Genomic DNA, 56,745 nt, shown 5'->3' with positions numbered 1-56,745 from the left:
TGGGCTCCCACACTGAACTGAACTGTTCATTCTCATTTAAAGAAACCAGGCTGTTTAGGCAAGGTGCTGTGTAATTTGATCCTTGAGTTATTTTGAATAAAGCATATTACAGACATTTCACTGAGACCCCAGCACTGTGTTCACCAGTGGATGAAAGGGTGTCAGGTGTCCACTTAAGAAGTAATACGGTATCGGCTTAGAGAACTGCCATTGTGAATGACTAACTCTGGTTCCTTTTACTTTACCATATATTCCTATTGGTTAACAATTCTGGCTTTAGCCAATCCATGGAGAGCAACTCCAGGAGCATCCAATTACAAATCCATATTACACCAGGAGCTCATTTTAGCCTAGTGACAAGAGAAATATGGTAGATTAAATTAAGCCTAAAAAACTGATAAACACTGGTCTCTAAACTGTACGCCCAAAATGTTTGTGAATACATCTCCAATAACCTAATAATCTATTTCTTTTAACGTGCACCCACTGCAAACACTGCATTGTGTCTGTGCAGCTGTATATTCCTTGCAGTAAAACATGGCATGAATTATTTGTCACCGGAATGTGTCTTTTGCATTTAACCCATCTGTGGAAGTGAAGACAAACACACACTAGTACACTAGGGGCTGTGAACACACACCCAGATTGGCGGGCAGCCATCCCCAGCACCCGGGGAGCAGTTGTGGGTTAGGTGCCTTGCTCAAGGGCCTCTCAGCCGTGGATTGAGGGAGGAGGACAGTGCTGTTCTTTCACTCCCACCACCCCAGTATTCCCAGAGTTTCTTTTCAGGTTCCTAAGCACTAAATATATCTGTTAGCGACAAAGGCTTTTCAACTGTAAATCACCATTTAGTGCTGTGTCCCAGAAATGAACTCTGGACAAGTTTTCTAGTGGTAAACTCATCACTGCATCAGTTTAATAATTGCACACTTTTAAAAAGTGTTTTTCCAAAATTATCTAGTCCACAGTGTCCTGTGTCACTGATGAAGGACGAGACAAAGACCAACACACACTGTGCGGCTACAGATGAGCTACTGCCTCTGACTTTACATCTACAAGGTGGACCAATGAGGTAGCAGTGTCTCACAGAGTGGACAGCAAGTGTTTAAAACTCCAGCAGCACTGCTGTGTCTGATCCACTCATACCAGCACAACAAACACTAACACACTACCACCACATCAGTGTCATTGCAGCACTAAGAATGATCCACCACCCACATCATACCTGCTCTGTGGGAGTCCTGACCTTTGAAGAACAAGGTGAAAGGGGATAAGAAAGTATTAAAAGCAACAAGTGGACTACAGTCTGGAATTGTAAAACTACAACGTGCTCTTGTATGGACAGTGGAGCTGAGAGAATGGACAGTGAATTTAGAAACAAGGAAGTGGTGCATGTGTGTGGGTGCTGGTTTGCGTGTGTGGCTGTTGGTGTGTGTGTGGGTGTGTGTCTGTGTATGTACATATATAGAAATGAGAACACTCAAGCTTCTGAATACTTTAAAAGTTTTTGCATGTTTAAAAGGTTCCTCTTTAGGAACGGAATTATGTCAAACAGTTATTGACGGGATCTTTATATAATCATTCATTCTATTTCTGTAACCACTTCATCCTGCTCAAGATCACTATAAATATAAATAATATTCCAAAGTTTTTCTTTGTTACCTCTTTTTTATTACTTTACTGTCCCTTTGCTGCTGTAATACTGCATTTCCCCACTGTGGGACTAAAAAAAGATTATCTTATCTTATCTGCAGAGTTACAGTACTCCTTTTGTGGCCAACAACTAAATGAAGTAGTTTGTAAACATGAAGGATAGAATGTGAGAACAAACTTTAATTTTTAAAAGTGGCCAATGCCACTTACATTCATAACTAAAACTAGCATTCCAAATTGTTTCAGATAGCAAAATTAGTCTGGTCCTCATCCCTTATTTCACATAAACTGATGCTCCAACTGGCCACATGTCAGCGACAAGCTAAAGACACATATGGGCCATATTAGCACTTCCATTTTTGGGCCACTTTGGCTCACAGCCATATCTTAACAGGAAATGGGCCAGATCTGCATTCTTTTTGGGTATGATGTTAAGTGGTTGCCAAGTGGGTAGCTTTGGTATCCCAGGTGGTTGCTAATAACAACACATTTATTCAATCTGGCTTTTAGTCTCTCTTTTTAACATCTTAGTATTTTACACTTATTCTTTCTCATAGTGGGGCGGCACGGTGTCACAGCAGGTAGTGTTGCAGTCACACAGCCCCAGGGGCCTGGAGGTTGTGGGTTCGATTTCTGCTCCAGGTGACTGTCTGTGAGGAGTTGGTGGGTTTCCTCTGGGTGCTCCGATTTCCTCCCACAGTCCAAAAACACACATTGCAGGTGGATTGGCGACTCAAAAGTGAATAAAGTTACGTTAACACTAAGCACACCATTGTTTTTCTTGTGAAATTCCCAATAAGTTTGACGTGTCACATGACCCTCTTCCCATTGAAAAAACAAAAGTTGGATCCAACTTAAAAATGGTCGCCATGGTCACCACTCATCTTGAAAAGATTCCCCCCTCCCATATACTAATGTGCCACAAACAGGAAGTTAATATCACCAGTCAATCCCATTTTATTAAGGTGTATCCATATAAATGGCCCACCCTGTATATATATATATATATATATATATATATATATATATATATATAAAGCCGCGACACTGAAATGTATGTATATGTTACGCTCAACCCCCAACTGTTGATTGTCAAAGAGCTTATGTAACTGTCAACAACAGAAACTACAGTTCAGTTAATGTAAAAGGGAAAGAAAACCACCACAGGGCAGCTACAGCCCGAGTGTATCCCTCTCCTCTCCTGTCGTACTCTGACAGATAAAACAGGTTTGGGAGTTGAGGGAAACCTGGGAAATACTCCCCACCACACCCACCTTGAGTGAGGTATGTGGTCAAACAGGTAAAGTCCGCCTTTGACGGAAGAAGAGCTGGGAGGACCTTGTCAGTTGTTGTCTGCGAGGCTACAGGTGAACAGGGCGTTTATCTGCTTTCTCTCCATTATGATTCCAAATATGTGAGGTCCTGGTGTGACTTAGTTTGTCCTGACACCGCAGAGAAAGGAAGACCCCGTGCACGATATAATAAATCTCATTCTATTTTCCCTGGACTTTAGAGGAATCTTAGCTCCTAGGTAAGAGATTTCAACCATTTCCATTTCCTCATACACTCCCAGAGTCTCAGTATGCGCTTCTTAGCCACTCTGTAATACATATTTTCATCAATATTTATTATGATTTTATGACTGTATTTTGTGACTGTGCAGTTCACTCTCCGTTTCTGTTTTACATGTGCATTTCTCCAAGCCTCTTTATGACAATAATTAAACTGAATTGAACAGAAGAATTACATAACACATCTACAGCAGTTCGTATTTGATCTACAACCAAAACAGGGTGCAGTTTATTTACAAGACCGACAGGGGGCGACATTGCAGCGCAGTTCTCCCTCCTTAAGGCGCAATTAAAGGGGAATTCATGTAACTTTCAAACTCTGCACTAATACATGAAGAATGTTTGAATCAAGTCCTGTAAGGTGGTTCAATGTGAATTTGTCAGCTCTAGAAGAACTTACAGAAACTTTCAGGATCAGTCTGGTTTACAGTGCTGGTTATAGTAACCAGACACTGAAAGGTCTCTAATTCTCGTACAAAATGGATATAATACACTAGCTACCTAATGGTTATTGAGGTATTAGTGAGGGGGATGTAAGGTATGATAGGCCCTCGCCTCTTATTCAAATATTCAAATTAATTTTCAGTTTCTCTTCTTTGGGGAGATACAAACAGGGCAAAATATTTTCCAGAGAAAATTCCAGAAAATCTGGTCACTGTTTCACTATGTCATTACTTCGTATAAAAACTCAGAAGACATTGGTATGTTCATTGGTTGTTAGAGAGAGGGAATTAAATCTCCAGGCCTGTATTTGAGTTATAGACATTGTGAGCCCTGGTTTCTGTCACCATCACTGTAAATAGATTCAAGTTGATACGTTTCTCTGCACACTAGACCACTCTGTAAAACCTTTATTTACATCTCAACCACTGAATTATGACACTTTTTCCACAAGTGTCACTCTCCCTTAGGCTTCAGATTTTAGAGCATGTTCGTGAAACAGAGCTCTGTCCAGGTTCACTCTGATTAATCCGAAGGTGATATTAATGACATTTTAGTGCATTTGTTTTAAGCATTTTTCTCTAATATTTAATATTTATTCCCTCTTATAAAGTAGGTAATAACTATACAGTACGGTTCAATCCAGTAGGCAATATGAAAATAATAAAAGGGAAGCCTTTTATTGGGACAGGGTTTATTGGTTAAAAATAATACTGTGTAATAAACAAACCGTTCATTGAGATTTGTTGAAGATAAACTGTTCCCAAAGGTCTCCTGGAGATACCCTAGCTATTACAGTCACCATCCAACTCTATTATTAACTATAATTATTAACTATAATTATTAACTCCTTTATTAACAACAAATGTCCAGCAGTCAGATAATTGGACACAGACCGGCCTTCAGCAGAGCAAGAACGGCAAAGGACAGGACATGGCAAAGGTTTTCAAATGTAATGATGTGTCTCTACAAACAAAGAGCAGAAGTGTCCAGGCTAGAGTATTTAATTTGTTTTTATAAGGATGTGAAATCTGGGCAATACGAAACAGGAACAGGACGACTATCGATGCCTTTGAACTTTGGTGTTGGAGTAGACTTTTGAGAGGACCTTGGACTGTAAGAAGACAAACAAATAGATACAATCATGCCTCACCTTTCACTAGAATACTAGGCCGAACCAAACTGAAGCTAGGATAATTTGGACACATTGTGAGAACCAATTAATTGGAGAAGGTAGTTGTGCTTGAAAGATTTGAAGGTCGAAGAGTAAGAGGATGAACAGCAATAAGATGAATTGAATACGACAAAAACTAACTAAAGAAATAAATAAACAAACAAATAAATAATTAAATATAGAATGAGTAGGAAGCCTGAAAAAGCAAACAGAAGAATATGAAAAATTAGTAATAATAATAATAATAATAATAATATTCCAACTAACTTTATCTGGTTGTTTTTTTTTTTTAATTTAATCAGACTTTTTGGCAGAAGGAAATGAACAGATCCTGTAACAAGCGGAGTGCAGTGACATCAGGAATTGTTTTTCCAAGACATGTTAATCACATATACACACACACGCATATATATATATATATGCAGTATATTAAGTATGTTGAACCATGCTGAATTATTATTTCCACAAATATTCATGCTATGATTTGAACAGGCAAAATGCTGGGAATTGCAGAAATATGCTTTTACACACTGTCCCTGTTTCCTCTGGCCTGGGCGAGGTGTATCAACAATGATGACAATGGTGAATAAACTTTATATCATTAATATACTTAAATACATACTTCCCTATATTCAGTAATGCAAAGTGACAGACCGGTGGTCCCAGTGCATTGGGAATATTCAGCTGCTGCCTGTATATGTATCTGAATTTGGAGTGAGTCATGTCTTGGATTTGTTTTCTCTTGCCTCGTGCTCCAGTTTTCATCTATGATAAAGACGCTGACTTGTTCCTGTCTCGTTCGCTGCTGTATAACAAGTGGGACTTTGAGCTGATAACTCCGGGCAACCTGGAGAGAGAGTGCAGAGAGGAGACTTGTTCATATGAAGAGGCCAGAGAGGTGTTCAAGGACGACAAAAAGACAGTAAGCGAAGAAGAGCATCGAGCAGGACAGACCTGTCCTCACATGTTTACATGAGGATGTGGTTGTAAAGACGTGTCTTTGTTTGTCATTCTGTAGGTGTTCTTGTAATGGGTACACTTTAAAAGAAATTTAAATGAAATTAAACACTGAGTAGTGTCAGATCCTCTGTGAATGAAATGAATGGGCCTCAAGGTGTGATGTAGAAGTTGAAATTCTTAAATCATATTGTATTTTATTTTTTCTACAGCAAGAATTTTGGAAGACATATACGCAAAGTGACAGTGAGTTTCATTGCATTTCCTTTCAACCCCTAGAACATTATTCCTTAAAAAATGCTAAATGGGTATTTACTAAAGTTTGTGGGTAATCTTCATAATTAGTGAATTCAGCTTCTCTGGACACTCTGGTGCTTGCATAATCTTCATAATAAGTTGTGAAATGGGATGCTATAGAGCTGATACACATGAGTGTAAGTTCACCATGCTTATTGCCAAGCGAGTGTGAGGGGTGTAAATCCCCCCAGCATCGATGATCACTGATGATTTGGCCACAAAGATTTCAAACTCTCTATTAGTATTCTTCATTTCAGTCTAGCAGGTGTCCACAAATTTTTGACATGATACTATGTCTTGGGTACTGAGACTTTAGTACATTCTGTACTAAAACTGTCTTACAATCTGGGTTTAGCTTATCGTGATTAGTCATGATTGGTTGATTTCTAGACATAGTCCTGCAGTTGCAAGGTGTAAATGCAACAAACCAGTGCTATGAGATAAAAATGCCCTCGTTTGTACAGAGAGGTATTTTTATTTCTCAGAGAGCAATGAGCCTTTTCTTATGGCACTGTTATTATCTTGGATTTTCCCTGCTCCTGACACATCTGACTCATCTCATTAGGATTTACTCTTCAAGATATAGGTGTGTTAAAACAGGAAGATCCTCAAATACCAGATGCGTGAACTCAGGACCGTAAACTGTAGAACACTACCCTGGACTGTGACAATGACTCAACTCCATCAGAATGCCACAGTCCTGTTTGGTGTAGGGTGTGAATTAAGCAGCTGGAATTTATACGCCACACTTGTTTGAGTGTATTTTGAAAAGTGCTAATCAGATATATCAGCACAAAGCAATTCTTTGTTATTGGGAGATCACCTGTTTGACTCTTGGTGATCTGTCAGATTTCCAACACTATGAATTTAAACCTCGCTCTATGGAAATGTTGCCTGCCCTCAGTATATAGACACATTGCTACGCATGGAACATTTATAGTGTCCATTTGTGGTCAAACTACATATATGGAGTTTTAATCACACTACACATACACAAATCTAATGTTAGGAGTCTGGCCCAGGAACTCTTATTGGGAGGATACTGGTGTTGCTTGGCTTGGAAATCAAACCCCAGTCATGTGAAAAGAAGTGATATTACCCACTACACTGTACTAACAGCATCTCTACAGGTTATTAGGTTTGAAGTGGATTATGGAACTGGTGATGATGAGGATTTATTTTCTTGCTTAGATCATAAACAACTGGATGTGTCTCTTCTGGTGGCGTGTGTCGTGGCGGCTGTGTTCCTAGTTGGGATAGCCATTGTGCTGGGCTGCTACGTTTACAAGAACAAGGGTAAAGCCACAAGGCAGCGGGCCAGGTGAGTGTGTATGTGTGTGAGTGTGGAAAATAGGGAACATCTTTCTGAGTACGTCTCATTACACAGACATATCTTTCTATATGGTTACATATGCAGTGAAATGAATTAAGTGCAGTGTAGTAGTACCGTGTTGATCTGTCAGTGCAGAATGCCTCATTCATACCGTCCTAATTTATACATATGAGTGTTTACATATACGTATAACATGTAAATATATAATATAGTATAAGACAGAATGATAAAGCACAGATTGTTCCATATAGAAGCTTAATTCATGGTTGTTGAAATAAGAATTCATATCTCCAAAATGTACAGGAGATGGAAACAAGAAAATGAGTGTGTGTGTGTGTGTGTGTGTGTGTGTGAGAGAGAGAGAGAGAGAGAGAGAGAGAGAGAGAGAGAGAGAGTGAAATGGTGTGAGTATGAGAGTGTATGTTTTGGAGAGAGAATGAGCGAGAGAGAGATCATCAGTCATTGTCCCTACTCCCCATTTCCTGTGTATGTGTCTCATTTTGTCTCTTTGTGTCACCTCGTCTCCTGCTGTTACTCTTCCCCACAGTGCCCCAGTGCAGCTGGCCGCAGACTCTCGCTCAGGGCCAGAGCTGGTGCCTTTGTCTGGCATCGAAGCTCCAGGTTTACCATCCTACAACGAAGCCCTGGACCATGGGGGACAGTACGATGCTCCTCCACCTCCATATGCCGGGTAACACCCCCATCACTTTATACATGGTCACCATAGTGCACAACAAAATAGCCGCTCTACAGGATCACAAATCAGTGGTTTTCTCCAGTGTTCTTTTCACGTCGCAGAATAATCACTACACTGACACCTAGTGGTCTGGATGTGTCAGATATTCAGTAATAAAATCTATTTTAAACGTGGCAGCCCCCATGAGGGAGGCCCAGTCTATGGAGCATAAACTGGTTTGTTCAGGGAATACAAAGCAGTTTGGTTCTTCTCCTTTAATTTAGAAATATAAAAAATCATAAACCATAAATATTGTTTGCTCTTTTTTTGGTGATCAAAATATCTGTGATTGCTCATATAATATGTAATGCAGTTTAATGTAAATACCTTTTATTCTAAGTAGTTTTGAAACATTTTGTTTGTCAGTTCATCATGAAATTTTAACCCAACATAAAGAGCAGCTGGTAGTAAAAAATGAACAAAACCTGTAAATAGAAGGTTTTGTCTTGACATCACTGATTATGCATCATTATAATAATAATAATAATAATAATAATAATACCACATTACATTTATAGAGCCTTTCAAAGGACCCAAGAGTGCTTTACAGGGTCAGGGGAAAAAATACTTTCAGAATTGGAATTCAGAGAAGAGATTTTTGCTGTGCTTTTGAAGATGGAAATAGAGGTAGAAGAGTGAATAGATGAAGGGAGAGAGTTCCAGAGGGTGGGGGCAGCTATACTAAAAGACCTGCCACCCATAAAGCAGATCCTGAACCTAGGAACAGCTAGAAAACCAGAATCAGAGGACCTTAATTTGTGAGATGTAACATGAGGATGTAATAAAGCAGAGGTAATAATTAAACAGACTCAGTTATACCTGAACAATGCAAGAGAAAACACATTTTCAGTTCCTAACACTTTTCAATAATCTATACTAGAGATACCAAAATATGAATTTTGAGGTCCACTTATCAGATTTACACAAAGCTGAAGGTTCAGGTCAAACGAGTGAGAAAAATGAACATACATTTTTACTCCATTTATCCTTAAAACAAGGAAGTATCACAGTCCACTTTTCTTATCTTTGTGTAAGGTGAGGTGGTTATTTTACTTTTGGACACATGATGTTAGCCTGAGTTTGTTGATGGGTTGGGCGTCTCTTGAAGAGCCCATTGCAACAAACCATAACCTCCACATGATGCTTTTGTTCGCGATCTCTGTGATTGGACCAGATCGTATGAAACTAAAGGAGAATGAGTAGAATTAATAATTGAAAAGAGAGATTTTTTCCATCTGTTGAGTTTGAAGCATTGTGTATAAAGGCAGTGAATTATGATATAAAGTTTTTTTTCTCTGTTGTCTTTCTCAGAACTGAAGCATCTGCTCCTCCAGCACAACCGGAAGAGGAGTGAGATACTGGGAACTACAGATAAATTTCTACTAAAAGGAGCTATCAGGGCGCTGGGATGAGTGGGTTTTGTATGTTGATCGGCTTTTAGATATTTTTTAAATTACCTGAAAGATTATATATTCATTAAGAAAACAGGCAGCGTGGGCTGTACTTCAATCCACAATGGACTATTTATATTTGTGCTAAAGTAACATTTTTGGATTAGGTCTTTGTTTTACACAGTAGCCCCCCTGTGCCTGTGAGGCAAATGTTCCAAAACCCTCCATGGAAGCCTGAAACCACCGAACCAAACCCTATATATATATATATATAAACATTACATATATAGAGTTTGGTTCGGTGGTTTCAGGCTTCCATGGAGTGTACAGTGTGGATTCACTGGACAATGAGATGATTCACATCCTGAGCAGGACAATGGAAGATGATTTTGTCCCACTACTCAGAAATTATGATTTGTTTATTTCATGAATTTTGTCATTTAATGTTTTTGAACTGTGATTACCTGAAAGTATCAGAAAACCACAGATAAGAAGAGTTTGCTGTATATAATTTTCTCTAAAAATGATATATACACTTTTTTTAAATAAATGCTTTTTAAAATATCCATCCATCATCTGTAACCACTTATCCAGTTCAGGGTCGCGGTGGGTCCAGAGCCTACATGGAATCATGGGGCGCAAGGCAGGAACACACCCTGGAGGGGGCACCAGTCCTTCACAGGGCAACACACACACTTACACATTCATTCACACTCATGGTCACTTTTGAGTCGCCAATCAACCTACCAACGTGTGTTTTTGGACTGTGGGACCGTTTTTGAACTGTTTTGGACCGGAGCATCTAGAGGAAACCCACGCAGACACGGGGAGAACACACCAACTCCTCACAAAAAATCACCCAGAGCGGGAATTGAACCCACAACCTCCAGGTCCCTGGAGCTGTGTGACTGCGACACATTCCCTGCTGTGCCACCATGCCACCTATTTTAATGATATGAATATTGTGTATCATTGGAAGTACAATAGACATGTTTAGGAGAAAAAATGAAAGTAGCAAAGTGGAGTTCTAGGGATACTCATTGGAAATATGGATAGTTCAGGACCAGTGAGATTAATATCAGGATCCCACATCATATAAAAGTGGAGAGTGCACAAGTAAGGCCTTCAGTTATATTATGTTGGCCATTTTCATTTGGAATCTTGTCAGTGTTTCACTGTAATACGCTATTATTCCTTACTGCAGTTTTAACCTCTCTGTTAAAGAACCTCCATTTATTTTTATTTCAATTTTGTATTTATGTATTTATTTATTTATTTTGCTATGAAAACTTCCCCTGATATTTGTCTGGTTTTATAAACAAAACACTGTCATTGTTGTGCTTCAGGGCACCACACCCCCTAAGAGAAGGTATGACATCACAAAAACAAGGACTTTTTTGAATATCAGTCTCTGGTTTATGTTCTTGGGCTGTGGGAAGAAACCGGAGCCAACACGAGGAGAACACCCCACACTCCTCACAAGCAACAACCTGAATCCAGGACTCTGAGACCCTGAAGATAGATAGATAGATAGATAGATAGATAGATAGATACTTTATTGATCCCCAGGGGAAAATCAAGGTCTCAGTAGTTTACAGACATCATATACAACAAGCACTAACAGCAATGAAAAAATAATAATAATAATAATAAAAAACCTAAAACAAATATCAAAATCGACAAAGTACTTCAATATACCATGTAGGCTGAGTCATGTATCAAATAAAAAAAAAACAAATACCAAGAAGTTAACATAGTGTGCTTAAGAATGATCAAACATAGCCTGGCAAGAATCTATGATATAGTGAGCAGCTGAGGATGATCTCTTGAGTGGAGTCAATAGTTTAAAAGTTGAAAAAGTGTGGATAGTGCAAAGGGTATGGAATGTGCAATATCGGTGCAGTATCAGTATCGCCGCCTATTGCTATGTTTACATAAGCTCTGTAATGCCGTAGCGCTGCAGCTTTTACAATTAAATAAAAAAAATGTATCTACACAGATTATTACATGACATGGACATTTTATACGTCAGTATTCAAGCATGAAGTTTTATTTGGGATCATTTTCATATTATATCTGTCAGAATGAACATTGTTTAAAAACATAAGCCCACGTACCAGGAACAGAGTGGTGCTTTTCTGAAGCTTCAAAAGCGTTTACATCCTACAACATTCTCTATGCATTTGTTACTGTACTTGGAAATTCGCCTATAGCCATGACGTGGGCTCTTTAAAGCAACTAATTTAAAAGCCTTTACACACGCTAGGATTTCTCCCACCCTGTTTTAGGCAAGCCCCGCCCATACCGCTCTATGATTGGATAACACATTCTTGCGTCGTGTGCAGGAATAGGCTGGGGTGGGGGTGGGGGGGGGTGGCGGTAAATACTCAAAAGGCACCAGCCAATGGGTGAAGTGCTTGTGAGTATGAAAGCGTAGCCAGGCCCGGTGCTGAATGCGGGTGGGAAAAGGAACAACAAACGCAGGCGGCAGCAGCAGCAGCAGCAGTAGCGAGCACAAGACTGCACGACTGTACAGAGTCCTAATTTGCTGATATTCCCTATGTAGGGCACTCCTTAGGTCACGAAACCAGGGTTTTCAGACTCATAGTGCACTGTGTGTTAGGTAAGGAGTTGTCCGTGGAGAGAAAAGGGTTTACATTAGATATCTGTTTCACTGTGTCGTTGCAGAAGCCGTTTTTCATGCCCTATTTAGTGCACTATATAGGGAGGGGTAGCCATTTAGGCACAGACGTTTAGTGAATGTGAGTGGAGAGAGAGAGGGAGGGGGGAGTCACGCAAAAGATGGCGTCTCCAGAGCAGAAATATCAGGGAAAAAAAAATATCCATTTCATTTTCATGCTCTTGTGGACAATCTCACGCGCGAAAAAAAATATTCTACTGCATATGTCGTTTTTATTATCCATTTTCTCTTATTTATATTGTTATTACTATGTATTATAATAATATTTTGTTAGAATGTAAAGGGATTTTTTGTGTTGGTGCAACAGCTGATATGAAAATAACTGCATTATGAAATAAAATGTAAATATAAATAAATAAAAATAAATTAAATAATTAAAAAAATCAGATCCAAATTGCCTGTGCTTCTCATGACTGTGTGAATGCACACTATTCACTGTGTGGGACTGTATAGCAATATGAGCGCTATTTGCAAGGGGCACGGGGTTTTGAGGTGTGTGTGTGTGTGTGTGTGTGTGTGTGTAAATGAGTACGTGTGTACGCGCGCATCCAGCCTTGCTGCTGCTGTCTCTCTGTAGACAAGGACAATAGATGTTGAAATATATAGAGAGGGGAGGGAAGAAGTAGCTGGATTCGCTCTCTCTCTCTCTCTCTCTCTCTCTCTCTCTCTCTCTCTCTCTCATTTTTTGCCTCCACCTCCTCCCCTAGCCATGTAACCCCCCTCCTCTCTTCTCCTCCTCCTTCTCCTCCTCCGTCCATTCCTCTCTCTCTCTCTTGCTCACTCGCTCCGTCTCTCTCTCCCTCACAGTCTCACACACACGCAAGCACACACACTCTCTCTCTCTCTCTCTCTCCCCCCTCCGAGCTGCTCCCATTCTTGAGGACTTGCATGTGAAACAGGAGAGATAAACAGACAGACGTGCACGAGCGCAGAGAGAGGAAAGGACAAGGGGAGAGAGAGTGAGAGAGAGAGAGTGAGAGAGAGAGCGTGAGTGAGAGAGAGAGAGAGAGAGCGAGAGAGAGAGACAGTGCATTAGAATTTAGGAAACAACCTCCCTCCCTTCCTCTCCTCCTCCCCTCTCCTCCTCTTTCCTCCTCCTCCTCCTCCTCTTCCCCCTCCCTTGTCTATCTCTCCATCTTCATCCCTCGTTCTTTTTTCTTTCATGGATAGGAATTATCCTGGCACAGGATTCGGTGATTTAGGCGCAGGAACGGGATGGACTTACGAAAGATCAGCGAAGGCAAGGTAAGAAGATGAAGAGTTGGGGGGGTGGGGGGTGTCTATCTGTCTTGTGTAGGGGGGGGGGGGTTTCTATGTTCTGCAACAATGCAACCAATACCGATGGTGGCAAATGCATGCATTTGAGCATGCATGGAATGGCATGAGATTGCATTGTAATGCATTGCATTTGAAAAAAAATCCATGCTACCCACTCGCTCCTGAATAGTAGTAGTATTATTATTATTGGGGGTCCAGGTTATTGTCATTACAGAGCCAAGAGGAGGAGGTGGGGGTGGTCAAATGAGGGGGAGGAGGTGGTGGGTAGTGGTGGTGGAGTGTGTATGTGTGTGTTGGAGAGAGAGAGAGAGGGGGGGGGGGGGTGTCTTGTCTTGGAAAATGCAAGGAATGCGATTGAGAGTTAATGCGTGATAGGGAAGGTAGACTGAGACTGAGACATGAAAAAGGGGGAGAGGGGCGAAAAAAAGAAGGAGGGAGGGAGGAAGGGGGGATGGGACGCTTGCTAAAGCTACTGCTAAACGCACAGAAATAAAGCCTTTTTTTAATTTGCAAAAGTCCGTGTCTGATTTTTGACACGCCGTTTGTTGTATGTTGACAGAGCAGCATTCGCAACCATTTCCGCACGCAGCCAATTAGGTTACAGCCCAACAGCACTCGCAAAAATACCATTGCAACGCTTGATAGCTACTGTATACTACCCTTGCTGATATTGTGTGGCCTCTTAGCTGCATAGCCTATTGTTTTGTCTCAAATAAAACAACAGCCCGACACTGGTTCAGCAGCAAACAAAAGTGCTGGAAGCTTCCTTTCCTTTCCCTTCCCTCGCGGAGTGCTGCCTGCCATGTGTTTTGTGCTTCTGCTCCACATGCTGTCTGTCTGCTAAAGCTTAGCCCCCATCAAACGTGTTGACTGCAATGCAACATCACGCTTTCAACGTTACCCCACGTTTCTGCGTGCGTGAGCCGGTGGGCTCGCGCGCCGACAGGCACAGTCACCTGCGCAGGTGATAAAAGTAGCCCCTAAGCACCTCTCCGTGCTAATGCTACGGGGGCTATTCTGAGCATTCTGTAAGGGCGTCAGTGGGCATCTTTTGTGTGGTTCTGTGTGTGATTGTGTGCTCCACACTGAAAACGAAAACGACAGGTCAGACGTAGCCCATAGTAAAACAGGGACACGATCCAAATCCAGCGGTTCCACAGCTGTTTAACGCTTCCCAGATGCGCGAGGTGGAGTAATTAGCTGCTAAAGAAAAGTGAGATTCCAGGACTCAGTGCTGGTATGTTTGGCTGGCTGTTGTTGTGGCTACCTGCAGCTCACAGAGCCAGACAAACCATCTCACATTTACCCAGCAGCAGCCAGCAGCCTCTGTGTCAGCACTGTTCATAGAGCTGTGTGTGTAACTGTACACAGTCTACAATCAGCTCCAGCTACTCATTTGTACAGCAGCAGCAAGCAGAAATGGATTTAGCACTCATTTTATTATAAATGTGAATACACACACATTTATACAGTGAAGCAACCATCATTACTTCATAATTAATGTCATAATCAACAGTTCATACAGTTACAATCAGATGTATATAGAGATGCACGCCTGTGTTATTTTATACCAGATATAAATATGACTGTATAGAAGTGACTGTCACTGTATACACTCAAATTTATACAGTATAGCATGCATCCTTCCCTGTGCTATGTGAATTTAAATGTGTGGAAGACTATAAACAGGTCTATAAAGTGTAAATGTATAAAAGTACTCATTGTCCACTTTATCACTCCCATTTGCCATGTAGATGCACTTTGCAGGTCTACAATTACACACTGTAGTCCATCTGTTGATCTGTTAGTCCCCCATCACCCTTGTCTTCAACACTCAGGACCACCACAGAGAAGGTGCTGCAGTAACACTGACGTGGTGGTGGTGTGTTAGTGTGTGTTGTGCTGGGACGAGTTGATCAGACACAGCAGTGCTGCTGGAGTTTTTAAACCCCTCAGTGTCACTGCCAGACTGAGAATAGTCCACCGACCAAAAACATTCAGCCGACAGCGTCCTGTGTCACTGATGTAGGACTGAGCTACTGTCTCTGACTTTACATCTACAAGGTGGACCAGTGGCCAGTGTGTGGACACAGGGTTTAGACAGCACTGCTGTGTCTGATCCATTCTTACCAGTGAAACGCACACTAATAAATGTAAGTGTCACTGCAGAGATGGGAATGATCCACCACCCAAATCATATCTGCTCTGTGGTGGCCCTGTGGATGTCCTGTGGTGGTCCTGTGGGGGTCCTGTGGGGGTCCTGCTCCTGTATGGCGAGTGAAGCTGATAAAGTGGACAATGAGGGTAGAAACAAGGAGGATGTTTCTGCAGAAATGTTAGTGTAAGTGTATAAATTGTAAAAACAGTAGTACGTGTGTAAGTGTTTAAATATAACTGGAATGTGAAGATTAACTATGTTAACACCAGTATAGATGTATTGATGTAAGTACAAATATGAGTGTAAATATTTAAATGTATACATGTAAGTATAAATCAGGGTATAACTGTAGAAATATTAGTATAAATAAGGATCAAACAGTATAAATGTGAGTATAAGTGTTTAAATTATGTATTTATATACAGTTGTGTATTACAGTTATATACAGTTCAAACGCGCGTTATGTTCGTGGTTGCCCTGACAACGGATCGTGAGCAGCACGCAGCTTCACACACACCACAGCCTTTAGCATATATGACACAGTACACTTCCCCTTGCCATGATAATAATAATAATAATTATAATAATAATAATTACATTTATTTATTGCCTTACAGACATAATAATACTACTACTAATAATAATAATAATAACAATATGGTTTTATGTCTTGGATTGGATTAAACAGTATTGGATTAATGTAATTTTCCTTTATTATTTCTTCCAATATTTTCTACTCAAATATTATTATTATTATTATTATTATTATTATTATTATTATTATTATTATTATTATATTTATTTATTTTTTACAACAGTAAAAGTATTGCTAGTCAGATATATGCTTATGCTGGCAGCACAGTTTTCTGCCAGTTAATGAAATCCTTATCACATATGATCAGTCTCAGTTATCTGTAGTAGTTGTTATACTGTAGTGGGCGACACAACTGCCTTCCACACTGGGGTTTGATTCCCAGCTCGGGCTATTGCAATAAGAGACCTCAGGCTAGACTCTTATCTTTACATCCTCCCACATCTGTAAGAAGAGTATAATTGTAGGTAGTTCTGGATAGTGTCTGCCAAATGCCATAAAAGTCCAGGGAATACCACGTCCATTCTGCCAGACATGGTTGTTTAATGTAGGTAGAAGAGTGCAGTTCACAGCTCTGTGTTTTGTTTTTGGAGCCGGGTGCAGGTCTTGGCAGTCCTGCTCTCCAGAAACTAGCAGCTGCTTTTGGACAGAGTGTACTGTGGGTGAGGTGTGGGTTGTTTTTTTTTGTTCTGTGAATGGGAATACACCAGGGTGATGAACAGCAGGTAGCTGTGTGCTGATGTGCCCTGTAAACAATTGCTGTTATTTTACAGTCAGTTGTAAATACAGTTTTTATTGTACCACAATTCTTTCTTAAATTACAGTATATGTTTCCTGTTCTGTGATTTGATGTTCACTCTTAACAGTTTCCTGTAAAATAAACAAGTAACTCTCCCAGAATTCCTTGCAGTCTCCTCATAAGGAAAATGTGTTGTGTTGTAGTTATGGATACAGCTTCATCTACGGTATCTACAGAGTGAAGTAGACGAGAGTCTGTGACGATGGCTGCTATAGTCTGAAGTTTATGAATGTGTCTGATGGTTTCTATGTTAAAGAACTGGAATCAGTTGATGGTGTTTTGGGTGGAGCTGTATCTACAGTATCTATATAGTAAAGCTGAAGCTGGAGTCACTGGTGGCACTGACTTTGTAAGGTGGTACAGTTACAGTATCACTACTGTAAACTGCTGCAGGGTGCATTAATGGTAGCTAAGCTGGCAGCGAGTTACGGTGAATTTTACAGGAGTGTTTTTTCTCAGTGGTGGTTGATAGAAGCAGGTGAGACTCGAGACTATGCGGCTGTTTCTCTGGTCCAGGTACACGCCCCTCGCTCGGCCTCTTCCTGTAGCCTCTGCCCGGTGGGAGTGATTGCTCCTGGGCTGCTGGATGGTTTATGATTGCCTTTCTGAGTCAAGGGCATCTCTTGCTGCACAGGCGGATTGATGGCACCCTGGATCCTTAATGAGCAATTCTTACTCATAAGACGTTGGACAAGCCTCAGCACTGGCGCTCGGCAGCCCGAGAGCTCTCTCAGAGTGAGATGAAATGAAATGAAATTGAATCCCTCCTCTTTTAGTTTTGGGGTGATGGGGGGAGTAACTGTAATTGTTTTTTTGTTTGGAAATTAATATTAGTTGGGAGCGAGAGCACCGTTGTGGGACTATGCATGTCCCTCCATTAGGCCGCTGTGGAACATGCTGAAGTATTAAATGAATATGAAATGGAGCGAAATATAATGAAAGTGATTTTGTTTTTGCGAAGTATTTCCCCAGCACTTCTTCAAATAAGAACAGCCTTGGCATTGTGTTTGAATTAACTGCATGCGAAGACAGAGACAACACCTTTAACCTGATTACACCATTCGTACGGTACGTTTGTGTGGATTTCCCTGAGACTGGGTTGGGTTTTGATCTGAAGCAGATTTACTGTGATTCATTATGTCAAGTCGCACATTGTGTTACTAAATAAATAATCACCTGATGGACCCTGCTGTACGAGGAGCTTCCCAAACTCCCTCTCGCAGGGCATCATGGGTCCCACCACACTCTGGCACCTCTTCATGTTTCTAATGGAGATTAATGGTCAGGATAGAGTTTCCCGCCATCTCATAAACATTTTGCACCTGTTGGAAGGGTCTGTGTTGGATTAACGTCCATATAATTAGGAGCAGGACTGTGCAGTGTGTTTAATAGGGCTTCTAATTCAGCCTCTAATTCATCCCTCATTGTTTTTGGGCATATACTCTAATGGATAAATGCTGATGAATGGGACTGGGATTTGTGGGAAGTTTTTCATATCCTGAATATCCTGACATTTTCTGCAGAGGATACATTTATGATTATTCAGTTTTATTTGTGTTATTTGTTTCGGTAGGTTAAACTATGTTTGAAATTGTGCAACAAGCATTGCAAAAAATGTGTGTCGATGTCACACAGCTCCTGTCTGTGACAACAGGTGCTGTGTTCTCACTTTGTCTGTGTCAGTTTCCCCAGAGTGATCCAGTTCCCTTCTGCAGTCCAATAAATACATGTTGTTTGGTGTTTGTGACTGGGTGAGTGTGTGAGTGACTGAGTGAGGGTATGAAATTTTCCACAGGTGTGAGTGTGTGTGGTGTGGTTCCTTTCTCCTGGGTTTGTTTGTTTATGATATTGGGTAGGCTCTGGATCCACAGTGATCCTGATTATAAAGTAGTGGTTTCAGAAGATGTATGAATGAATGAATAAATGAAGGGATGCAATGAAACGTAGAAACTGTGGTGTAGAAAACCAGCAGCCCCTAAGCTTACTGTTCCTCCGGAGTAGAACAAAAAATATCAGTCCATTATTGGTCTAATGCACTGTAAAATGTTAAAGTAAATATTAGATTATACTATTTCACATCTCTGAATAAAGGTTTTCCCTGATGCAAAGCCATGATTAATTCCTTTAAAGAACCCTTCTTTGCAAAGGAAGGTAACTCAATGTAACGGTTCTGTACCAATTAAAGGTCTGAGCCAAGAGCCATTTATTTCAGACCTCCGTCTTTCTCTCCCGTCCTCTCTGTCCATCAGACTTGAGATGTATTATCCCATTAACACAGACTGGATGGAAAGAGAGGACGAGAGATGAGAAAAATGACTGGCGAAAGGTGTGGACCGAAAGTGAGGAAGCTTTAAAAAGAATGGGACTAGGAGAGAGTATGGGAAAGGTGCTCTTGCAGAGGCTCCACCAGATCAATGTAGGTAAGGGAAGGGTTAACTCAGGTCATGATCACAAAGGGTGATGAACCTATTGGAAAAGTGAGAGGACAAACTGGAAGGGAGTCGTGTGAAGAAAAAGTGAAGGAATAGAAAGGGCATGGAGATGTGAGAAGAAGGAAGGCAGGGTAGGAGCTAGAGGGGATGTGGCTCTATTGATGAGTATTGGAAATTCCTGGATTGGATACTGACAGGAAACAACCACTGAATCTGAATAAATCCCCACTGTAAAAAACCTGGCCTGAAATAACAAATCAGGCTGTGTTGTTGGTTGTGTATTTCATTCTGTGGGGTTAGTACAGACTAGGGCTGGAAAATATAACTGAAAGTCATATCATGATATATTTCTTAATTTTGTTAAATGCAATATAATTGCGATATCAATATGAACAGTATAAAATCCACTGAAAAACTTCCAAGACGAACTAAGAAATATGACATCACTGTCACGGCTGGGCAGTACAGACGAGGGAGGCGGACGTACATGCAAGAAATTTTATTTTCAAAACAATAGCAAAATAAACACGGGTAATACAGACAGACTGAATAAAGACGGGACTAAACTGAACAGAGTAAAACAAGGACTGATAGGAAACAGCCATGAACCGGGGTAGATACATGTAAACACAGAAACACATCTATGCACACAAGAACCGACAAGGGAGCAGTGAAACAAAGGGACTATATACAGACAAGGAACACCTGAGGACAATTGGACAGAGGTGGAGACAGAAACAAAACAATAACAGAGCCATGTGCTAAATAAGTGTGGAAAAACAGACAGGACAGGGCCAGGGCCAGGGCCAGGGCGTGACAATCACCATCAAAATTAACCAATTGGCTTTGTCAATATTAATATTTTTACACAAAATTTCAAAATGAGTGCTGAACTGCAAATACCCTGTAAATACGGTCAGTCAGTGACAGATGTTGTAAATAGTGTATATTGAAATACTGAAAATGTGTTTAAAAATCAAATTGTTATTGAAACATTTTATATTGCAATTATATATTAATATTGAATTATTGTACAGCCTTAGTACAGACTTTGGATAAAGTGAGCAATTATTGGCATCACGTTTGTATGGGAATAATATCGGCAGATGTTTTTTTGCATTAAACTGTTGTTTAGAATCAAATATCAAATGATACTATGTTGATACTAAATGATACTATATGTGTGTGTGTGTGTGTGTGTGTATTTCTGGTCCTAGAAGAGTTATATATTTAGAAGATGCTGAGCTACTGTACTAACATGTCTGCATTTTATTATTATTATTGTATGTGTAAATGTATATAAACAAATGACATATTTTTCTGCGAGTAAATGTAGGCTTCTGCATTTACACACAGCATGGGCAAATATGAAAAATACAAAATTTATACAAAGGCCTGCAATTTCTCTGTCTGCTCAATTTCATGACATTTAAAAACAAATAAATACAAATAGTGTTTCAATATTGGTATTACTACAAGAATATATATGGCATCATGCTGTCTTTTGCCAGAGCATGTAGATAAAATACATCCATCAATTCCCTTATTCCCCTGAGATCAGTCCTCTCACTCCTCCAGGGCCTCCAGACCGCCTCTTTGGGATTAGCACCCAATTATGGTCTGGTTCCTATCAAACTCTGTGTCAATCTTAATGAGTTTTAGCACATGACAGTCACTTTGATCCAGTGAGAGACCTCAGAGGCTACAGAGAGGAATGGCTCGGATGTATATGGATGCTCACGATTGACGAAAAGAATGCTGGGAGACGTTAATTATTTAAGAGAAGGCATTCTGGTGCTGAGGAAGCATCTGGCTGTCAGTCCGCTGCTCAGATTTTCAATGAGCTGTTCTGAAATTGTGATGCATTTAACCAAACTAGTTCTTGCCTAAATAACCCACTGACCTCACCGTTTGAAGTAGTTGCCAAGTATGGTCATTTTTAACCTGTAGAAAATTTTATAGGAGAAATAAATGATTTTTAACACAAAAAGTAGCAAACAATGTAAAAGCCATCTTTAGTATATATATATATATTCTTCATCTTTGATTGAAACCAATTTATGCTCCATGGAGTGGGTCCCCACATAGAGGTGGCCATGTTTAAAATAAATTTAGGACAGAACCTCTGATACATTTAGTCCTATAAGCGTTGGTATAAGGTCTTTTTCACTCAATTTGAAGAAGATCCATTGAAGAAGATGGATTATTGCTCCTTTAAGATGCTCCTTTATAGTCTTTTGACTCTGAAGAAGGCTAAAATGAGTTTGATTGGTGCGTGTCTTTGACAAGAAATATTTAATATTTAATATTTAAGCTAAGTATAAAGATATCTATCCAGCTCCATCTGCTGTTTGTGCCATGTGTGAGTTTGGTGCTCTCTTTGTTCAAGCATTTAAACATTTACCGCAGTTCATCAGAGCTTTTATCCAGTTAATTACACCAGTGTCCAGCCTCGGAGATGAGTGTCTGCTTAAGAGAGACAGACAAACTCCCAGATGGCGTCCCCTCAGGACCTGTTTTAGTCGTCCCTGCTTAAGACACGTTGATAAATGTAATGGACATTGGTGTTACTGCTGGGATTAGTAGAGCATGAACTGCAAAAGAAATGCCATTTTTATGTTTGTCTCATGTAGAGAACTTCCATCCATCCATCCATTATCTGTAACCGCTTATCCAATTTAGGGTCGCGGGGGGTCCAGAGCCTACCTGGAATCATCGGGCGCAAGGCGGGAATACACCCTGGAGGGGACATGTAGAGAACTTATTTAAGTTATTTTATCAGCAAAGTGAGCAGTTTGACCTGGAGTACTTAATCTTTGGCGTAGGACTCTATCCACTGTTACCAACAAATAGACATTCATTAACTGGAAAATTATTCATTCATTCATTCATTGACTGTAACCCTTATCCAGTTCAGGGTCGCGGTGGGTCCGGAGCCTACCCGGAATCACTGGGCACAAGGCAGGAACACACCCTGGAAGGGGCACCAGTCCTTCACAGGGCAACACACACTCACACATTAACTCTCACACTCACACCTATGGACACTTTGGAGTCACCAATCCACCTACCAACGTGTGTTTTTTAACCTTGGGAGGAAACCAGAGCCCCCAGAGGAAACTCACGCAGACAAGGGAAGAACACACCAAATTCCTTGCAGTGTGGAAAATTAGACTACATTTATTTGTGGAGAAATATAACCTGGTAATAAACGTATGTCGTAATGTAGTTTAAAAAAATAGACAGATAATATTTCACAGTATCCTAATATTGCTTAAATATTCAGCATTTTTCGAATATCATACATATTTAATCAAATATACACTGATTTTAAACATGGCAGCCCCTATTTTGGGGAACCCGCTCTTTGGAGCATAATCTCATCAATCCAAGGACTACAAAACATGTTGATAGTGTCAATTTATAGAAAAAGCATATGTAATATTATTAAATAGTTATTTAAAATATTATTATATAGGTTTGTAAATGTAATTGATAATCACTTATTGTCATTGTTTGTCTCTTCTGGCATCTTCTTTGCGCAGACAGTTGATAATGACTCACACCTGCAGCTGCTCAGAGACTCATTAGCTTCTTAAAACCGTGTATTTGAGCAAATATTTCTGAAATCTGCTATGTAGGTTACCAGTGTTCTGAGTGTTGTTTATTTTGTCTTGTATCCCTGTTTCTGACTCTCCTGTTTTGACTGTAGATTTACCTGTTTTCTGAGTTACTGCCTGTTGACACTTACCTGGCCTGATGAAAACTTGCAGCTAAACCCCCAAAAACTATAGCATATGCATCCTGTCTACTCACCTCCATTATCACACTTGGACATTTTAGATCATAATTTTTATTGTAAAAAATGACTTTTACTGTTGAACTATTTTAAGCAATTAACTGCTTTTACAAAATTGATTCCGGTCAGTTTTTTTGGATCTGTGCCACTTTAATGGACATCAGTGTTAATGCAGGGCTTAGTTGAGCTGGATTTATTTTTGCACAGTTTTGATTAATACAATATAACCATATGCACCCTGGGTTTAATTTCAGACTGTGCTTTTTTTGGACAGCACACTGCAGAATAAACTTATCCGAGTGTGAACTGGGTCTTTTCTCTTTTGGTTTAAAGATAGACTGGCTGGTGGTATTGAATGACACCCACCCCCTCACCACGTGCTTGCTCAGTGTGTGGTGTCTGTGGCTTCCCACACGGCACTGGGCTCAGAGTGGATCTGCACTAAACTGAGCTGTACTCACATTAAGAGCCTTTTGAGGATGAAGGGGAGGGGGTTACCACGGCGATTCAGTCACAGGAGAGCTTTTATCAATGAGCGCTCTGTCTCACCTCAGCAACATCCTAACCACTATTGTCAGCTCAACGGCCCACTCTTATGAAAGGGAACAACAGTTTGTAAAGACGCCAGCAAGACGTTTGATTGGCTGACAGTCCACCCAGCTACAGCCAATCGCTGTGAATAACAGTGTCCAGGGTTTCAGCAGAAAAGCTGTTGAGAATCTGTAGAGGATGTCCAAATGTCTGCCACTATCAACATGGTTCCTGTATCCTCATGCGTGCCTACAAATGCAGGTTTCACTGGAGTAATGCCAATTTTAATTTCCTAAAAACACTTTCAGGAATGCAGTGAATGTAATGGTTTTGTACCAAATGTTTTTTCAAGGGCTATTTGTTTCAGACGTTTGCAAAAATACAATCATAGCATACCTCACACTGCAGCAAGAGGCGTGCATTCCTGCATCTATTCAAATGGAGAGAAGCAGCGTTCTGTTATTTTATTTGTGCTTATATGATTTTCCTCATGTCCTTAGATAATTACATTCGATGTTTATAATGATGTATATGGAAAAGATAACATTTCTACACAGTGTAATGTAGTTTTCACGATACCATCCTTCAGATGAGACATAAAGGTCCTGACTCTCTGAGGTCATAAAAAAATCCCTTGGCATTTCCTCAAAAATCGTCGAGCTGTGACCTTAACGCTAGGCTAAATCTACCACTGTGGACACGTCTGGCCTCCTAATCACCCCCCATCTTGACTCAATCATTCTCCCTCACCTCCCCTCTACCTAATAGCTGATGTGTGGTGAACACACTGGCTTCGCATTGACCGGGTGGATGCTGTACATTTGTGGAAGTTGGAGCGCGGTTCTAGAAAGGCATTGTATGCAATTGGATGTCAATGTAATTAATTCATCATCTTAATATATTTTTGCCGCATCACCCATTCCTACATGCAGGTCACCACTGTACATTTCAGTACTGATTCTCTGAGGAGGAGGAGGTTAATGTTGTCCCCTAAGACATCATTGGTCATTGTATGGGGTCGAAGAGGTAGTGTGTGCACTAGGATAATGAGAATGTGCATTGTTGTAAAGCAGTCGGGATGTAGTCAGATCCAGAGGCTATTTGGGAGAGGGAGGGTATGGAAGCGAATAGGCTGATTAAACAGCTAATCTGTGTGTGGCTCTAGTGAGAAGAGGATAATGCAGAGCTTGGGTCAGCTGATATTCTATACAGGGATTTACCAAGAGTACTGCCCAACCCGCCTTTCTACTGCTGTGTTAAGGGCAAGGATGTATTGTGGGGTGGGGTGGGGGGTGTTCTGTAATGTTTTAGAGTATCGCAAGCTCTAGTTAGGCTGAAGTTTATCAGATAAGTGTTAATTATATGCAAGCAGTCTGAAGCTCTTTTGTCTGCATAGTAATTCTGCACTCACTCACATACATTTTCTGTCTCTCCTGTTCTTTCAGTCTGATGTATGGGAGTTCCAGATCCTCCCATCCAGACTCAGAACTACTCCATCGTCAAGCATATGCCACAGCACACCCCCTGCAGGGCTATGCGACCAATCATCACCCAGGAAGCTCTGGACAGGGCGGAGCTTGGGGTGCAGCTGGCCGGAGTTTAGGTAAGGGGCACCCTCTTGTTTGTCTGCCTTGATTTTCTTATGCGCCTGTTGGGATTTGTCCAATATTGCTGCAAAGTAAGCATTGATTTGAAGCATTCTGAGTCATCTGAGTCATCTCTCCTCATTTCAGTATAATGAGTATCTCTTGTCCCTGTCCCCCAGGGCTGTCAGGCTTGTTTGATGCTGGGCTGCACCATGCTGGCTCCTCAGGACCTGACGCTTCCGTCATGAACCTGATCTCCGCTCTGGAGTCCCGAGGTCCACAGCCTCCCCCTTCGGCCTCCTCCCTCCTCTCTCAGTTCCGTACCCCCTCATGGCAGACTGGTACGTAACTGTGCCGCATCTCTTTTTTTTCTCTACTGGATGAATACACTGATTGCAGTCATTTATTAAATGGCAAATAGACATGTTTACACAGATGTATTTTTAACCTGTTGATCCTGCTGTTTGTTTTCTGTCTCCGCACTCCAGCAATGCATACTCCAGCCCCTGCGGAGCTCTTCATCTCCAGCGCGTTGCCTGGCTCTGGTTCCTTCCCTTCCTCCTCCGCCCTGTCGGCATATCAGCACCCTGCCTCTTTCCCAGGGCGCTCCTTCCCTGGAGTAACCTCATCGTTGTCTCTCCAGGACACCCCCACATTCAGCCCAACCTCCAATGGCCTCCTATCACCGCACGACCCATTGCTGCACATAAAAACCCCCTCACAGTCCAGCCTGGGCTTTGACCGTCTCCTTTCGTCTCAAAGTGCAGCAGCAGCAGCATACCGAGGAGCTCAGGAGCCTTCCAACGCTCCTCCTTCAGCTCAAGCGTCCTCATCCTCCTCCTCTCGCCACCTAGCTCCCCCCCAGTTTAACCTGCTCTCCTCACAGCTACAAGACCAGTCCTCCCAGCTGTACAATGCTTCTGTATTCTCCTCAACGCCTGGACCACCACAGCCCCCTTCCTCCCAAGAAAGAGCCATTCCTAGGCAAGACAGTGTGATTAAGCACTACCAGAGACCTTCTCCTGCACAATCCCAGTTGTCCTCCTCCACACCACACCCCCTGCAACATTATCTTAGTTGTGGAGCTTCGGGCTACCAACAGATCTCCCACCATAGGCACGGAGGGGTGAATTGTAGTCCTCTGGGTGACCAGAGCCCATCATCTGACCCCAAACCCTCACCTCGATCAGAGCAAGTTTACCGTCCCATAATCCAGCCTCCATATAGCTCCTCCTCCACATCTTCCTCAGCCACAGGAAGTGGCATTGGCAAAACAGGCAAGAGTTCTAGTTCAAGCAGTGGCTACTCATCCTCTAGCTCTTCATCATCCAGAACACCTCACACACCTCCTTCAGCTTCCTCCACTTCGTCGTCCTCCTCTGCTTCATCTAACCCCAGTGCTTCGTCCAGCTCCTCCTCGGCTCCTTCACGACAGCAGCCACCGCCACAACCTGCACCCCAACCTCCTCCACCACCTCCCCCACCTCCTCCTGTGTCGTCTTCTGCAGCACAGCAGCCTCCTCCCAAACCCTGCCTTTCCACATATGGCTCTCCTGTCGCTCCTGTTAAACCTGTCGCTGGGCTTCCTGGCCAAACCCCACCACAGCAACAACACTCACAATCATATTCACCAAGTCAACCCCAGCCCTCCCATCTTTCCCAACCTTATGGAGGATTCAGCTCTCCGCAAGCCCAGGATCTGAGCTCTGGGCCTGGGGGGTCAGGAAAAGGTTTTGGAGGTCTCGGAGCAACAGGACGTTCGTTTTCAGCCGAGGTTGTGTATGGTTCTGAATCAGGATATGGTTCTTTACCACCCTCTCTTGGAGGAGCAGGAAGCCCTTCAATGGGCTATGGGGGTCCAGGACATTCGCCTGCTCTTATTGGATCTGGAGGGGGTACAGGTGCAACGAGTAGTGGTGCTGGCTCAGGAGGGGGAAGTTCAGGGGGTGGAGGTGCAAGCAGTAACAGTGTTGCAAGTGGTGGAGGTGGAGGATCATACCACCTACCAGACTCCAGCCCATCTCCCTCAAGTAATTCTGGAATCATTCGCCCAGGATTGCACTCCCCTGCCCCGACTCGCCCTGCACAGTCTCCAGGAGGAACTGGGGGTACCAAGTACCTGTCTTCAGTTCTCTCTCCTGCTTTCCTTGCATCTCCACAGGGATACTCGGACACGAGGGCGCCACAGCCACAAACGCAGTCCTATCATCCAGCACCACCGAAGTCCAAGTCAGAGTCTGATATGCTCAGCATTGAACGTCCCCAAGAGGAGGACGAGGAAGACGACGATGATTTTCTTATTCAGCACTTACTGCACTCTCAGAGTCCAGCTCCTCCGCCTTCTCAGCACCACACTCAGCAACAGCCACCACAGGTTCCTTCCCAGCAGCAGCCACAGTCCCAGTCTGTGTCCCAAAGTAGAGAAGGAGCAAAAGGGATGTCTGCCTATGAGCTGAACAAGGTTTCTGAGGAACGCTACCATCTACAAAGTGTCATTCGCACCAACAATGCCACCAATAATGTGGATCCTGGTGCAGCGAGCACCACTGGATTAAATACTGGTTCAGAGAGTCAGCTGGAGATGTCTCTCAAAAAGCAGCAACAAGCAAAGACTGACAGATCAGTGCCTGGAGCTGGGGCAAACGGAGGACGAGGGGGAATGGATTCCCTCTCTCACGCTCATCCCCATGCACCTCACACTCACCAACACGACTCCCTTGGCTCAGTGGTCCATTATGGCCGAGGAGACCCTTACAGCCACCAGACACACCAACATCAGCATCATTCTTCGCATTCCTCCCACACAGGGCACTCCCAACACACACAGCACTCGCACCCGCATTCTCTGTCTCACTCCCACTTGGACCTCAAGAAAGCTCCAGATCCCTCAGAGCTCCCCTATTTGAGAAAGACTCCAGATCTGCAGCAGAGACAGTCACAGACGTCCCTTTCCCACATGGATTCACCACCTGACCAGACTCAGCAACCTCAGCAGGCTCACCTTCTCCAGTCTGTTCTCTCTCACACCACACGTAACAAAATGGAAGCTCAACAGGCTCCTCAGCAGCAGCACTCTATGAGCCAGCAGACGTTAATGGGACAAGCTGGAGGTCTTGGTACTACTAGCGGCGGGGGAGTGGAAAACCAGCCGCAGGCCTCTCAGCTTCAGCTCCAGCTTCAGTCCCAGGCGATGGAGGCCCACTATGGGCATGAAGCACAGCGAAACCAAAGCCAGCCAAGTCAGAGTTCTGTCTCACAGCTAGATATGCTTGAGCGGTCACTCTCAAGGACTAACAGTCGTGACGGTACAGGGCCCACTGAAAGGATTGTCGGTGGAGATGGAAGCACCGGCGAGCATCATAGACCACAGCAGCAGCAGCAGCAGCAACAACAGCTGCAGCAACAACAGCTGCAGCAGCAGCAGCAGCAGCAGCAACATAGGATCCCCTCACACCACCAGTCCCACCATCCCCAGCAAACACCTTCAGAACTCGATTTCCTGAATGAGACAAACCTGAGCATGTCAACCCCAACACATCTGCACCATATGGCTTCCCACCACACGCATCCCCATGCCCACCACCAGCCACAGTCCCACCCTCATCACCAACACTCTCACCAGCACGCTCACCACATGTCAGCCAATTCGGCCCCGCTGCAGCCCCAGGCCCAGCCCAGGGAACCCGAGCCTCAGCTTGGCCAGGCACAGCTAGATCAGCTGAAAGAGCACCAGTTTGACACAGAAAGTCCGGTAGGGAAACCAACACAGAGTCAGGGACAGAACCAGCAGCAACAGCAGCAGAGGTTTGTGCCTCTGACTTCCATTTGTTTCCCTGACTCTCTTCTACAAGATGAAGACCGTTCGTTTTTCCCAGGAATGGAGGACATGTTCTGCCATGAGGACTATAAGTCAAGTTGTGCAGGAGGAGGAGGTGCAGGACAAGGAGACCAGGACATGGTGTCTGAAGGCCGGGTGAACGTTCAAGACGGCATTGAATCTGTTAAGACGGTTGGAGGGGCAGGTGGGTATGACATGATGGGTCACCATGGTGACCAAGGGTATGGTCAGTACTGTCACAGTCTTTCTGAATCTGGCAACGGGACCATGCATCTAGATTTGGACTCCTTGAAAACCCATGAACTCCCATCCACTGTGAACACAGAGCAACTGGGGCTAATCCAGTCTCAGACCCCGGGCATTGGAATGGGTGGGGCAGCTTCTGGTGTAGATGGAACAGGGAATAAAATGATGGGAACAGCTGGTGTAGGAGGTGGATCTGGAACAGGGGGGCTGACTACACCTATCTTCTGTTCTTCCAGACCCAAAAAACTACTCAAAACCAGCTCTTTTCACCTTCTGAAACAGCGGCGGGACCCCAATTCTCAACCACAGACTAAGAAAACATACGCCCAGGAATATGAGTTTGAGGACGATGAAGATAAAGCAGATGTCCCTGCTGACATTCGACTAAACAGTAGACGACTTCCAGATTTACTACCTGACCTGGTGTCTAGCTGCCGAAAGTCTGGTGGCGGTTCTGGGGTTGGTAGTCTAAGTCCCCTAATGAGTGACTTGGATTTCTGCCACCCCTCAGGGTACCCGTCTCTCGGACCACCCCCACAGCTACTTCCACACGATGGGCCAAAGAAAAGGGGCAGAAAGCCCACCAAACCCAAACGAGAAGGCCCTCCACGGCCTAGAGGAAGACCCCGTATCCGTCCATTACCAGAGCCTCCGTATTGCAGAGGCCTGATGGGACCTGGTGCCGGTGAGAATCGGAGAGGCCGTGGTCGAGGAAGGGGTCGTGGCAGGAAAGATGATCTCATGTTGGAAATGCATAGAGACATGAACAAAGGACAGAATTACCATCAACAGCCTCATCAGCAAGCACCTCCTCTCCATCACCAACAACAGCAACAACAACTTCAACAACAACAACAGCAACAACAACACTTACAGCAACATATGCACCACCATCCTCAAACCCAGCAGCATCTCCAAACACAGCAGCAGCAGCACATGCACCAACAGCAACACCTGCACACACAACACCATCAGCAACATCTACATCAACAGCAGCAGCAACATCATCAACAGCAGCCACAGCACCAACAACATCAACAACAACATCAGCCCCAACAACAGTATCAGGAGCCCATCAAACCTATAAAGGTGAGGGAAGGAGGTAGAAGATTCAAGAGGTTTATGGTCATACTGTTGTTATACTGACACCTAGTGGCCTGCATATATGTTAGGACATTCTGTCCTAAACCTATTTTACACATGGTCCCCCCAATGTGGGGGACCCACTCTATGGAGCATAAACCAGATCATTTAGGGACTACATAGCAGCTTGATTTTTCATCTCTGCACATTATCGATAAAAATGTGAAAATAATCATCACTTTTATCTTATGTCTGTTTTGTGTGTGTGTGTGTGTGTGTGTGTGTGTTTGTTTGTTAAATATGATTTATTGCTTCTTTAAATAATTCAGAATATCATACAGGCAGCTTTCTTTGTTTTCCCAATCCTAGATCAAGCTCCCTCTTCCCTCCATGCCTTCATCAGACTCCCTGCTGAGGACAGACTCCTTGTCGAGCACGGATCCAGTTCTGTCTGATGGCTCAGTGGGATCTGCTCCATCTTTAGGCCTGAGCCCTGGGCCCACATCTGGACTGGACATGAACAGGGCTGACCTGAACCGAGTTCAAGAAAAGATGAAGCAGAAGGACCAAGAGGTAAATAAAATAGAGAAAGACAGAGTATCATTTTTTCCTCCCCTTAATTGCAGTTTTATCTTTCAGGCTGAGAGACACCCGGGTGCTAGTGTGTTTCAGATAAGGGCTTTTTAAATATTTTTTTAGCTGAGGGCCTGTAAAATCAAAGGAAAATGAAGTTCTGATGATTTAGTAAAGACACTGAGCCCTGTCTGTTTGTAAAACTGAATTATTATTTTTTTAATATTAAATGATTTTATGTGTCTCATCATGTCATCAAACTCTGTTTATTAGTCATTGTCAAAAATGTAAAATAATAAAATGGTGTATACTGGGTTTTGTTTGTAATGTAATAATCACATTCTAATGTAATTCTAATGTACTGAAACCCACACCTGTTCTTTTTGGTATTTACATCTGTGTGTTGTACTGAGTCAGTCTGAAGCAGAGAATAATGTCAGTGTTAAAAAGCTATAGCAAGGTTTATGAAATAATCCTCTGTGACCTTCACAGCGAGTTTAGATGTAACCCCCTTTATTATTTTCAGGAAATTTTAAACATACAATCTGCACAGAGTGCATGAACTGAAATAAAAAGAAAACATGTTTCAGTCTGTGCACATAAAGACCATCCGTTTTTCAGAACCTAAAGATGGTGAAAGTTTAATCAAAAGATCCCTCTCTCTATGCCTTTGTGCAAAATTGTACTTGTGAAATTGCTCTTGTTGCCTCAGCAACAGGTAACCTCAGAAGAGAGGGAAGGAGTTAGGAACAGGGTGGTGTAATGTGTAGATAGCTTTAGTTATTGCATATGTAATATTGTGTTATCTATGGTTCATTCACAGATGCCCTGGGAGAGAGACATGGATGAAGAACTGACCCCAGAGGCCTGGGCTACCATGCAAAAACTGTCTAGCTCAGTAAGGCACTTGTTCAAGCTCTTGTTGAGTTTATGGTGAATAATGAATAAATACAACGTGGTGCATATGCAATATCTTGATGCAAGGAATAATTTAGGGGGAACGTTATGAGAAATGCAATTACATATTTTGATTGTAAACGAATACAAAGCAATATCTGAAAATGTTGGAAGCCTGATGTCTCCCCTCCAGGTTTATTTCAGAGGAGATGCATTGTCCTCGCTGTACTCGTGCTTTTAGTTCCACTAGGGGGAGTAGTATGTTCTGAGGCTGAGATGATTGACAGACTGCCGTGATCGCCCTGTCCCTAAAAAAATGCTAAGAAAGGGAGAGAGTGAGCGAGAGAGAGAGAGAGAGAGCTGGCTGTTGCCAGGGTAGCTGTTGCCACGGTTACTCATTCATAGTAACCGTCATCCAGCCCCCCTGCTGTTCAGTAAGGTGTACTACCTCCCCCTTAGACACACCTAACACAGAGGGAGAGAACGCAGACAGAAAAAATGCATCTCCGGAAATGCTTAACTTCAGATTGCAGTTTTATACTGAAATATTTCCAGTGTAATTCATCTGCATCCTTATCATTTTACTATTAATTCTCTTACACACACACACATATATATATATATGTGTGTGTGTGTGTGGGGGATATATATATATACTCAATAAAAACTAACCACATCAGTGTCACTGCCCAAATTACTAATAATAATAATTTGGGCAGTGACACTGATGTGGTTAGTTTTTATTGAGTGGATCAGACACAGCACTGATTCGGGAGTTTAAAACACCATAGCGTCGAATCTGGAATAAGAATAGTCCATTAACCAAAGAATTTATTTTACTCAAATCATGCTTTGTGGTGGTTCTGTGGGTGTCCTGACCTTTGAAGAACCAGGGGTATAGTAACAGATGGACTGCAGTCTGTAACTGTAGAACTACAAAATGCATGTATACGCTCAGTTGACTATGAGTGTTGTGAGAGTGTTATGGCTGATCAGTGTGTGTGTTAGTGTGTGTGTGTGTGTGTTTGTGTGTGTGGGTGGGGTCTATTCATCAGAGCACTTTTTCATAAAATCAAGAACAACTGACAGTTCCAAATTATTATTTTTTGCCCCCCCACCCCCTTTTCTCTCAGGCTGACGAGAAGACCCCTGAGCTGAAATCTGGTTTCATAACGTCTTTCCTAGACTTCCTGAAAACAGAAAAAAAGCAGCAGGTTCCTGTTGTCCCTTCCATGGACGGCTCCCCCTCAGATGACCCTTCGGTGAAAGGTGGGATCCGTCCATTATCTCCTCCTCCGCCTCCTCCACCTCCTCCTCCTCCCCCGACGTTTGGAGGAGAGAGTGAGGGAGAGGGAGGGTTGGCCCTTAGCAACTGCCCGTCGCCGTGCAAGCGTCTGGATGAGGAGCTGAAGAGGAACCTGGAGACTCTGCCCTCGTTCTCTTCTGATGAGGAAGACTCTGTGAGTAAGAACCAGGACCTGCAGAAGAGCATCTCTTCTGCCATTTCCGCTCTCTACGACACACCCCACAGCCTGGCTGCGGTCCCGCCCCCACACACTCCGACCCCACCCAGTCCAGAGGACCACCCACTGGACACGCCCCCTCCTCCCCCTCAAACAGAGCCTCTTATACACTCTCACGGTGAACATGAACATGAAAATGAGGCCTCTGTATCTCCCCTGGACATGGATCAGCATCTGGAGACACAGGAGAGCGTAGAGACTGCTCTTGCGCCTGAGGAACAGAAGGAGTGTCTCCATCAGGAGCAAGAGCAGGAGCAGCAGGAGGAGCCAGAGGAGGAGGAAGAGGAGGAGGAGACAGAGCCTAAAAGTTCACAGCAGGACGAAAACGAGGACGATGTGATGGAGGAAGAGAAAGCAGAAGAAGCAGTTGCAGAGCAGAAGGTAGAAGAAGACGGAGAGATGGAAGAGGAAGATGAAGAGGAGACGGAGGACTATGCGATGCCAGATGATCCCAAAGGCGATGGTGAGTGTGCATTTGACTTTAAGGCCTTCCACAGATGAATTCCACAGATTACAGTACAGTTCCAAATGTACACATGGGCTTTGATTAAGTTTGATGCAAAATGGCACATTGATACCCACCAACTCAGCTTTTTTTATCCTCACTGTAGACATGAACACTGTGCAATGTTCACTGTGGTTAAGTACCTGAGAAACAGTAGTGTGCATGCGAGAATGGGAGTTAGAGAATGATTGAAAGGCTATGGTGTGGCACAGTGGTGCTGTAGGTAGTGTCGCAGTCACACAGCTCCAGGGTTGTGGGTTCGAGTCTTGCTCCGGGTGACTATATGTGAGGAATTTGTTGTGTTCTCCCCGTGTCTGCTTGGCTTTCCTCTGTGAGATAATTAATATGTGAGTCTTTCCAAGTGATTGAGTGAATACGTATGTGATTGAGTGAATGAATTTGTATGCGAGTGAGTAAATCATCGAATGTGTATTTATGTAAGAATGAGTGAGGATGGAAGTGAGTGAATGAATGAATGATCAGATTAATGAATTAATACGAGTATGTATGGATATGTGTGTGTGTGTGTATGTTAGTAGTACTATGTTAGTATGTAAGCGAATGAGTTACTAGTCATAAAATGTTTTACCTCTAGGAAAATATATTTATGTTTTGTATGTAAAATAAAAATAAGGATCTATTTTCGGAGAGACTAATTTGCCTTATAACACCCCAGAATTTTATCTCCCCTATAAATGACTTTAAAAATGTGATTTAGACCTAAGAATTTTTCTCAAAACTGTTGTGAAACAGTCTTTCCAACATTAGCAGTGTAGCATTGACGATGTAGTCATAACAATATTCTATGTCTGTTAGGGTGTACAGGGCCAACAGGAATAAACCCTGTACAGGACGCCAGTCTTTCGCTGTGCATTTCATGTAATAACTTTCTGTGAGCACACTTTAGAGACATTAACTTTTAAAAGGGACATCTACGATTGTGAGGAAATGCTGTTCTCTCTGGTTTGTTTATGTTCAGATGCTCTGTATGTTTAAGGCGTCTGATTCCAGTCAGGGCATCATGGTGGCACAGCAAGTGGGGACCTGGAGGTTGTGGGTTCAAGTCCTGCTCCAGGTGACTGTCTGTGAAGAATTTGGTGTGTTCTCCCTGTGTCCACATGGATTTCCTCTGAGTGTTTTGAGTTCCTCACACATTCCAAAAACACACATCGGTAGGTGGGATTGGTGACTCAAAAGTGAGTGTGTGTTGCCCTGTGAAGGACTGGTGTTCCCTCCAGGGTGCGTTCCTGCCTTGTGCCCAGTGATGCCGGGTAGGCTCTGGACCCACCGCGACCCTGATACTATATAAGGGTTACAGACAATGAATGAATGATTCCAATCACCACCACAGTGGACAGATTTGACTCAGGAATTCCCATTTAAATCATTAATCGAACATTAGGGATAAATAATAAAACGTTAACAAATACCTTCTTGTGATTTTTTATATTAATCTTATTTTAATATATACTATAGATCATATGACAAGTGAACCATTGATGCAAAAGTTTTGAAGTTTTAACACCCCCCACCCTTTTCTCTTGCGATTTCTCACTCAGATTCTTCATCTGAACCTCCTCCTGCTCCTGCTCCACCTTCTCCTCAATTCCCTTCTCCTTCTCCACAAAGCTCCTCCTCTTCTTCTCCATCTCCTCTTCCTCCACCTCCTCTCTCTCTTCCCTCACCTCCTCCTGTCCTAGAGGAAGAGGAGGAGTGTAGACAACCCCTTCCATCTCCGTCGCCAGCACAGCCACAGTCACAGCTGTCATCACAACCCCGACTAACATCATCGCCACAGCCTTCATCAAAACCCCAGCCCCAGCCTCCATTAGCTCCTCTGCTCCATCAGTCTCTCCCTCCAAGCCCTTCTCCTCCTGCTCTCCCTTCTCCATCTCCACCACCTCCTACTCTTCCCCCATCTACCACTCCTCCATCATCCTCTTCTCCTCCTCCAGTAGAGCTTCCCCAGCCCTCCCCTCCCTCTCCTCCAACACCAGAAGATGCCCCCACACCCCAGATCACCTCTCTCCACCTCGCCAAGAAGCAGGACAATGCTGCCATTGCAGGAGAGAGCGAGGATGAGGACAGTGAGAGTGGAGGAGAAGGGATCTTCAGAGAGAGGGATGAGTTTGTTGTCCGCACTGAAGACATCGGGACCCTCAAGGTAAACCAGAAATAAAAAAAAAACACTCTTCACACTCAAAAATATGAATTTTGAAGTTTAAACTGGGCGGCACGGTGGTGCAGTAGGTAGTGTCGCACTCACACAGCTCCAGGGACCTGGAGATTGTGGGTTCAATTCCCACTCTGGGTAACTGTCTGTGAGGAGTTGGTGTGTTCTCCCCCTGTCCGTGTGGGTTTCCTCCGGGTGCTCCGGTTTCCTCCCACAGTCCAAAAACACACGTTGGTAGGTGGATTGGTGACTCAAAAGTGTGTGTGTGTGTGTGTGTGTGTTGCCCTGTGAAGGACTGGCGCCCCCTCCAGGGTGTATTGATTCCAGGTAGGCTCTGGACCCACCGCGACCCTGAACTGGATAAGCGCTTACAGATAATGAATGAATGAATGAATGAAGGAATGAAAGCTTAAATAAAAGTGGAATGCTTATAAGGATTTTATACTTGGTAAAGAGTATAAACATAGAACTAAAAAGGTTAAAAACAGTATAATTAAAAAAAACAAATTAGATATGTGATAGTAGAGGGTCAGACCTTAAAATTAAAATTGCTGTCATTACCATTAGCATGCTAGCTAGGCTTCAGCTAAAATAAATTTACACATAATATAGCTACTTAAAATGTCATATTAGTCTTGTTCTGGTATTTTTTTTGCAGAACTGGCAATTATAATCTCTGACAAAATTAGTCAGACACTGAAATATTTTTTTTCCTGTGTTATTTTCATTAAGTTAGCTTGATAGCTATTTGATAATGCATTTAATATAATGCAAACATTTACTGAAACGCTTATAGGACATTACATTTCTTTAATTGGATAATAATTTTCTATTATAGTTCGTAATTGTTTAGCTAAATTACAGGCAATACTACAATTGTATTTATTTTAGATAGATAATTTTACTAATTAACTCAAAATTGAATCCAAATATTGTCCAATCAAAAACACATATCTCCATTATTATCAATTTTTAGTTTACTACATCATTTAAACTCAGCAGATGTCCTTCACACTGTGTACAAATGAACAGAAAATGCTAAATTATTTGGAATAAAATCTTTTACAGGTTAAGATTTCTCCTTCTGCTGTAAAGTTGCTATTTTGGAGATACATGTTTTTGATTGGAGAGTGACGATATGCAGCATATGAGTAATGTATTACCAAGCATTTATCAATGAAAATCAACTTAGTGTTTATAATTTTAAAAGAGGACCTATAAGGGTTTTTATCCCAAGATTGTTGTGTTAAGAAATTAAGAAAATAGATTCACAGAAATTGGGTTTACAATATTATTCTGGGAAAGTAGGAAATGTAATAAATTTAACTACAACCTCAATATGAATATGATTTATTTCTGACCCTAGCATAATATAGTGAGGATTATCTTGTATTATTAGATTTCATGAAGCAAAAAATGGCAGTTATTGTTCAACCAATGCTAAAAACATGGTTACATTTTATTGTTTTGTTTCTGCTACCTGAATAACACCTAATTTGCAAGCCATGTATTAGCCATGGTCTAAAATCAATAGCGCCCACTAGTGACCAGGCATTGTTCTACCAAGGTTCATTTCTACTTGTCATTTAGACAAAAACATTCTCTTTTAGCATTTCCTGCTAAATATACCTTTTTAGTAAATTAAACAATGAATCTCAACTTTAAATTGAACCTTATTCATGTAATAAAACCCACAAATTGTCAGCATGTCTTGAATAAAAATCTTTAAAAAAAATTCCAGCTGTGCATCCCTGGTACTAAGATTACATTGTCCTCTATGAGCTGTGGTTGTCATAAACTGCATTGAACTTAGTATCTCTAAAATGGTAGTATAAATGTAGAAAGAATAAGGTTTGTATCAGTGATACAGGTTATTAGATGAAAATATTTTCTTATCAGCTGACATTTTCATACTAGATAGATAGATAGATAGATAGATAGATAGATAGATAGACTACTGTGTCTGAGCCACTCGCACCAGCTCAACACACGCTAACACACCACCGCCAAATCAGAGTCCCTTCAGCACTGCTGCTTTTATTTTATACACAGCTAAAGAGACAAAGTACATGTTACAAACCTGGCAGCGGTGTATGTTTTTAATGCATTTTTTTATGACAGGGATTTTTCAGTCTCTGACTTATTCTCCCACTCTCCTTCCCACTTCTTCCATTTTCTCTAGCTGGCTCTACAGACCGGAAGAGAGCCTCCTCCGATTTGGAGAGTGCAGAAAGCTCTGCTGCAGAAATTTGCCCCAGAGATCAAGGATGGCCAGCGGCAGTTCTGCGCCACGAGTAACGTGAGTGTCCTGCATTTTCTCCATTCTCCAGCTCCCCCAGCGGTCAGTCAGGAGCCCTTTCTCTCCCCTTTCCCTCCACTGTGGACTGCTCCTGTCTCCAGCTGGCAATGAAGGCATAAATAAACTACTATTTTCCCTTCTCTCCCATTCCACTCTTTTCCTGTGTCTTTCTTTCTCTTTTTCTTCACACCCTCCTAATTTCTCTTTTCTCTCACTCAGTATCTGGGCTACTTTGGAGATGCAAAGATGCGATATCAGCGCCTTTACGTGAAGTTCCTGGAGAATGTGAATAAAAAGGATTATGTCCGAGTGTGCTCGCGGAAACCCTGGCACAGAGCTGGAATTGCACTCAGGTAAATTACTGCTGATTGGTCCAAAATGTGGCACAGTACCATTTTTTTCTGATATGTCTACTGTCCCACAGGAGAAAATGCATGGCTAAAATTGCACGTAAAATAGTGTGAGAGAGTGCTATTTCAGGAAAGGTTTGTTATGGCACTGAATCACATACACATTCATTGCATCACATTTTTTATATCGGCCTAATGCTTATATCTCATAGTGAATCAGTACAGTCTCAGCTTTACATGTGTGATTTATTTTATCTACACTCTATGATTTATTGCTGACAAATATTCTTTACTCTTTTCATAATCTCCAATACTTCTTCCAGGAAAGTTACCAAATATTGTTTAAAAAGCAGACTGGCAGAAATGTCAGGATTTACAGACATCTTTATGACTGTTTGGTTAATAAAGTTAGGAAAAGTATCAGTTTATTTCAATGGACGTTTTTATTCTTTTCCTATTTCCAGGCGCCAGTCCCTCCCTAAGCCTACACTCCCTATCCAAACATCACCCCGAGTGGACAGAGAGGAGCGAGAGAAAGAGAGAGAGAGGGAGAGGCAGCGAGAGAGAGAACAGCGAGAACAGAGGGAGAGGGAAAAGGAGAGGGAAAGAAAAGAGCGGGAAAGAGAAGCAGAGCAGAGGGAGAAAGACAGAAGGGAAAAAGAGAAGGAGAAAGAGAGGGAAAGAGAGCGTGAGAGGCAAAGAGAGAGAGAAAGGGAGGAGAAGGAGAGAGAAAAGCAAAAGGAGAGAGAAAGGGAGAAAGAGAGGGAGAAACAAAGAGAGAAGGAGAGAGCGAAGGAAAGGGAGAAGCAGAGGGAACGGGAGCGAGAAAAGGAGAGGGAAAAACAACGAGAAAGGGAGAAGGAGAAGGAGCGGGAGAAGCAGAGGGAGCGGGAGCGAGAGAAGGAGAAACAGAGAGAGAGGGAGAGAGAGAATCAACGAGAACGAGAGAGGGAGAAGCAGAGAGAGAGGGAGCGAGAAGAGAAGGAGAAAGAGAGAGAAAAGGAAAAGAAGCTCCAGGAGAGGCAGAATCAGGAGAAGCTGGAGAGGAGAGGAGGTGCAGAGCGAGGGAGGGCAAAGGAGGAGAAGAAAGGAGGAGAAATAGGAGAAAAGAGAACAGAAAGAGCTCGGAGTCGACCGGTAAAAGTTAAAGCAGAACCTCCGCCTAAGAAGAGGAAGAAGTGGCTGAAGGAAGTTCCTGAAGTTCCCTCCTCTGAGTCCGACTCATCACCAGCCAGCGAGGACGAAGGTGTGTGTGTGTGTGTGTATAACAACACAAAGTAAAACCATTTTACACTGACACCAAATGGCGTAGATGTATTATAGATTGTGTATTGAACCTGTTTTAAACATGGCTGCCCACATGTGTGGGACCCGCTCTATACAGCATCATCTGGTTCACTCAGGGACCACAGAGCAATTAGATTCTTCGTCTCATATGATTTGCACGTTATAGAAAAAGTTAAAAGAAATATAATAATGAGTTTCTTGAATACTGTTTCTGTTATTTGTAGTGGTAAAGATGACAGATCACTCCTTTAACACCTTAAACTGCAGGTTTGAGTCAGTATCATGGTGGATTCACAGCCCCATTCACAGTATTCATTTATTATGCGCTGAATTTCAGAAACAACATAAACAAAGTCATTCAGAGTGATCTGATATGAGATGGTAGACAGCAGGGAAATTTAAAGACCCCGATTTCTCTACAGTGGAGATGTTAGGAACTAGGGATGCACCGATCCGATATTAGGGATTAGGATCTGATATTGGTCCCGATATCAACAAAATTAACTGGATCGGGTATCGGATAAATTCACTTTCAATTCAAGTTATTTAAGCTACTGATTTTATCTCATTTTCAGCTGCTACATTTTATTTTTTTAAATGTTTGCATGTTTACAATGTTTGAGCACTGAATGTATTTGACCATGTTTTTGGTTTATTCTCAGGTTCAGCTGCTAGATTTTATTTTATATTTCTGTTTACACTAAATATTTAAAAATAAGGTTCATTACTCTTTATGTGTTTGACAAAGTGAAGCCACTTATTTTTTTTTTTGACTGATATATTTTATTTATTTTAATATATTCTAAGAAGTTTGACCCTTTTATATTTTAAATTTGAATGCTGTGCCACAGTCCTTAACAATTTTAGTGACAAATAAATAGCATTTCAGTACATTTATAGCTATGTGTTAATTTGTTATTCATTCATTCATTCATTGCCTATAACCCTTATTCAGTTCAGGGTCGCAGTGGGTCCGGGTCTGAAATCACTGGGCACAAGGCATTTGTTATTTTCTGTTAATATATTCATTAGCAATGTTTAAGTCAATCCTTACGCTTAAGTCTCTCCCAAGATGTGAGGTATATAGTTTATTAATTCAGCTATGGTATCGGACCGGTATGGGGTATTGACCGATACGCAAAGTTTATATATATATCCTTATCGGATCGGAACTGAAAAAGTCGGCTTGGTGTATCCCTATTAGGAACCAAGGATCACAATGTGGGCGGCACGGTGGCGCAGCAGGTAGGTGTCGCAGTCACACAGCTCCAGGGGCCTGGAGGTTGTGGGTTCGATTCCCGCTCCGGGTGCCTGTCTGTGAGGAGTTGGTGTGTTCTCCCCGTGTCCGCGTGGGTTTCCTCCGGGTGCTCCGGTTTCCTCCCACAGTCCAAAAACACACGTTGCAGGTGGATTGGTGACTCGAAAGTGTCCGTAGGTGTGAATGTCTGTGTTGCCCTGTGAAGGACTGGCGTCCCCTCCAGGGTGTATTCCCGCCTTGCGCCCAATGATTCCAGGTAGGCTCTGGACCCCCCGCGACCCTAAATTGGATAAGCGGTTACAGATAATGGATGGATCACAATGTCTACCGCACAAATACAGCCAATATAATTATTATGAAATAACCCAGTGATTATTTTTACAAATGAATGAGATATATAATACATGTCACTTGTACTAAGTACTGTAAAAGTGATTGAGTTTATTTTGTTTTGTTCAGTAAGAAGTTGCTGTTTTGTATGAATTTCAATGTTTAGCACAAATTCCAGTGGAGTCTGGTAGCAAAAGATATGCATCTGTGTGTTGAAAAAATAATCTAAATACAAAAGGGGGTGCTGCAGAAATAAATTGGGAACCACTGAAATAACCCATTAATCTACCTGTCATGTCTGACTTTGAGATGAGATGCTGATAATGGCAAATAGTGGTAAACCTGCTGTAAATACACACTGGGGTGGTTTCCCAGACAGAGATAAAGCCTAATTCTGGACTACACGGCATTCTGAATTGTGACCTTGGATTGAAAGGAGGATATAGTCCAGGACTAGCTTAATCCCTGTCTGGGGAAACTGCCCCAACGTGCCCAAATGTTAGTAGACTGAGGTAAATTGTGAATTCAGCTACTTTAATTGTGGACGTCATGCTCAGGTCTTACACAGTTCACACAGTTTGTAAATTCTCTTTAGAAAAGTATGTCATGAAAAAAAGATGCTCTGAGGCTGCTGCAAATAAAGCGAAGGTGATTATATTGAAATCTGAGAGAAATAAAGGGTGGGCCAGCCCTGTGTGTGTGTGTTTGTCAATACATTTAGAAATTTTTTAACCCTTAAATGTGTTCTTACAGGCTTGGTGCGCAGTGGATTAAACAACCGTGCCATGCGAGAGATGTTCCGCAGTTATGTGGAGATGCTGGTCAGCACAGCGCTGGACCCTGACATGATTCAGGCCTTAGAGGACACTAATGGTGAGAGAGAGAGAGAGAGAGAGAGAGAGAGAGAGATAATATTTTTGTGAAGTCTTCATGAATGCAGCAGTGAGGTCAGACACAGCTGTTATATTACTAGTTCAGGCTAATTGTTGGATCAGGATATCTGTCTGCTGTTTTCCACTGCCTGGTACATACATACAATGCATGACTCGTAGGTGCCATGCAGTGAAACTGTTTGACCTTTAAATACAAGGATGCTGACCTCCTCTACCTCTCTCTAGATGAGCTTTATCTCCCACCCATGAGGAAGATTGACAGTCTTCTAAATGAACAGAAACGAAGATTACTACGGAGGGTCAACATGAGCTCTCAGCACCAGGTAACACCGGCTCCCATTGCCCTTGCTCCATCATCTGTGGTGTAGATGGAGTAGATATGTGTCTCTGACTGTGTATATTTGAGAGGTGGAGTCAGTGAATCAGTAGGTTGTTGGTGTAGGGGTGCAGCAATAACTTCAGTAGAGTAAAATAGATCAAGATGTCTATTCTACTAAGGTATATCACCTGCTCCTAGTTCTTTTATGTTAGTTAACAGATGCCTAGGCTGACTTGCATGGTGCTGAAATGCCCTAAGGCCATCCTACCCACCCAGAGAGAGAGCAAGGTCACTTATGCTCTTTTGGATTCCTGGCCTCAGGTGGCCAACCCTAGTGACACTAATGTTACGTGCTGTTTATTAAGTAGTGTGTGGTTGGCGATTCCCGGATAGGAAGATAACAATGACATAGGATCTCACTCGTTGGATCAGGGTGTGTTAGAGAAAGGACTGGTTGACTCAGGAGTAGGATTGGGTTCCAATGTCCTAAACAAAGTATTAAATATTACCGGCCACAAAACACCTGCTCCTAGTGCAGGGAATCAGGAGTGAGTCAGGCCTGTTGGAGCAATGAATATTCCAAAAACAAGAAAGAATTCATTTGGAGAAAGAGAATGCTGGCCTTTATCTCAGACGATTGTGTGTGTGTGTGTGTGTGTGTGTGTGTGTGTGTAGGAGGCAATGCACACGTTTCCTCAGATGACAGCTGATGCTCTTGACTCTGGCACTGTCAGAGTGCGGCTTGGAGGAGAGGGTTACAACCGCAAGACCCTCAACCGTGTCAAAAGGAGCGTGCCTAAGCAACAGGCAAGTGCACTAAAGCTTACTAAACTTCATCAAGCCTCACAGAGTTTAACTAAGACTCACCAAGTCTAACAAAGTAGCAGCAAGTCTCACTAAGCACCATTAAGCCTCACAATACTAGCCAAACCTTATTGTGCCTCACCCAGCCTCATTAAGTCTCATCAAGGCTCACTAAGCTTTAAAATATTACATCTCTATGCTGTCAAATATGCTTTTTCCTCTTTCAAAAGATCACTGTTTGACCATTTCATTAATTTGTTCTTTATATAGTTGTCAGCTTTTATTCCTCTGTCTGATTCTTTCTCTATCTCTTCTGTTTATCAGGACCTGAAGCTCTCCACGGAGATGTGTCGGATCTACAGCCTCTATCACTCTCTACATCATTATAAATATCACACTTTCCTGCACTGCAAGAAGGAGGTATGGCTGTCTATTTCTTATACATTTGCCAAGAAAAATTAATTGATACAGCACTGACGCTCCCTCCATCTGTTTTCTCCACAAGCAGCTAATTTCTGACTGATTTCCTTGGAGTTTTTTGTTGGAATTGGTTGGAGATTTGAAAGGGATCTCAGAGATAGAGTGTAATAAACTAAGCGCAATACAAATAAAAAATAAACCTTCATTATTGTTTTTGATATATGTTTTAAGCTTGGGTTCTTCAGTTGGTTTTGAAAGAGGTTTTTTAATGTTCTCTTAAATTTAAAGAAAGTAATCCTAATTTAAAGTAGGTCTTAATTTCCTTCCTCTCTCTCTCTCTCTCTCTCTCTCCTCTCTCCTTTTTCTCTTTTAGACGGACAGTATAGAGCAGGCGGCTGAGGACCCGGGTCAGGAGGAGGTGGTCCAGCAGTGTATGGCCAATCAGAACTGGCTGGAGAAGCTCTTTAACTCCTTCATCGAGCTGCTGACCCTCAGCAACAAGACTTAGGCTTAGGCTCAGGCGTAGGTTTAGGATCCTGAGGTCAGCGGTCAAGAGCCAGGGCATTTGACGGACCCTCGGGCATCAGGAAGTCAGAATGTACCATTTTTCCAAACGCTGTGTGTGTGTGTGTGTGTATGTGTGAGAGAGAGAGAGAGAGAGAGAGAGAGAGAGAGAGAGAGAGAGAGAGAGAGAGAGAGAGAGAGAGAGAGAGAGAGGAGCAAAACAGTGTTCTGGGCTGTTGCATCATAACTTGAAAAAATTGTTTTTATTTTATTTTTTTCCTGTGATATTTTTTTCTCTCTTTTTTGTATTATGTAACAGCTCCTCAATGGAAGAGGAGAGAAAATCATATAGATGCAGTGGAGAGAAAGAGCGAGAGTGAGAGAGACAGCAAGAGAAAGAATGTGTGTGGATGTAGAAGGATAGAGTCAGTGCCAATGTGAACAGGGTTAGAGCCCCATGGTGGGCTCTGAAAGCTACGTTCCACGCACACTCTTAAATATATAAATATGTATTATTGATGATTATGATTTGTATTATTTATACAAGGACATTTTTAAATGAGTACACCACCCCACATATGAAAAAAATAGAAAAGGCTGGGGCAGTTTGCTGTTATTATTTTGAATAATATTAATAATACTCCTCTTTTATTAAAGGGTGTACATCAAATGGCCTACCCAGAATTGCCTGCTCTTCCTGGCCCCCTCCTCCCTCCCTCCGTCCCTCCGCCCAAAAACCGAAGGAAGAACACAGAAATAGGGAGGGGGCTGGACTTGGACTTTAAGGGGAGAGTCTAAGCTGTGTGTGTTAAGTCATTTTTGTTTCAAGGGGGAAAATGCCCCCCAAAATAGAAAAAAAAGAAAGAAGGAAAATGTATTTAAAGTAAAAAAGACGTGTTCTTTCTGTTTGTTCTTCAAAAGAAAAAGAGAAGTCAAAAGTGGCATATCTCTTCGTTTTCTTCAAGAAAGCGCGATGGTGCCGAGGGATGTAACGATTTTTCAAAAAAAAAAAAAAAGTGTGAAATCGTCTGTGTTTGCTTTTTTATCTGTTGGTCGTTTACTATGATAATTATTCTTGTTATTATTATTATTATCATTATTATTATTATTATTGTTATTATTATAATTATTATTATTATTTTGGAGGTTTGCCCATTCATTTGATCTCTCTGTAAATATTGTACAGCTGCTTCAGTCTCAAGCTCCCGATCCCTCATCTGATCATGAGCCCTCCTGTATTTGACAAGCGCAAATAAAAAACAAAACAAAAAAAAAAACAAGTTCAAACGATGAATACATTGGAAATGAGCAAAACTGATTTATTCCTGGTGCTGTTGTTGACGTTAAAGAAGCAGTCAGTCATTTTCTCCAGTTCTATTAATTTACATTGTGGAAAAGCTCATACACGGACACCTTGTGGTGGTCCCAAGTGGGGGACCCACTCTATGGAGCATAAATTGCCTAATACACTGACTTGTGTTTTCACCTCATGTCAGTTGCACTTTGTAGAAAAAAATGTCTAATAAATAATCACCTTCATAAATATAATTTGCTGCAGTTTGGGGGTAAAAATGACTGAACGCTGCTTTAATAAGTTGTATCTAATTTTATGTTATATTCTGAAGCACAGCATTGCACACCCCAGATACAGTCACAATCTTGTAACTTTTTATCAGTGTTCTTTGACTACAATACCCAGCATGCATTGTGCGGATATGCCATATGAAGGCCCCGCATGGCTATGATAGCCACAGATTACAAATAAAGGTATGACATTCAGCTTCATAGCATTAAAGGAACACCCAGTACTTTTTTTTCTTTCTTTCTTTTGCTCCTGGGGCTCCCCCTAGTGTAATTCATTTTCACAGGGGGTGGGTTCTTCCACCAAGTGTCTTTCTCCCAAATGGTTTTAAGTGATGAAACATCATTGAAGAAAATCTCGGTAGGAAGTGGGGAAGTATGTTTTCAACAGGTTTAATTATCATTCACATTTTCAGATTCTGCTGCACTGATAGATCAATGTGCTGTATGTTAATTCACAAGGCTCTATAACAGTGACATAACCCTACACAGACACCTTTAACGGCTTATTCCTACAATCCTCAATGTTTTGGTGGATTAGTCTAATTTATAGAGAATTTGTTTATTGTTGACTCTTCGTGAACTGACCTTATTACACTTATTACACTCTTTTGGGTGTGGGTGTGAGCAAATGGTGGCAGCAGAATAGAAACATGGCAACAGAGGTAAAAGGTTGCAGGAGAAGTGTAATATAACACCAGGAAGTAAACGGATGCAACAGAAGTCAATCGTGGCAGCAGACATGACAGGTGGCAGCAGACGCAAATAACAGCAACATAAGTGAATGTTGGCAGTGGGACAGAAAGTTGGTAGCAAAATGAGTAGTGACAGAAGAAGTAAAATATACCAGCAGACATGAATGCTGGCAGCAGAGGTGAGCGGTTGCAGCCAGAGGTAAAGGTGGCAGCAACTGTGAAAGAAGGTGGCAGGAGTGGATGGCAGCAGCAGCAAGAAGAAAGCTTATTCTGAAAGCAAAGATAATACTGAAGGATCACAGCGCTGAAACGCTGAGATGTTTAATGGTCCTCCGCAGCTTGTGTTCCTGTGAGGTGCTGATTGTGATGTGAATATAAACATCTCTTTGAAAACACAGGAAATGTATTTTTATTTTGCTGGTATTATCCTTTCATTACAGCTCGTACAGCATTAGGTCTGAACCTCAGCAGTTTCTCTTTGAGGTAAACACTCCACTCTTGGGAGGGAGGAGAAAAAAAATCCCTCAAATCTGTAGAACTACATTTCCTGTAGTTACCATAGCAACGCAGCCATGGCAACACCATCCGATTTCTCTAAGTGTGTTTGCCTATCCGTGGTGATGCCTGTCTTTCATTGTCTCTCTCTCTTGCTATCCCTCTTTTTGCTTCTTCTCCTTTTCTCTCCATCATTCTAACTCTATCCTTTCCCTCCTGTTCCTGCCACTTTTCTATTGCAATTTCTCACTCTGTGTAACTGCATTCTCTCTTTCACTGTCTCTTTTCTACCCCCACCATCTCCCACTTTCACCCTCTTCCACTTTCACTGTCACGCTCTCTGCTTCTTCTTCTTCTCTCTCTGTCATTTTCTCTCTCTTTCCCATCTCCCTAATATTTTATTTATTTTATTAATATTTTTATTATTTTTCTAACAGGTATTTCCTGCAGTGCTGCTAGTAATTTGTGCAAATTAAACTATATAGATTTAGATATAAATGTATACTGTATAGGGGACTTACACTGCGGCCTTATACATTATCTCTGGTATATACTTGTATATCAAAGCATATTTTTCTGTAAATCCTTCTTTCCCATTCCTTATGCATGGGTCTTCATCCTTTTTACCCACTCTGTACATCTACCACTCCCTCAGTTACACCGGTTTCCTCTCTCCATTCAAAACTCTTTCTATCTTCTGCAGATCTAATCCAGTTCATGCTCAAGGTCCACCTCAACTTCCTCCTCCTCCGCGTCCTCCACTGAACTGTTCCTCGGGTGGCCACAGAGGGGCGCTAGCCGGCCGTCTGCTGTCACCCCCATGGGCTGGATGACCTTATTCCTAAGAGAGAAAGAGAAAGAAAATAAACATAAAACTCACACAGAAATGAAAATAAAGAAAAGAACAGAACAGATCAAATCTAAATCACACGCTGTTTTATAGGCCTTGGCAGGACATGAAGTAGTGCCACTGAATAATGTCATGACCTATTTGCATTGTACACAGCAAATTCACCAGTGTTACATCAACACTGTTAGAGTTAAATTAACAAGGTTATGTAATAATTTAATACTCTCATAGTAATAGTGTTGATTTAACACCGGGAATTTGCACTTTCATTAGGTTCTCTCACATCTCCGTTCTTGTTTTCGTAATATTTCATCAGTACTCATTTCTTCATTTTCTTTTTTTTTTCACTCCATACTTCATTTTTGTTTTTACCCTCACTTCATCTTCTTTTTTACACACATAAATGTAGTTCCAGTGCTGTGATTGTAGAGACTTAGACAAGTAGGTCGGACAACTCTGAAGTGCCTGCTGTCTAAGTTGCAGAACAAAATCTGAACGACTAAGGTAACTAATTTCTTACAGGATTGATAACATCATGAGACCCAGTTCACCACAGCAACACTGACACACATCGGAGTCACAAGTCAGAGTGTACATAAAGCTCCAACACCAACAAATAACACCACCAGACACACACATTTCATTCAATCTACAGATACTGACGATATAGCTCCACCCACAACAACGTTTACTTTTACAGAGATTACAGGGAAATCTGGTATAGTCACTTTCACAGGAATTTACTGTGATACAACAGACTAGAAAATACAGAAGTAACACCCTAGAATTTACAGCAATAAGTTTAGAGAACAGAGTGATAGTAAAGGTTGTATTTTACAGAGTAAATACACACTCACACACTGACCTGGAGAGTCTGTTGAACATACAGATGAGGCGTCTGGCCTCTGCCTCCTTCTCCTCCTCAGTCATTCCCTCCATGGGGTCTGGCTGTGGCTCCTCCACTCGGCCGGTCACCACGTTGATCTTGTCCTTGACCTCTCTGTACTCCTCAGTATCTGAGTCTGAGTCACTGGAATACTGCGGCTGTGGAGAGGGTCCGCGGCCACTCAAAAGACCCCTTGCTGCCAGCAGACCTGCCGCATTGCCATAACCTGTGTACTTCACAAAGCGCCCCACTGACACACACACACACACACACACACAGTGTTACTGATATATGTAAATGACCCGTTATGTCTGAGAGTCCTGTGTTGTGGTGCATTCAAAAAGCAGTATTTCCATCTGAGGTCCGACTGATTCTCTCTCTCTCTCTGTGATTCATTCATTCATTATCTGTAACGCTTATCCAGTTCAGGGTCGCGGTGGGTCCAGAACCTGCCTGGAATCACTGGGTGCAAGGCAGGAACACACTCTGGAGGGGGCACCAGTCCTTCAGAGGGTGACACACACTCACACATTCACTCACACACTCACACCTACGGACACTTTTGAGTCGCCAATCCACCTACCAACGTGTGTTTTTGGACTGTGGGAGGAAACCGGAGCACCCGGAGAAAACCCACGCGGACACGGGGAGAACACACCAACTCCTCACAGACCCGGAGCGGGACTTGAACCCACAACCTCCAGGTCCCTGCAGCTGTGTGACTACACACTACCTGTGATTTAATATCTGCGAAATACAACTGGTAGGATAAGTCATTTAAAAGAATAAGGTAAGTGTGTTTTCCATGATATGCACTCTGTAACCACACAAAGCTGCAGTGTTTGTAGATAAGTGTGTGTATATATCATTTTTGCAAGTATATTTCTACATTAGTCCTGCACCATTTTCCTTGCAGAGCACGAAGAGCAGCTCGGCTGCGCAGTGTTTAAGGTCAGTATCCACATGGGTCATCAGCCTGACCAGCTTGTTCCTCAGAGTGTCCCCCTGCTCCGGCCTCAGGCCCACCTCCCTCAGTGGGGGCAGAATCTGACCAATAAGAACACAACATCAGTGAACTGGGGTGTATTAGCATAATTAATTATATTTGATTTGAACACATTTTTTCTTCACAATTTTTCAACATTGCTAATCCCACCTGTTAGCAATCACATCACTGGAGCTCAACATGCTTGGAGGAGAACACTAACAGCCCAGTTCTGTTATGTAAAATAGATGACCACAGTGGCTAGCATTGAGCACTGTGAAGGTAGAGTGTGTGTGAAGTGTTTCACCTGTTGTCTGAGGTAGTGTCGAGTCTCTCTGTGAGCTCTGCAGGTCTCTGTCAGAAAATTCAGCACCGGAGTCAACTTCCCCTTCAGCTTCTGACCCTTCAGAACACACACACACATACATACATATATATAATTTTTTTTCAGTTTCTCTCACAACTGTATTTGCTCTCTTTTTTATCTACTCTCTCTCTCTCTCTCTCTCTCTCTCCCTCACTCTGTCCAGTCTCCTCTCCATGAACAGCAGCAGTGAGTGGACACAGTCCATGTTGACACCTCCAGACTCCTTTGATCCCACAGACACACGGACGGAGAGCAGGACGTCCAGACACTGCAGGGGGAGGGCGGAGAGCAGGTTCACTGTGTGCCTAAGGGGTGCAGGGGGTGGATTTTAGGGACAAAAGAAAGGTCAGGTGAAAAACCAATATCCCTTTCAAAATATTTCCTCAAATTACAAAGGGTCAGCCAAGACATGCCAAAAAAGTACCCTCCCTGCTTTGTGGCATCGTGTGATGGGGAGGTCTGAAGTAAGTGGGGAACAGTGTATACAATCTCTCTCTCTCTTTCTCTCTCTCTCTCTCACCCTTGTAGTTCATCTGTCAGTTCCTCCTGTTGGCAGGACAGCAACAGGCAGTGACGCAGCACTGCGGCCAGGTGGCGATAAAGAGCCCCATCCTCCTATAGGATAAACAAATGAGTCTTGGACTATTATTAGAGGGCTGCTACTAACGGCAGTGGAAAGTGGACTTAGTGGAGTGGAGGTCTGTGCAGGTGAGGTGTGGATCTCTGTGGGTAATCCCTAGGGATCCAGGTTTACCTCGTCAGGCTCCTGCCTGTGTGTACTGTATGTGACGTTGAAGAGTATCTTCAGGATCTCGATGGCACACTGGGTTGCGTCCTGGCTGATAGGGGGCGCTCTGGGGTCAGTAACCACCTCATAGTCCTCGGCCCAGTGGACCCCCAAACTCTGCTCCAGTAGAGCGCTCAGCATTGACACACCATGCGCCTGAGGGACAGACAGAGGAGAACGTTGTGGCCAAGATAATGGCTTAATTGTCTCATTCCTGTGACTTAAAGGAGCACTAGGTAAGATTCAGTATTTTTGCTCCTGAGCTTCCCCTACAGTTGCAGTGTGTAATTCATTTTTACAGCACTGTCCTGAAATCAAGGGGGAGGCAAGGGAATTGGAGGCAGGGATGGCGTGGTTTCCTGCCCTCCTAAAAGTCACATAGTGCAGTTTCTGCAGTGCTGAGCTCGTGCACCAATGACAGTGTCTGTTACAGCTCAGTGAAGCATCATAATGATCTTGAAACTGTAATTTTAAGGTACCTAGTGTTCCTTTAAATACAACCATGTTTTTCTCTACTATCGTTACACTTATATAGCGCCTTTCTAGATACCCAAGAACGCTTTACAATCCACACTGCTCAGAATGCTCCGAACACTCAATCCACACACACACTGGTGAGAAGCGGCAGCCAAACGCAGACAGCGTACTCTTGACCAGGAACGACCGTCCACCTGGAGGACTGCATGGGGCACTAGGATTTCACCCAGGACAGAGCGCCAATCTATATCTGGGCACACACACACACACTCATTCACTCACACACCAGGACAGAAACCGGAGACCTCGGAGGAAACCCACGCAGACAACATGGAAACTCCACCCAGATGGGACTTGAACCCAAGATCCCAGCGCTGAAAGGCAAACATGCTAACCACTAAGCCACCGTGCCGTCACTCTCTCTTTCAAATTCCCTCAAACCCTTCACTCCCTTTTCTACCAAACTCTCTCACTCCTTTTTTCCTCTTTTGCATCTCTTTTGTTCTCTTCTTTTGATTCTCACAGCTTTTTTATTTCTTCATATTCCTTCCTCTTCTCACATTCACTGTTTTTGTCACCTTTTCTTTCTCTTTCTCTATTTCCTTTGATCTCTCTCACCTCTCTCCATCTCTCTTTTTGCATTTACTCTTTTGCATTCCTCTTTCTGTGTTAGATATACTGTCATTTATTCTAACTTATTTCTTTCTCTTTACATCCATCTTCTGCTCTCCTCTCTCTCTCTCTCTCTCTCTCTCTCTCTCTGTCTCTCTCTCTCTCTCTCTCTCTCTCTCTGTCTCTCTCTCTCTCTCTCTCTCTCTCTCTCTCTCTCTCACCTGTTGCAGTTGTCTCCTGAGCTCAGGGCGAAGAGCAGTCAGTAGAAAGAGGAGCCGCAAATCATAGAACTGACCGCTGGGTAGCGTTGAAGAGCGGACACTGTCCTTCAGCTTTTCACACAGACCTGGGAGAAGCCTGAGGGTGAGAAAAAGGGATGGAAAAGAGAAAGATAGGGCCTAATAAATATATCTTTGCTGTAAAGTTTAAAACATCTCATATTTGTGGATATTTAGTTTACTACATAATTTTCATGATTAACCAGGAGAAATGCTCCAAAATTATTATTCTGAAAAAAATCTTTTTAAAAGTTTTTTTTCCTTCTCCTGTAGAGCTACTATTTTGGGAGATAAGTGTTTTTAATGGGACAGCGATTACGTTTGTACTAGAATGCATAAAACGTTGCATTTCATAAAAGTCGCATAGATAAATATCTATATGATTTGTAAAACACATTCACACAGTTGGCCTTGTCGTGTATCGTGTGAATCTTGTCGTGTATCTTGAATTCAGAGAAGGGTCTGACCTCAGGGCGCTGACCCTCTCCTGCGCCCTCTGGCTGTTGTAGATGACATTACAGAGCGTCTTAATGGCCTCTTTCCTCCACAACTCTCTGTCATCGTACCACTCGTCCTCCTCATCCCTCTCTCCTCTGGCATCCCTCTTTCCTCTCATCAGCATGCTGTGAATGCCGTCGGCTTTGTGGGAATGGCGCCGCTCCCCTCGCGTCTCTATGATCACCTCCCTCATGTATGTGTCTTCTGGGAAGCTCTGGATGATAAAGATGTAGCAAAGTTTATTTATGTCAGCTATCAAATGCAATAACTAAAATATATACATTTATAAGATATGATCTGCGTGTCTCTGACCCTGGACCCTGTATCTCTGCTGTTATTTCCATCTCTTGGTCCAGAAGAGGTGCTGCAGGCAGAAGCCTGGCACTCTCTCCCCTCTCCCTCCACCTCTTCCTCATGTTCGGGAATGGGCAGGGAGCTGATGCCCCCAAGCCGGGCAAGGGTGAGGATGGCAGAGTCGTTGATGAAGGGCTCGAGAGCCTGGCGATCACGGGACACGATACGGAGCGTCCGCAAACATGCTCTCAGGACACCCGGCTGCAGCTGAGTCCGGATAAACCACATCAGTGCAAAGGCTAGGCGCTGAGAGACAGACACAGAGAGAGAGAGAGAGAGAGAGAGAGAGAGAGAGAGAGAGAGAGAGAGAGAGAGAGAAAGAGAGAGAGTGAGAGAGAGAGAGAGAGAGAGAGAGAGAGAGAGAGAGAGAGAGAGAGAGAGAGAGAGAGAGAGAGAGAGAGAGATGTAAACATATTTGTATTTGAGACACAAGTGAAATTTGCAGCCCCTTGTGATGCAGGAATAGCTTCTATTTTTCTGGATAGACTTTTGACCTGATGGTGAAACATTGCTGTAAGGATTTGAAGGCATTTAGTCAGCAGAGTATTTGGGAATTCAGCTTTTGGATTTTGGATGAGTAATTATTTATCACAAACTCCACTCCATTGGATGGATGGATGGTGCTCAAACACTCCACAGAACACAGTTCCACTGCTCCACAGAGAGGTTTTTGGGACTTGACACACCCCTGGTGGACATTTGACACTGAACACAAGAGAACTTAGGCTCATGTCACTGCTCCAGAGTGTCTCATGTTGTTTAGACATATGTCTATTATCATGAATCTCTGTGTCAGAGTTTGAGAGAGGAGTTGGTGGAAAGGAGAGTCAGTGGAAGGAGAGAGTGAGAAGAGATAGAGTTCTGTTCCTATTGTGAGAGTTTATTACCCCCCTCCAGCTCACCCTCCGCAAAACCAGGTCCTCATTTTCCTCATCGTCCGAGCCAAAATCTGAGTCAGAGTCTGGAACATACTCCCTCACTTTATTCCTGCGGAACTTATAGAGAAAGGGGGGGGGGGGGTGAGAGATGATAAGACAGAATTAGAGGTGTGTACTGACAGAAAAAGAGAGATTATCAGAGAGAGAGAGAGAGAGAGAGAGAAAGCGATGAGCTCATTCTTTCAGTTTTTTATTTCCTCTTTCTCATCTCCTTGTGTCATTCTCTCCCATTCACATTTCTCCTTATTTTTCTCTCTATCAGCCCCTTTTTCCCCTTTGTGTTGCCTTGTGATATCTTTTTACCTCCTCCAATTCTCGTTGCTGTTTCCATTCGGTGCATATTTGGGGAAAAGGGAAGAAGTAAAAACCAGTGATGAACAACATAAACAACAATATTACAGCTCATAAATACACAAGTCATACCCAACCACTGACAATACAGAGATGGCACGAAAACATATTATATATACATAAATATAAGAAGAATAAGGACAGACAGAGAGAGAGAGAGAAAGTAATGAGTGCAGGTGTTTGTGAGATGTTTACATTAATAGCACTGGTAATCCTGCCCTTCCCTACTCTAAGACTGAGGGCTCACACACACATACACAAGCTTGTACTGATGGATTTGAGCCCCTACCTTCCTCCTCTCCCTCTCTTCAACATTGACGAAGAAACACTGGGAATACTGCAGAGAGAGAGGGTGGAAGAGGGAGAGAGAGAGAGAGAGAGAGAGAGAGAGAGAGAGAGATTGATTACTGGAAAAGTTCCTCTCTCTGTCACATCAAAATATATGAACACCCCTCAGGTTTTCCCGCCTGAACTGTTGTCATGGAGACGGTTCGTGTGTGTGTGTGTGTGTGCCTTGGAGAAGTCCATTTTTCGTCCTCTTCCATAAGCTGCATATCTCTGAGTTTACTGAAGGGGTGGGGGAGGAATATATTAGGCACATAAAGAGTTAAGCCCCACCCGGTGCCTAAGTCAGTGCCTGAACCGAAGTGGGGTAAATATGGCCATAGTGAGGACGGTGGCCACTAAAGATTTATGGACATATATTTGTGAAAAACAAAATACATTAAAAAATAAAACAAACAATTGTCACTCAAAATCTTATTAGCCAACGAAGAGGCACAGTCACCCTTTGTCAGAAGTCAGAACTGAAGCAAGAAAGCTGGCAGGATGACTGTTAATCCAACAGTGAGTTTCAAATTTGATCAAAGAGAAACATGGGTAACATAACTTCTTTGGAAGCTATAAGCCTTATGAGGACATTTTTTTTAATTCAGTCAGTTTTTTTCTCTTTTGTATTTGTACTTATGTTGATTTATGTTTAAAAGTTTTTGTTTGTTTACACTAAATTCCATAAAAATGACAACAAACCTGGTTCCTAAGTGCAAACGCCCTATAAGGCCAAGGCTTTGTGTTTTTCATAAACATTCTCATAATAAATTCTTATTGCATTTTATTTGTTATCTAGAACATACATTTTTGTTTAATTAAAATGAATAATTGTTTTGTGTATTTAATTATCACAACATTTTGTTGCATTTAGGAAGGTTTTACTTATTTATCATGATTGTTTTATTGAGATAATTAATTAATCATTTCATTATCATTACAAAACACATGTTTGCGCATTTTTAAATGTTGATTATATTTAAAATGTTTTTAAATTAAAATAACATACGTACCTCTGTGTTGTATTTGTCCAGTTGTGTCTGGACACTTTTCTGGTCGCCTTGTTTGATGCTCCTAATGATCCTCTCCACATCCACAGCCATGGTGTTTTCTGTTCAGAGAGACTACATCAGACACATTTATTCTGTTGCACGAGTTTCGTTAAACAGCTGAGCTTTAAGGTGTAGAGGTGAAGCACTTCATGCATCTGGCTTGTAACTCACTCACTCTCTCACTTATTTTCTCAAGTTCATACTAACGTACTCCCTTACTCGCGCGCTCACATCCATGCTCATTCCCTCATTCACTCTCTTACTCACTCACACATACATACTCAATCACACACTCACATTCATATTCACATACTCGCTCCCTAGCTTATTCAATCACCTGCTTGCATACATGCTCACTCACTCCTTCACTCCCTTACTAACTCACTCACTCACTCACTCACTCCTTCACTCCCTTACTCACTCACTCACTCACTCACATATAACACGAGGCACTACTCACTAACTCACCTCCATACTTCAT

At 42.5% G+C, this 56,745-nt stretch overlaps 3 protein-coding genes across 4 annotated transcripts; 2 read left to right on the top strand and 1 right to left on the bottom strand.

Annotated features, from left to right (window-relative positions):
• The first annotated feature begins 2,985 nt into the window (after positions 1 to 2,985).
• prrg2 (proline rich Gla (G-carboxyglutamic acid) 2) lies at positions 2,986 to 11,836 on the top strand. Its single transcript, XM_066642987.1, has 7 exons — positions 2,986 to 3,184; positions 5,332 to 5,421; positions 5,598 to 5,761; positions 6,009 to 6,042; positions 7,285 to 7,414; positions 7,974 to 8,117; positions 9,474 to 11,836. The coding sequence occupies exons 2-7, from the start codon at positions 5,337 to 5,339 to the stop codon at positions 9,514 to 9,516; spliced, it is 600 nt and encodes a 199-aa protein (XP_066499084.1). The 5' UTR covers positions 2,986 to 3,184; positions 5,332 to 5,336; the 3' UTR covers positions 9,517 to 11,836.
• A 1,393-nt stretch (positions 11,837 to 13,229) lies between these two features.
• prr12b (proline rich 12b) lies at positions 13,230 to 46,002 on the top strand. 2 transcript variants are annotated; one of them, XM_066642933.1, is made up of 17 exons: positions 13,230 to 13,499; positions 25,289 to 25,446; positions 25,609 to 25,770; positions 25,918 to 30,602; positions 30,966 to 31,169; positions 31,993 to 32,067; positions 33,200 to 34,052; positions 35,654 to 36,258; positions 38,450 to 38,566; positions 38,786 to 38,919; positions 39,381 to 40,162; positions 42,545 to 42,664; positions 42,910 to 43,007; positions 43,679 to 43,810; positions 44,132 to 44,227; positions 44,601 to 44,658; positions 45,389 to 46,002. In XM_066642933.1, the coding sequence occupies exons 1-17, from the start codon at positions 13,417 to 13,419 to the stop codon at positions 45,514 to 45,516; spliced, it is 8,490 nt and encodes a 2,829-aa protein (XP_066499030.1). In that variant the 5' UTR covers positions 13,230 to 13,416; the 3' UTR covers positions 45,517 to 46,002. The 2 variants fall into 2 exon arrangements, with proteins under 2 accessions (XP_066499030.1, XP_066499031.1); XM_066642934.1 differs by having other exon boundaries at positions 44,601 to 45,517.
• Positions 46,003 to 48,134: 2,132 nt separating this feature from the next.
• Positions 48,135 to 56,315, bottom strand: si:ch211-195b15.7 (synembryn-A). The gene is made up of 14 exons (XM_066642962.1): positions 56,226 to 56,315; positions 55,175 to 55,222; positions 54,838 to 54,855; positions 54,499 to 54,591; positions 53,555 to 53,842; positions 53,212 to 53,456; positions 52,688 to 52,823; positions 51,345 to 51,533; positions 51,111 to 51,205; positions 50,745 to 50,895; positions 50,531 to 50,626; positions 50,141 to 50,285; positions 49,218 to 49,488; positions 48,135 to 48,343 (listed from the first exon to the last, which is right to left on the bottom strand). The coding sequence occupies exons 1-14, from the start codon at positions 56,313 to 56,315 to the stop codon at positions 48,208 to 48,210; spliced, it is 2,001 nt and encodes a 666-aa protein (XP_066499059.1). The 3' UTR covers positions 48,135 to 48,207.
• Between the last annotated feature and the right edge of the window lie 430 nt (positions 56,316 to 56,745).

This window comes from Hoplias malabaricus, chromosome 13 (genome assembly GCF_029633855.1).
Source record: "Hoplias malabaricus isolate fHopMal1 chromosome 13, fHopMal1.hap1, whole genome shotgun sequence".
In the NCBI taxonomy this organism is placed as follows: domain Eukaryota; kingdom Metazoa; phylum Chordata; class Actinopteri; order Characiformes; family Erythrinidae; genus Hoplias; species Hoplias malabaricus.
This window is presented reverse-complemented; position numbering and strand designations above follow the sequence as displayed.

Bases quoted from the DNA above. Each gene is read 5' to 3' on its own strand.
- prrg2 (XM_066642987.1), top strand. From the start codon at position 5,337: ATGCTGGGAATTGCAGAAATATGCTTTTACACACTGTCCCTGTTTCCT. The intron at 5,762-6,008 runs GTAAGCGAAGAA...TTTTTTCTACAG, and splicing joins TCAAGGACGACAAAAAGACA to CAAGAATTTTGGAAGACATA. The intron at 7,415-7,973 runs GTGAGTGTGTAT...TCTTCCCCACAG, and splicing joins GCCACAAGGCAGCGGGCCAG to TGCCCCAGTGCAGCTGGCCG.
- prr12b (XM_066642933.1), top strand. From the start codon at position 13,417: ATGGATAGGAATTATCCTGGCACAGGATTCGGTGATTTAGGCGCAGGA. The intron at 25,447-25,608 runs GTAAGGGGCACC...CCTGTCCCCCAG, and splicing joins TGCAGCTGGCCGGAGTTTAG to GGCTGTCAGGCTTGTTTGAT. The intron at 25,771-25,917 runs GTACGTAACTGT...TCCGCACTCCAG, and splicing joins TACCCCCTCATGGCAGACTG to CAATGCATACTCCAGCCCCT.
- si:ch211-195b15.7 (XM_066642962.1), bottom strand. From the start codon at position 56,315: ATGGCTGTGGATGTGGAGAGGATCATTAGGAGCATCAAACAAGGCGAC. The intron at 53,457-53,554 runs GTCAGAGACACG...TTTATCATCCAG, and splicing joins GCAGAGATACAGGGTCCAGG to AGCTTCCCAGAAGACACATA. The intron at 49,489-50,140 runs GTGCAGGACTAA...TGTGTGTGTCAG, and splicing joins CGTGCTCTGCAAGGAAAATG to TGGGGCGCTTTGTGAAGTAC.